Source organism: Lolium rigidum, chromosome 3, assembly GCF_022539505.1.
Source record: "Lolium rigidum isolate FL_2022 chromosome 3, APGP_CSIRO_Lrig_0.1, whole genome shotgun sequence".
NCBI classification, from domain to species: Eukaryota; Viridiplantae; Streptophyta; class Magnoliopsida; order Poales; family Poaceae; genus Lolium; species Lolium rigidum.
The window spans coordinates 127,644,725-127,716,813 of NC_061510.1; positions in this window are offsets into that span (position 1 = coordinate 127,644,725).

Sequence of the window (72,089 nt, forward strand, 5' to 3'; positions counted from 1 at the left end):
TTCACCCCCCCTCTAGGTGACATCTCGTCCTTTCAATTGGTATCAGAGCAAGGTCTCTCCTTGTTTAAGGCTTCACCGCCTTGAGAGTAAAGATGTCGGCTAGTAATATAGTGCACAATGACACAATTATCTTTGATGGCACAAATTATCTTTTGTGGATAAATCGCTTGCTTTGTAATCTTTGGACCTTGTGTCCAAATATAGAGCGATTTCTAGATGTAGGTTTTTCTCTTCCGATGGATCCTCAAAATCTATCTTTAGAGGATGAGAAAAATTTACATCTTGAAGCTCAAGTATCTAATGATTTCATTCGTTCTTGAGAGATATCAAGTGCAAGTCATCTCATGATATTTGGACCAATATTAGAGGAGCATTTGGTGGATCCATGTATCATATGGCTGGTGGTATCTCCGAGGAGCTCTCTTCCCCTTCACATCATGAAGAGCTCCAAGTTGCTTCCACTTCCGGCCGTGATGTGTTATCATCTTCATCCACTTCACCAACGTGTGGCAAGACATAGGGTAATGATATGGTGAGTGGTGAGGAAAATTGCAATGTTGATATTGTGCTCAATAGTGATGATTCTTCATCTCTATCCCATTGCAATGTTTCCTCTTTGGACTTAAACACATCTAGCACTAAAAATGTATTACATGCATGTGTCGATAGTCGTTGCATATCATGTGTAAATTGCTTACATAACTTCCATGATGCTATGCTTGCTATGTCTTCTTGCCATGAACAAAATGCTTATATTTCCTCTAGTTGTTTGTTGTCTAACAATGTAAAGGAAATTGAACACTCTACGAGGCATGAGACTCTCATGAATGGAGATTCCAAAGCATCTACATCGTCATCCTCCGGTATGCACATGTGCCTTATGGAAAACGGACCAAAGGTAACTCCTACTTTGAATCCCAACACATCTTCTAATAATGAGAGTGATGATGATGAACAAGATTAAGATGCTATACTTAAAGGCCTTTACAAAGTTAGATGCACCCTTCGTGGTGATGCCCTTGTCAAATTCAATTTCTTGATGGACTCCCTCAATGAAAGGGATGAGTCCATTGAGGAGTTCGAATCTCATATTCAAAATGAGAAACGGAGATTCCATCTCCTTAGACAAGAGCTGAAAGATGAAAGTTGCATAACTAATGGTATTAAACAAGAAATGGAATCCTTTGAATATTATGTGCTTGAAAAAGAAAAATCTATCATTGATGCTTGTGCTACTAACTCTACTACTTGTGAAGCATCTATCTTAAAGGAGAATGTTGAGCTAAGGTTAAACTTGATTTTCTAACTAGAAATTATAGGGAATTGGAAGTCATAAAATGCTCTCGGGCTCTCATGATGATCTCCTAATCTCCTATGATGGGCTAAAGTTGGCTCTTGCGGCAAGTATCAGTAAGGTAACATCTTGTGAGCATCATTTGAACATGAGCACTACTTATACTCAAAATGCTATAGTGCCATGTGCTAGTCCTAGTAATCCCTCTAGTCATACTAGCACATTACCTGTGCTTCGCTGCGGAATCACAATAAAGCAATTATATCCCGTGGTCGCATGGACCCCCACTGCATCTCAACCTCAACCTCGATAGGATTAGTCTTTTATTCTCTATTTTAAAATATTTCCTAGTTCTTTTTACAAATGCACATGCTCTATTAAAGATTAAAAAGAGATGCTTAAGATTGGCTGATATTGGTTTACCATGGACAATATGTGGACAAACCTGTTTTATATTCATATAAGCCATGATAGATTGACAGAGCTGCTTAAATATTTTGAAGATAATCAAGATGGTCTAATTGGGAATATGATTAGATTGGTATAAGGAATGGATCCGTATGATGAGAAGATTCAAGAGCTACCTGACCAACGTATCATCTGGGGGTTGTAGGCCTGTAGAGATTTCAATTGCTCTGTATAGTGCAACATTGCATATTCCCGTCGGTGTGTAGGGCGCTGCCCATTTGGAACTGAATTTCGGAAGAGTCATTACTGGAAGGTTGCCTCTGTGCTTTTGTCACCTCCGGGAAAGATGCATCAATCTCTATGTTCGCAAAATCAGATGGAGGGCATCCCACTTGCCCTTTCTGTGTCTAGTATTCGTTTTGGGCTTCAGATGTTCTCACCATTGGTCCAGTTGACGACAGTAAATTTGGAAGTCTCATATAGATGGCCGCTGCTCGTATGGTTCTCCATCACCAAACCAAGCTATTCCATTCCGTCGTTTAGTCTCCTTGCGGTTCTGATCCCCGCTGCTGCAATTCAGTGAAATCACCCTAATATTACGGCATTGCCGTCTGGCTAAAGATTAAGTGCAACAACAAGCTTGCCCTCATGTGAGCCTGTGTTCGCGTTAGACTGAGAAGATAGGGAGTCGGGGAGGCGCGGTGGAGGCTGCGCTCGTTGTTGCTGGCAGACGGCAGTGCGCGGCGACCGCGGGGTGCCCGCTGGTTCGCTGGTGGCTTGAATGCGGCTGCAGAGTCCAGAACGCGAGGGGGCAGTTCAGGGAACCGGGCCTTGTGTTCGCACACGCCGTAGGGGATGCCCAGCGGCCACGCGGCGGAGCTCCCCTTCGACTTCCAGTTGTCAGCAGAGTGCCCATCTCCGGCGGCGGGCTTGCTCGTTGCGGTGGAGTAGGCCATCTCCTGCGGCGGGCGTGCTTGTTGCTCTTGCGACCGAGGAGGTTTAGGTCTGGCACTGCTCGTGAGAAGGCGCGGTTAGCCTGGCGGTGGCGCCGATCTATCCGGCGAGTGGTGGCGTCGCCGATCTATCCGGCGAGCGGCGGCGGGGATCTTTAATGGCAAAGCCATGGCGCTGGGTTTTTTCGCGTTGTGCGTGGAATTGATGAAGATTAGACTGCGGCCTCATTACCAGATTTCTTAGGGGCTATACTGCAAAACTGTCAGAGTCACGATCGAGGCAAGCGACGTACGTACCAATGGATTCAGATTTAATTGTAAAGACTATTGACACACCTTGTGTTGGATTACTTTCTTTGCTTTGTTGCTCTAACAATGAAGTGTCTACTTCCTCTAGTACTTGTATTTCTACTAGCCATGTAGAGGAAATCAAAGAGCTCTAGGCCCAAGTCCTTTCTTTGAAGAAAGACTTCGAAAATCGTCATGAAGAGAAATCCGTACTTGACAAGATGTTGAGTGTGCAACAATTCCCCAATGAAAAGAGTGGACTTTGATTCAACTCCAATAACAAGAACAAGTCCAATAGCAAGATCAATGCTGTTGGCGTGGTAGTTGACACACGTTTGTTGGGAACCCCAAGAGGAAGGTGTGATGCGTACAGCAGCGAGTTTTCCCTCAGTATGAAACCAAGGTTATCGAACCAGTAGGAGTCAAGGAACACGTGAAGGTTGTTGGTGACGGAGTGTAGTGCGGCGCAACACCAGGGATTCCGGCGCCAACGTGGAACCTGCACAACACAATCACGATACTTTGTCCCAACTTAACAGTGAGGTTGTCAATCTCACTGGCTTGCTGTAAACAAAGGATTAAACGTATGGTACGGAAAATGATGTTTGTTTGCGAAGAACAGTAAAGAACAGAGTTTGCAGTAGATTGTATTTCAGATGTAAAAGAATGGACCGGGGTCCACAGTTCACTAGTGGTGTCTCTCCCATAAGATAAATAGCATGTTGGGTGAACAAATTACAGTTGGGCAATTGACAAACAGAGAGGGCATAACAATGCACATACATATCACGATGACTACTATGAGATTTAATCAGGGTTACGACAAAGTACATAGACCGCTATCCAGCATGCATCTATGCCTAAAAAGTCCACCTTCAGGTTAGCATCCGCACCCCTTCCAGTATTAAGTTGCAAACAACAGACAATTGCATTAAGTATGGTGCGTAATGTAATCAACACAAATATCCTTAGACAAAGCATTGATGTTTTATCCCTAGTGGCAACAACACATCCACAACCTTAGAACTTTCCGTCACTCGTCCCGCATTCAATGGAGGCATGAACCCACTATCGAGCATAAATACTCCCTCTTGGAGTCACAAGTATCAACTTGGCCGAGCCTCTACTAGCAACAGAGAGCATGCAAGAACATAAACAACATATATATGATAAATTGATAATCAACTTGACATAGTATTCCATATTCATCGGATCCCAACAAACACAACATGTAGCATTACAAATAGGCGATCTTGATCATGATAGGCAGCTCACAAGATCTAACATGATAGCACAATGAGGAGAAGACAACCATCTAGCTACTGCTATGGACCCATAGTCCAGGGGTGAACTACTCACACATCAATCCGGAGGCGATCATGGTGATGAAGAGTCCTCCGGGAGATGATTCCCCTCTCCGGCAGGGTGCCGGAGGCGATCTCCTGAATCCCCCGAGATGGGATTGGCGGCGGCGGCGTCTCTGGAAGGTTTTCCGTATCGTGGCTCTCCGTACAGGGGTTTTCGCGACGAAGACTATAAGTAGGCGGAAGGGAAGAGTCGGTGGGCTGACGAGGGGCCCACACCATAGGGCGGCGCGGGCCCCCCTCTGGCCGCGCGGCCCTATGGTGGCGGCGCCTCGTCGCCCCACTTCGTATCCCTTTCGGTCTTCTGGAAGCTTCGTGGAAAAATAAGACCCTGGGCGTTGATTTCGTCCAATTCCGAGAATATTTCCTTTGTAGGATTTCTGAAACCAAAAACAGCAGAAAACAACAACCGGCTCTTCGGCATCTCGTCAATAGGTTAGTGCCGGAAAATGCATAATAATGACATAAAGTGTGTATAAAACATGTGAGTATCATCATAAAAGTAGCATGGAACATAAGAAATTATAGATACGTTTGAGACGTATCAAGCATCCCCAAGCTTAGTTCCTACTCGCCCTCGAGTAGGTAAACGATAACAAGGATAATTTCTGAAGTGACATGCTATCATAATCTTGATCAATACTATTGTAAAGCATATGAGATGAATGCAGTGATTCGAAGCAATGGTAAAGACAATGAATAAACAACTGAATCATATAGCAAAGACTTTTCATGAATAGTACTTTCAAGACAAGCATCAATAAGACTTGCATAAGAGTTAACTCATAAAGCAATAAATTCTTAGTAGAGATCTTTGAAGCAACACAAAGGAAGATATAAGTTTCAGCGGTTGCTTTCAACTTCAACATGTTTATCTCATGGATAATTGTCAACACAAAGTAATATAACAAGTGCAATAGGTAAACATGTAAGAATCAATGCACACAATTCACACAAGTGTTTCCTTCTAAGATAGAAAGAAGTAGGTAAACTGACTCAACATAAAGTAAAAGATAGGCCATTCGCAGAGGGAAGCATGGATTACTATTTTTGTGCTAGAGATTTTCATTTTGAAAACATAGAAACAATTTTGTCAACGGTAGTAATAAATCATATGTGTTATGTATAAGACATCTTATAAGTTGCAAGTCTCATGCATAGATTACCAATAGTGCTCGCACCTTGTCCTAATTAGCTTGGATTTACATGGATTATCATTGCATAACATATGTTTCAACCAAGTGTCACAAAGGGGTACCTCTATGCCGCCTGTACAAAGGTCTAAGGAGAAAGATCGCATTTGATTTCTTGTTTTCGATTATTCTCAACTTAGACATCCATACCGGGACAACATATACAACAGGTAATGGACTCCTCTTTAATGCATAAGCATTCAACAACAGATAATATTCTCATAAGAGATTGAGGATTGATGTCCAAACTGAAACTTCCACCATGATTCATGGCTTTAGTTAGCGGCCCAATGTTCTTATCTAACAATATGCATACTTAAACCATTTGATCATGATAAATCACCCTTACTTCAGACAACACGAACATGCATAGCAACTCACATGATATTCAACAAAGGTATAATAGTTGGTGGCGTCCCCAGAAACATGGTTACCGCTCAACAAGCAACTTATAAGAAATAAGACACATAAGCTACATATTCTTTACCATAATAGTTTTTAAGGCTATTTTCCCATGAGCTATATATTGCAACGACAACGAATAGAATTTTAAAGGTAGCACTCAAGTAATTTACTTTGGAATGGCAGAGAAATACCATGTAGTAGGTAGGTATGGTGGACACAAATGGCATAGTTTTTGGCTCAAGGATTTGGATGCACGAGAAGAATTCCTCTCAATACAAGGCTAGGCTAGCAAGGTTGTTTGAAGCAAACTCAAGTATAAACCGGTACAGCAAAACTTACATAAGAACATATTGCAAGCATTATAAGACTCTACGATGTCTTCCTTGTTGTTCAAACACCTCACCAGAAAATATCTAGACTCTAGAGAGACCAATCATGCAGACCAAATTTTAACAAGCTCTATGTAGTTCTTCATTAATAGGTGCAAAGTACATGATGCAAGAGCTTAAACATGATCTATATGAGCACAACAATTGCCAAGTATCAAATTATTCAAGACATTATACCAATTACCACATGAAGCATTTTCTGTTTCCAACCATATAACAATGAACGAAGCAGTTTCAACCTTCGCCATGAACATCAAAAAATAAAGCTAAGAACACATGTGTTCATATGCAACAGCGGAGCGTATCTCTCTCCCAAACAAAGAATGCTAGGATCCGATTTTATTCAAACAAAAACAGAAACAAAAACATACAGACGCTCCAAGTAAAGCACATAAGATGTGACGGAATAAAAATATAGTTTCACTAGAGGTGACCTGATAAGTTGTCGATGAAGAAGGGATGCCTTGGGCATCCCCAAGCTTAGATGCTTGAGTCTTCTTGAAATATGCAGGGATAAACCACGGGGGCATCCCCAAGCTTTGACTTTTCACTCTTCTTCATCATATTGTATCATCCTCCTCTCTTGACCCTTGAAAACTTCCTCCACACCAAACTCAAAACAAACTCATTAGAGGGTTAGTGCATAATCGAAAATTTACATATTCAGAGGTGACATATTCATTCTTAACACTTCTGGACATTGCACAAAGCTACTAAAAGGTAATGGAACAAAGAAATCCATCAAACATAGCAAAACAGGCAATGCGAAATAAAAGGCAGAATCTGTCAAAACAGAACAGTCCGTAAAGACGAATTTTTGTGGGGCACTTAATTTGCTCAGATGAAAATTCTCAAATTTAATGAAAGTTGCGTACATATCTGAGGATCACGCACGTAAATTGGCAGATGTTTCTAAATTACCTACAGACGGGGCTGCTAAATTTCGTGACAGCAAGAAATCTGTTTCTGCGCAGTAATCCAATTCTAGTATCAACCCTACTATCAAAGAATTTACTTGGCACAACAATGCAATAAAATAAAGATAAGGAGAGGTTGCTACAGTAGTAACAACTTCCAAGACTCAAATATAAAACAAAAGTGCAGAACTAAAATAATGGGTTGTCTCCCATAAGCGCTTTTCTTAACGCCTTTCAGCCTTGGCGAGAAAGTGTGAATCAAGTATTATCAAGAGATGAAGCATCAACATCGTAATTTGTTCTAATAATAGAATCATAAGGTAACTTCATTCTGTTTCTAGGGAAGTGTGCCATACCTTTCTTGAGAGGAAATTGATACTTAATATTACCTTCCTTCATATCAATAATAGCACCAACAGTTTGAAGAAAAGGTCTTCCTAATATAATGGGACAAGATGCATTGCATTCAATATCCAAGACAAAAAAATCAACGGGGACAAGGTTATTGTTAACCATAATGCGAACATTATCAATCCTCCCCAAAGGTTTCTTTATAGCATTATCAGCAAGATTAACATCCAAATAACAATTTTTCAATGGTGGCAAGTCAAGCATATCATAGATTTTCTTAGGCATAACAGAAATACTTGCACCAAGATCACATAAAGCATTACAATCAAAATCATTGACCTTCATCTTAATGATGGGCTCCCAACCATCTTCTAACTTCCTAGGAATAGAAGTTTCAAGTTTTAGTTTCTATTCTCTAGCTTTTATGAGAGCATTTGTAATATGTTTTGTAAAGGCCAAATTTATAGCACTAGCATTAGGACTTCTAGCAAGTTTTTGTAAGAACTTAATAACTTCAGAGATATGACAATCATCAAAATCTAAACCATTATGATCTACAGCAATGGGATCATTGTCCCCAATATTTTGTAAAATTTCAGCAGTTTTATCACAAACAGTTTCAGCAGTTTTAGCAATTTCAGTAGTTTCAGGCAGTTTTGCACGCTTTGCACTAGGAGTAGAAACATTGCCAACACCAATTATTTTACCATTGATAGTAGGAGGTTTAGCAACATGTGAAACATCATCATTACTAGTGGTGGTAACAGTCCAAACTTTAGTTACATTATTCTCTTTAGCTAGTTTTTCTTCTCTTTCCCACCTAGCATGCAATTCAGCCATCAATCTTATATTTTCATTAATTCGAACTTGGATGGCGTTTGCTGTAGCAAATGACTTAATATCTTTATCTTCTTTAGGCATAACTTTCAATTTTAAAAGATCAACATCAGAGGCAAGACTATCAACCTTAGAAGCAAGAACATCAATTTTATCAAGCTTTTCTTCAATAGATTTGTTAAAAGCAGTTTGTGTACTAATAAATTCTTTAAGCATGGCTTCAAGACCAGGGGGTACACTCCTATTATTGTTGTAAGAATTACCATAACCATTACCGTTATTAGAAGGATATGGCCTATAGTTGTTACCAGAATTATTCCTATAAGCATTGTTGTTGAAATTATTACTTTTAATGAAGTTCACATCAACATGCTCTTCTTGAGCAACCAATGAAGCTAAAGGAACATTATTAGGATCAACATTAGATCTACCATTCACAAGCATAGACATAATAGCATCAATCTTATCACTCAAGAAGGAGGTTTCTTCAACATAATTTACCTTCTTACCTTGTGGAGCTCTTTTCGTGTGCCATTCAGAGTAATTTATCATCATATCATCAAGAAGCTTTGTTGCCGCCCCCAAAGTAATGGACATAAAGGTACCTCCAGCAGCTGAATCCAATAGGTTCCGCGAAGAAAAATTCAATCCTGCATAGAAGGTTTGGATGATCATCCAAGTAGTTAGTCCATGGGTAGGGCAATTCTTCACCGAAGATTTCATTCTCTCCCATGCTTGAGCAACATGTTCATTATCCAATTGCTTAAAATTCATTATGCTACTTCTCAAAGATATAATTTTAGCGGGAGGATAATATCTACCAATGAAAGCATCTTTACATTTAGTCCATGAATCAATACTATTTTTAGGCAAAGATAGCAACCAATCTTTAGCTCTTCCTCTTAAGGAGAAAGGAAACAATTTCAGTTTTATAATGTCACCATCTACATCCTTATACTTTTGCATTTCACAAAGTTCAACAAAATTATTAAGATGGGCAGCGACATCATCGAACTAACACCGTAAAATTGCTCTCTCATAACAAGATTTAGTAAAGCGAGGTTTAATTTCAAAAAATTCTGCTGTAGTAGCAGGTGGAGCAATAGGTGTGCATAGGAAATCATTATTATTTGTGCTAGTGAAGTCACACAACTTAGTATTCTCAGCAGTACCCATTTTAGCAGTAGTAAATAAAGCAAACTAAATAAAGTAAATGCAAGTAACTATTTTTTTTGTGTTTTTAATATAGAGAACGCAAACAAGACAGTAAATAAAGTAAAGTAAAGCAAGACAAAAACAAAGTAAAGAGATTGGATGTGGGAGACTCCCCTTGCAGCGTGTCTTGATCTCCCCGGCAACGGCGCCAGAAAAATCCTTGCTGTTGGCGTGGTAGTTGACACACGTATGTTGGGAACCCCAAGAGGAAGGTGTGATGCGTACATCAGCGAGTTTTCCCTCAGTATGAAACCAAGGTTATCGAACCAGTAGGAGTCAAGGAACACGTGAAGGGTGTTGGTGATGGAGTGTAGTGCGGCGCAACACCAGGGATTCCGGCGCCAACGTGGAACCTGCACAACACAATCATGATACTTTGCCCCAACTTAACAGTGAGGTTGTCAATCTCACTTGCTTGCTGTAAACAAAGGATTAAACGTATGGTGCGGAAAATGATGTTTGTTTGTGAAGAACAGTAAAGAACAGAGTTTGCAGTAGATTGTATTTCAGATGTAAAAGAATGGACCGGGGTCCACAGTTCACTAGTGGTGTCTCTCCCATAAGATAAATAGCATGTTGGGTGAACAAATTACAGTTGGGAAATTGACAAATAGAGAGGGCATAACAATGCACATACATATCACGATGACTACTATGAGATTTAATCAGGACATTGCGACAAAGTACATAGACCGCTATCCAGCATGCATCTATGCCTAAAAAGTCCACCTTCAGGTTAGCAGCCGCACCCCTTCCAGTATTAAGTTGCAAACAACAGACAATTGCATTAAGTATGGTGCATAATGTAATAAACACAAATATCCTTAGACAAAGCATTGATGTTTTATCCCTACTGGCAATAGCACATCCACAACCTTAGAACTTTCGGTCACTGTCCAAGATTCAATGGAGGCATGAACCCACTATCGAGCATAAATACTCCCTTTTGGAGTCACAAGTATCAACTTGGCCAGAGCCTCTACTAGCAACGGAGAGCATGCAAGAACATAAACAACATATATATGATAGATTGATAATCAACTTGACATAGTATTCCATATTCATCGGATCCCAACAAACACAACATGTAGCATTACAAATAGACGATCTTGATCATGATAGACAGCTCACAAGATCTAACATGATAGCACAATGAGGAGAAGACAACCATCTAGCTACTGCTATGGACCCATAGTCCAGGGGTGAACTACTCACACATCAATCCGGAGGCGATCATGGTGATGAAGAGTCCTCCGGGAGATGATTTCCCTCTCCGGCAGGGTGCCGGAGGCGATCTCCTGAATCCCCCGAGATGGGATTGGCGGCGGCGTCTCTGGAAGGTTTTCCGTATCGTGTCTCTCCGTACAAGGGTTTTCGCGACGAAGGCTATAAGTAGGCGGAAGGGCAGAGTCGGTGGGCTGACGAGGAGCCCACACCATAGGGCGGCGCGGGCCCCCCTCTGGCCGCGCGGCCCTATGGTGGCGGCGCCTCGTCGCCCCACTTCGTATCCCTTTCGGTCTTCTGGAAGCTTCGTGGAAAAATAAGACCCTGGGCGTTGATTTCGTCCAATTCCGAGAATATTTCCTTTGTAGGATTTCTGAAACCAAAAACAGCGAGAAAACAACAATCGGCTCTTCGGCATCTCGTCAATAGGTTAGTGCCGGAAAATGCATAATAATGACATAAAGTGTGTATAAAACATGTGAGTATCATCATAAAAGTAGCATGGAACATAAGAAATTATAGATACGTTTGAGACGTATCAATCAACAAGAAGAAGTACCAAGAACAAGTCAAGAATTCGGCCAAGATTGTTTGTTTAAAGTGCAAGGTTGAAGGGCACCATGTTAGATCATGCCCATTGAAGAAGAAGAAGCACTTGAGTGAGAAGCAACCAGGGAAGCAGCCACAAGGTCAAGCTCAAGCTCAACCTCAAGTTGGAATAGGCCACTTCTAAGGGAGAATCAAGCTAAAGCCCCCCAAGTCAAGAAATCAACAAAGAAGAAGGGGAGCACACGTTTCTATGTTTTCCGTGAGAAGGGGCACTTTGCCTCTTCATGCTTAAAAGGTACCTTATCTTACCCTATCATTGTTGATGATGCTTATTCTATTGGGAAGGATAAGGATGGCAATGTGTTTGCCAAGTTTGTTGGAACTCAAAGTGGTTTCAAGAAAAGAACCAATTGGATTGCCAAGCCTATTGTGACTAACCTCTTCGGACCCAACTTGGTGGGACCAACAAGCTCAAACTTGATCAATAGGTGTATTTGGAGGGCATTGGAGACTTGGCTACTTCATGAAGAATTAAGGGATCTTCATATATTATATTTTGACCAAGCCAAGTCGTATGGATTATCATCTCCCTATATTATAACCAATGTGCCTCTTTGCGGTAACTTGTACTTCAACTCTTCATATTAATTGTAAGTTACTTGCCACTTCGCATGTTCGGTTTTGTACCAAATATGTGTTTGTATGTGTTGTGTCTTACTTGCCTATATTGTGTATTCAAGTATGTTTGTTTGACTCATCATTTACTTGTGTATTGTTTTGAGCCTAATGCATCTTGATGATATCTTATTTGGCTCTCTTTGAGTGATTAATGGAACATCCCATTTTGGGGGAGTGATCTTCCTTGTGCATCTCTCTTTCTTTAAAATGTGTGTACATGGGTACTACCACTTAGTATTGATATTGCAAGATTATCTATTCACTATGTGGTGTGTCATACTCATGAGAAATTCAAATTCTAAACATCCATTAATCATCTCTAGTTGAATTTTAATTGCCTCTTGTTGAAAAGAAATGAATATCACATTATGGTGGAGTAATATGCTTCTTGTATATTACAATCCTAGAAAATGCGAACATATGTGCCACTCAGAGTTGATATTCTTAATTATCTTATTCCTAGGTGGCATGTTTGCTCAAACAAGCTCCACTTTTATTAAAAACCTTTTATTGCTCATCTTATGGGTTCTTATTTGGGACACCGTTTGCTTTAAGTTATTCCAATCATTGTCGTGCGTGATTGTTTGACTAGTTGAAGCTATCAAGAATCTTCATCCGTGCATAGTGCTTAATCCTATATACTTATACTATGTCTTTTATTGTGAAGTTGATCCTTACTATCCTTTGCAATATACCACAGGAAATTAATTCCAATATTCTCATTGTCTTCGACAATTGATAACCTTGTATGTGGTAGCATATGTGGATCATATTCATCTTGGATTGTCTTTTTATCGCCTTATTTTATTTCAAGAAATTTTGTGGCTCCCATTGCCTTCCTTGCCTTTTTGAAAATGTTTTTGATTCCTATCAAGTTTACCTTGCTGTAATACAAACATTTTCCTTTAGGTACTTTATGCCATTGTGAAAAATGTAGAGGGTTTGGTGTATTTGTTGGAATATTTCTCTTTTGGGAGTTTGCTATCTCGTTCATTCTTCTATGTTTTATTTGCTTGAATGAGATAAATCTTTGAGTATGTTTGTTTTATTTCATCTTTTATGCTCAATGGTTTTTACTAATTAGTTCATTTGTTGAACTTTGTTGAACAAATCTTTTGTGATTTGCTTCTTTGATATAATTTGGACAACAAATTTATTTTGTCACACCTTTATTCCTTCTTTAATTCATTTGGTGTTTTGTCCAAAGTGTATCTTTCTTGGATCTTTAAAGTCTTTGTCCATGCTTATATGTAATTTGTTTATATTTTTAGCATGCTTGCTTTATTTGATCCAATATATAGGGTATACTCCATCAAATCCTAAATGGCTAAGATGTGCATGAAATTCAAATTTCATCTATAAATATGCACATATTTATATGGAGTTTTCCCTATGTATTGTGGTTAGTCTAACCACTTTGGACCCAATAAGTTTGGGGACCAAAATGTACTTGAATGTGTTTTAGGTACATTGGATATGCAATGGATGCTTGTCTCATTTATAAGGAAGGTGTTGTCACCATATGATGATTGGAGCCAAGCTAGGATGATCGATGAATTCTTATCTACTACATCATACCATTGCTATATCGGTAACAAGTATTTTATTTATGCATGCTTTTCTTGGATCCAACCTCTTGTAGGTTGCATCTTGGCATGAAAAATCTTCAAATTTTGCGATTCTTGCAAAGATCTTATAAAAGAAAACTCTTTATTTCATATGTGGGTGAATTAATATGATGCATATAATGGGGAGTATATAAAATCATATTCATGATTCACCGATCCCAAACATTCCATTTAGCAATTTATTGCATATCAATTCCTCAATGTGCAAAATTGTTGAAATTGCATTATGAATCCCTATTTGTAATACTTGTCGCCTTTCTCAAAACATTCCAACTATCTTTACTTCCCTTATTGTTAGTTGTGATGTTTTTGAGATTTCTTGGTTAAAGTTCATTCATATACCATTAGTGAAAATTTGAGCCATAGGCTATATATGATTTTAAGGAAACATCCTTTGGTATATTTTATGATTTCATCTTGGATACCATGTATTATTTATTTTATTAACCTCTTGTGTGTGCATGTGTCTTTATGGATCATCTTGTCCACTTTAGAAACTTATATACATGAGACCGTTAATCCATCACCTTGATATCCTTGTTCTTTGCTGACCATATTTTTATCCTTTTGGTTTTAGTGGTGTTGGTAAGGACTTGATTTATGAGTGTTTGGCTTAATTTTATTTTATCTTCATGCACTCATATCTCGTAAATGTTTTGGACTAAATTTATCCTCTTTATTTGTTTGTGTTACAAATGATATAGAGGTAGTGAGGATTCCATGTTTCTGCATATTGTATTCAAATGCAACTATTCTAATTTATGCATGAACCTTGGGGAGCTTTCTTATTTCATTTAGAGCAATATATCTCTATTATTATGGTATCTTTGTTTCTCCAATTGGATCTTTGATTGCTTGCTTTATTTATTGAAGCTTTTGTAACACCCCAAATTTTCAAAACAAAGAACATTCATTTTCCCTATTTACAAATTTTGGAACCAACAAAAACTTTTATTAAACTAAGTTAGGAGCATAGTGCTCATGCATGTGTGTGATGATTCTTACCATGATTGTTTGTTAAAGTATTTTTGAAATGATCTTAAACCCTAAACCCTAACCTTTCCAACATCAAAGAGAAACAAATAAAAAGAAAACAAAATAAGAGAAAAACCATATGAGAGAAAATAGCTATCTTTGCAAATAATAAACTATGCCATATTCTACCTTGTTTAAATGACTTGAAAAACCTCAACAAACCCAACCTAGAAATCATCAACTAAATCAAAGGTGAAACAACAAGGAAATAAAAATATACATAGGGTCATTGTTGACTGCCAAAACCCACCGGCGGGCAGCGGCCCTGTCAACACCGTAGAGCCGGGAAGAGCCTAGAGCTGCGGCTGGCTGAGACCCCTCCGAGCGACAGCCCGCAATGCTCTTCTGGTCACACGCGGCGATGCGAAGTGCAAGGGCGTGCCACCTGACCTATACCTCGGTCGTGAAGGTGATGGGGATGCCTCGCTTAGTTTCCTGCAGGGCATACATGTAAACGTTAAATACGAGCCTCGATCGGCTCTCAGAGTTATCCTCGTGAATCGGCTCAAAGAGCCGATCCACCCATGATTCATGCGGGGTGCACGAATACTTGGTGGTCCTGCTTGATCAAGATAGAGCTAATGAGATCTACGACGATTTAGGGTTTTCACCGCATAATCGGATCATCCTACTCCAGGTTGGGCCTCGCGGCCACGCACGGTGCTCGTAAGCCGATCCTAAACAAGGCCTAAAAACCAACATGAAGTTGATCCTCGGAACATCCTCGTTTAGGACTTGCGAACGCCACCCTACGTGCCACCGGATCCTCCCCCTTTGTAAGGCCTAACTATTGCGAGATATTAAACTAATCCTTGTAGAACAAGGAGCAATCGTAACGGATCAGATCTACTAAATAATGATCAAGCGGGGTGCCGCCCCCACACCTGAGATAGGTGTGAGGGCGGCTAGATATGCAAGGGTTGCACTACGTAAGCATGTTTAAACGAAGAACAATGCTAGCCCTAACACATCTATGATAACTACGTTGCTCGCCATCAAAAGCGCTTCAGTACGAGCAACGCATGAACAACGTGGGGCTTGTGCTGCCTAGATCGCAAGATGCGATCTAGGCAGCATGTCGCTTACCCGATAGAAACCCTCGAGACGAAGGAGTTGGCGATGCGCCGAGATTGGTTTGTTTTGGGTTGAACGTGAGTTGTTGTTTATTCCATAAACCCTAGATACATATTTATAGTCCAGCGGACTTTCTAATGTGGGCGTGCACCAAACCGTGCACAAGTAAGATTCTACTTTCTAAACTAAGATGCGATCTAATATTTTACAGATACAAGGGCAATGAAGCCCAACTTAGCATAACAGGCCGATTCACGTAATTCTCCATGTATATTTCCTTAAACCCATCTTGATTGCGGCCCACCTCTGACTCGGTTAAATTCTGGTGATAACACATGCCCCCCTGGTTTTGGAATTGGTAATTCCAAAATCACTCTGCTTTCCTTCGTCGGGTCATGTCGTGGCGGAACCGTCGCAAGTATCCCTCATGATGATGCCTTGCCTTCTCAACTTCTCCGCGTGACCCGGCAGTTTTTTTTTCTTTTTAGGCATCACTTCCTCGGAAACTCGCCGTGGCATTGAATTTCCACTATATCCTCCTTCGATTTAACCGCTCCGAACAGTTCTCCTCTCGTATCTCCTTCGCATTAGCACTCCAAAAGCCCTCCCAGCCACCATGTCTTCTTCCTCCTCTCGTCCCATCGGATCTTGCCGGCCAATCCTCCACGTCCCGTGAGCCGACGCCGGAGCACGACGCGGCGGCGGTCCACGCGGCCAACACCCGCCGCGCCATTGCGGCCGGGGAGGAGTCGGACCACGACTTCTCCATCCGGTCCGAGGACGCACCAGTCCTTCGACGGACGGGGAGAGCGACCTCCGCTTCCTCGCCGTTGGGGAAACGGAGGAGGAGAGTGACGACGACGGCTTCTCCTCGCGACTTCACCTCTTCCGGGGAGGAGGAGGAGCAGGAAGAGGAGGAGGAGGACGACGACGAGAGCTCCTCCGACGAGCCGCCGGCCAAGCGGTTCTCGCCCTTGGCCGGGCAATCTAGCGACTTCGACAGCCGACGAGGACGACGCCGACGAAGAAGATGAAGACAACGAGGGCCCGGCCGGCGGCCATTGGAGCGACGACGAGCCCGCCGGGAGCAGCGCCGATAGTGGCGACGACGGCGACGACGAGGGCAGTGATGGCCCATAGATAAGACCTCTAGAATAGGGCCAGTAGTAGTAGATGGGGCAATGGATCCCCTAGTATTTCCCTTTTGAGAGCAATTAGCTCTTTATGTAAGAAATCTCATCTAATCAATGAAGAACTTTTCCCCAATTTTGATTTTGCCGATTCCTTCTGAGTTTAATTGAGCCGATTCCCTCTTCTACTGACCTTGCCGATCCGTCCCCTTTGCCAATGCGTAATGAGCCGATCGCACCGCATCGGTCCTTTGAAATTCACCCTTCTCTTCTTCAGCTGATGATTTTCTAAAATCTGGTGGAAAATGCAGGATCTTCAGGAAAACCTTTGAACTTTTCCAACCAAACCCCACAATCCTTTTCAGTACCCATCATTGTGAAGAAGGTTGCAATGAAGGATCAGCCGATGGTATCCCCATCGGTTCTTTAAACAGAGTATCCACTAGGCCTGCTGCCCCCCGAGCCTCACTTGAGGCGAGCATGTCCGAGAGAATGCGCCACAGCCGATCCTCTTTCTTCCTCCGACAGCCGATAATCTTCCGTTTCAGCCGAACTAGCCCCACAGATTGGAAATCCTGGATTTGGTGGAGACTTGATAAACATCGCACAACTAAAGTCGATGGCTATGCATCGGCTTCCATATCCTTAAGTCGATGTCTGCTGCATCGGCTGTTCCAAAAATGTTTTTTGTTTTTTTTTTATTTGGCCGATTTTTCTTAATCGGCCCCCAATGTCTCACTGCATGCATGTTCACACATGTTTTATCTGCACATGTTGTTCATCTGATTATATGCCCCCCGAGCCGATACCTGCTGGATGACTGCAGATATCGGCTTGTATGGATAGCTGTGGCACCTGCACTTGCACGTCGGCTTCGCAAAAATCCATGCTGACTCTCGTCTGCCGATGTGGCCACTGCTCAGTAGATCGGTGTTGAACGCGAGCAAAACATGTGGTGAAGGTAATTTTGGCCGATTGCTGGAATCGGCCTCCATATCCATTGGAGAGCTGACTGAAGGTCCTGTAATGTCCCTTCATAAACTTTTTGGGGCCGATCACAAGGATCAGCCTCGCCTGACTTGCTCACTGGTTTGATCTTGCTACTCGGTCAGGCTGGATAACACCAACCCAACCTCGGACTTGATGCGCCTGCTGTCGTCCACCTTGAGTGCATCGTAAACTCGTGGCGCGCTAAGCTCTGTCGGCAAGACGAGTACCATGTTTGTACCAGCCGATGTCTCATCATCGGCTTTCCTCTGTTTGGGGCGCCACTCCATTTCCCGTGGACGACCCTCTTCATCCAGGGTTCGCCGAACCTTTGCAGCCGTATCAGGTCGTGCCTTCCTTAGCGTATGCAGGTATAACCTTTCGGCTTCCTCCGTGCCGCGCAATCGCTGAACCCTCGCGCTTTTGGGAACGGCTGAGTCCGTCGGGGCACCACCTTGGCCGGTGGTACCGTCTTCTTCTACTTCTCCCTCGTCTTCTGAATCCTCAAGATCTGCCCAACGAGGTGACTCAGACGACGTTTGCTTTGTGGTGGGAGAGGCCCTAATCGCTCGAACACGGACACGTTGGCTGCCTCCTTCTTCTTCTTGTTGCATTCGGGCAATTGCCGATTGTGGGCAATCGGCTCATTCCTGAATCCCAAGCAAGGTCCGAAGAAAGGGCAGTCCCAGTGCTTAGGCGTTGTCATCTTGCTCCCTTGATTTTTCCGTGGCACGGCGCTCGTGCTCCTCCTCATCGTGATCATGCCGACGATGTCTTCTGGCTTCTCTAGCCAGACGATCTCCTTCATCATCATAGTTGGTCCGACGGCGTTGGTCATACCGACTCACATATTTGTTGAGGAGGTGATCGAGAGGGGTCGCCGATATCTTATATTCTTCACCTCTCCCTCCGTGACGTAGCGCTTGCCATCATGACGGAGCCGATCGCGTGGAGCGGCCTCCTCTCGTATCCTTGCTATGAGAGCAGCTGCCCTCATCTCCATCTTTGCCGCAGTGGTTCCCGGTGTCCTACCATGTTGATGCTCGAACGAGGGACCCGGGCCGGCAACCCTCGTAGTAGGTGACTTCCACCATGTTAACGGCGGGGAAGGGTTGGGTGTCGACCTTCATGGCATACCGGTTGAAAATTAGACGCCCTTCTCTATCGCCGCTTGGATGTGCCGACGCCACACCCTGCAGTCGTTGGTGGCATGGGAGAGCGAGTTGTGGAATTTGCGTACGGCTTTCCGTTCAGCTCTTTCGCCGTGGGGAACTTGAGACCTTCGAGAATCGTCAACTCGTTTCTCCTTGAGCAGGAGGTCGAAGATTTGTTCGGCCTTGGTCACGTCGAAATCAAATCCCCTCGGGCGGCCCCGGTGGCTTTACCCATTTGCAGGACACGGGGTTCCTCCCCGAGTCCACTCAGCCACTCGCTACTTCTTGGTCTCCCGCAGGCACTTCATCTTCCTCTCGTATCGACCATGACCATCGCACGCTTGAACTTGTCTTGGTACAGGTCCGGTGGCGTTGTTCATATGCCGATAGTTTCTGAACCATGTGCGCCGGCGAGGGATAATCCGCTTGGGAGGCCATGTCCTTGAGCTGTGTTGCAAGGCCTGCTATCGCCAACTCGATCGCTTCCTTTTCGTTATACGAACCGAATAACATCGGTTCCTAAGATTCCTCGAAGCGCCGGATGTACTCGTCACCGTTTCTCCGCGCTTCGACGTAGTTGTGCTAGATCGGCAATGCCGGACTCGGAAGCTTCTGAATGGTATTGCATATGGAACTCGTTCTTCCAATTGCTTCCAAGACTCGGATGGAGTTTGCTGGCAAAGAGGTGTACCATCCAAAAGCCGATCCCGTGAGGGACCGTGAAAAGAGCCTCACGCGTAGCTGATCCGACACCGAAGCCGGTCCTAGTTGAGCCAAATATCGGCCGACGTGCTCGATGGAGCTGGAGCCATCTGATCCACCGAATTTGGAGAAGTCGGGAGCCGATATTTAGGTGGCAGCGGGATCATCTCGTAATCGTCGGGTACGGCTTGGAATAGCCGATCGCTCTTCTTTTCGGCACCATGCCGAACCGGTCCCTCGCATGGTACCGATCCGATCCGCCGTGCTCGGCTGTAGGAGTTGCACTCTGAAGATTCGCCGGGGTGGCGTACTTAGCCAGCCATGTTTGCTTTTCCAGCTCCGAGCCAACCGCAGGAGCCGGGCTCGGGAGTTTCGTCGGTGTGGCGTACTTAGTTAGCCACGTCTCGCTTCTCAAGCTCGTTGCCGACGTTTCTCCCGTCTTCGCCGGAGTCCCCGATGTTGTGGCCTGGTTTGTGAGCGCCCGGCTACCACAATCCGGCACATACGTGCACGCGTATCCTTGAGGGATCTCCTTAGGCGCCTCGATCAAGAACCGGTAGTCACTAGGGTCACCACCAATCTTGTAGACGACGAATGCCGGTGTAGTCGGCACTTCAGCGAGGTGCCGCCAACGCATATGGCAGCGGTGGACGGGACCGGAATGGCAACTCTCCTTGATGAGTCCCGAGAGCTGGTCCCGACGGCGAGTACCGGTGGCTCATGATCTCCCGGATTACGCGCGAGCGACACGCTCCAACACGTTGACCAAGTTTTCGGAGTGGCGATGTAGCGAGTGAGCCACCAAGTAGTTGATCTCCTCCGCCGCGTCCCTCGGTGCGTTCCTCCGACGGGGCAGAGAGGTCTATCCCATCGAGTGCACCTTGCGGTGAGAACCCCTTCCACCTGATGCCATGGGAACGGGTTCTCTGAAAGGAGCCGATGAGGTCGGCTTCGAGGGTGGCCTTGATCTCGTTGTATTGCTTCTTGAGCTCGTCAGGCAGCTCCTCGTAGGTGATCGGCGTGCCGTCCGCCATCTCGATGTAGATGGCGATGTGGTTGATGTAGACGTTGGTCCCACTGGGCGTGCCAGAATGTGTTGACTGCCAAAACCCACCGGCGGGCAGCGGCCCTGTCAACACCGTAGAGCCGGGAAGAGCCTAGAGCTGCGGCTGGCTGAGACCCCTCCGAGCGACGGCCCGCCATGCTCTTCTGGTCACACGCGGCGATGCGAAGTGCAAGGGCGTGCCACCTGACCTATACCCGGTCGGAAGGTGATGGGGATGCCTCGCTTAGTTTCCCGCAGGGCATACATGTAAACGTTAAATACGAGCCTCGATCGGCTCTCAGAGTTATCCCGTGAATCGGCTCAAAGAGCCGATCCACCCATGATTCATGCGGGGTGCACGAATACTTGGTGGTCCCGCTTGATCAAGATAGAGCTAATGAGATCTACGACGATTTAGGGTTTTCACCGCATAATCGGATCATCCTACTCCAGAGTTGGGCCTCGCGGCCACGCACGGTGCTCGTAAGCCGATCCTAAACAAGGCCTAAAAACCAACATGAAGTTGATCCTCGGAACATCATGTTTAGGACTTGCGAACGCCACCCTACGTGCCACCGGATCCTCCCCCTTTGTAAGGCCTAACTATTGCAGATATTAAACTAATCCTTGTAGAACAAGGAGCAATCGTAACGGATCAGATCTACTAAATAATGATCAAGCGGGTGCCGCCCCCACACCTGAGATAGGTGTGAGGGCGGCTAGATATGCAAGGGTTGCACTACGTAAGCATGTTTAAACGAAGAACAATGCTAGCCCTAACACATCTATGATAACTACGTTGCTCGCCATCAAAAGCGCTTCAGTATGAGCAACGCATGAACAACGTGGGGCTTAGGCCGCCTAGATCGCAAGATGCGATCTAGGCAGCATGTCGCTACCCGATAGAAACCCTCGAGACGAAGGAGTTGGCGATGCGCCGAGATTGGTTTGTTTTGGGTTGAACGTGAGTTGTTGTTTATTCCATAAACCCTAGATACATATTTATAGTCCAGCGGACTTTCTAATGTGGGCGTGCACCAAACCGTGCACAAGTAAGATTCTACTTTCTAAACTAAGATGCAATCTAATATTTTACAGATACAAGGGCAATGAAGCCCAACTTAGCATAACAGGCCGATTCATGTAATTCTCCATGTATATTTCCTTAAGCCCATCTTGATTGCGGCCCACCTCTGACTCGGTTAAATTCTGGTGATAATTGTCATATGTGGGCATAGAGCCAAAAATGCAATTCTTGTCTTATGCCACCTTTACCTTAACAAAATGATTGGAAACCATAAATATACTTAATCCAACACTCAAGGAATCTAAAACCATGACCTTTGGTCAAAGAAAAAGAAAATAAAATAAAAACATGAATTCACATGTGAGGCTTATGGCCATTTTTGTAAATATTTAACCTAGGCCAATTTGGCTTGTGCCCTTAGTTGGAGAATGTTACTAAACACTTATAAACACTTTTGGAATCAAGGAAACTCAAATCAACTCAAATTTGAATGCAAATCGTGCTCACATGCACTAATGGTCAAAGCTGCCAATTTTAACCTGATGCCTACTTTGAGCCTCTGTTTTAAGAAATTTTCAAACCAAACAATTCCAACTCTTTGCACCTCATCCAAGACCACATCAAGGTGAACAACTTTGGTAAAGCACGCCCCTGCAAATTCTTGCTAGATTCAAAGTTATGCTCAAGCAAAGTTGGAACTTTTTAACAGATTCAAGATCTTACCCAATTTGAAATTTTGCAAACAAATTCAATTTTGCACACCACCACCATTGTGTGCCTTTGATTATATGAATCAACTCCACCAAATTTCATTCAAAAATTTTAAAAATCCTTTCATGCGGCCATTGTGTCAAACACTTGGTGCGCAAGAATCATATGAAATCAAATTCACTATTTTAAATAGTGCCCTGGCCAAACTTTGATCTCCACTTGATCCAACCTTGTCTCCTTGTTCCCTCCAACATAATGCACCTACATTGCACCCCTAGAAATGGCCAGACATGGCAATGCCATGCCCATGCCGGCCATGCCTCACATGCACCATGCCCCCTCTCACTCCTCTCACTTCTAGCCTGGCCAACCATGTCCTTCTACTTCCCCTAGCTTTATTGAGCATGTATGGGCTAGCCCTGGTCGGAGAGGAACTCCACAGCGACCAGCACACGCCGTGCCCACGACGTCCAGTGCATGCCAGGTTGGCATGGGCACCGCCCACGGGCATGCCAGAGCACGTGTCGCCCCACTGCCCTAGCCCTCGCCATGAACCCCGCGTCTGCCCTGAGCATCGCAACAGCACCACAGACACGCCAGACAACCCCTTTTCCCCGACCGTGGCCCGCCGTTGCCGGAGAAGAAAACGAAAGCCGCCACGGCCGCTCAGAACCTTGCACGCGCCCAACAGCGTTAGGCCCCGGCCAGCCACGCTATTGCCGCCAGGAGGACCGCCAGAAACCGCTGAACAGCGCCACGCCCTCGCCTAGCTCTCTAGCACGATGTAACCACGTCGCCGCGGTCGACTTCGCCGCAGTGCACGGCCTCGATCCGCCGCTATAAAAAGGGAGCTGCCCCGCTCGATGTCTTCACACCAGCTCACTTCCCTCTTCTCACTCAACCTCCTCGACCTCTTCCCCCTCTCCAATTTCCACCGTAGTTCACCAATCGATAGCCGGAGTCCGCGGCGGTGCTGAGAAGATCGCCGTCTTTTTCCGCCACCATTGGAGTCGCCGTTGGTACCAGCAGCCTCGCCGTCGTCCGCAACGTAGTCCTGCATCAACGCCGTCGATCGCCGGAGTCCAGGCTCGCATCTGACCCCCTCCCTCCGCCGTGCCAGTGATCGCTTCTTGTCGACGACGACGACACTCGACCGTCTGATCATCGTCTAATCCAACGTCCCTCGCGCTGCGTACCGATTCGGTGAGTTTGACCAGCTGACATCCTCGCCCCACCTGTCAGGCGGCCCGCTCGCGCCAGACGCGTAGCTGGGCTGTCCCAACTCCCCCTCCCTCGTTCTGGCCCATTATTTTTCCCGCGCTGGCCCAAGTTTTCAAATTCGAATAATTGATTTAAATCAAATTTGCTCACAAATGCTTTTTCCAAATTTAATAGAATCAAATTGGCTAAACCAAATTTAATGAGTTTCATATGGTTGGAAAGCTTGGGAAATTCTCTACATAACTACACTGGTCTCAACATTAGATCTTTTTTAGAATTAATTAATGTGACAAAAATAACAAGGCAGGGCCTTTTTAAACTTCAAACATTTCTTAAAAATCAACCATAAATCATTTTGAGTTGATTCCAACTCTCATAAATCACATTTCATATAATATACATGTTTATGCAAAAGTATCACATAGTTGTTTGTATGATCATGGACTAGAGCAAGATAATGGCTCTATGGCTATTTCTATTCCATTTAAATTGTCAAAACTATTTATTAAATCTTATGAGAGGTTTCCCTCATTTAAATCTTGTCCCAAGTAACTCAACATGAGGTAGTGACCATGGTCTACATAATATCACATTGAATTGTTTGGTGATATTAAAGTATGGTTATGGTAGTGTTAAATTGCATGGGGTACTTTACCTCATTTAAATCATTTTCCCAAATGATGGTTATGAATGGTTGACCTTGGTCAACATGGGTTCATACATTATTTATTTGAGGAGATTAAATCTTAACAAGATTCAACGAGAGGAAATTATTTCCTCAAGGAACTAAATAGAAGCCCTAATCAATATTTGTAATGAGAGGAAATTATTTTTCTTAAGAAGAAAACAAAGTCAACCAACATGATAGCATTGTGGTGATGATAGTATAGCTTGTGTGAACCAATTATGTGCTTAGTCTAGCTCTTAAGCTTGTTTGGTGATTGTTACCTCGTATCCGTTTTTAGACGCTAGTTGCTAGTGCTAACAAATAAAATTGACTACTCTAGATGGGAACTTGTGAAGTGGAATGACTTTGAAAACCTTGGAATGATGAGTCATTCTATTGAAAGATTTTGAAGGTGAATATGACTTGTGAATGACATGGTGAACTTTAAAAAACTGATGGTTGGGTTTGGATGCGATACCTTTCCAGTGATTTAGTACCCCCACAATACCTGATTATGGGCAGGGCTTAACTAGAAGTTTATGCATCTTAGTATGGGTTCCCTATAAACAAGCATCATAGGGGTTATGCCGAGGCTGCCTCCGTTGAAAGTGAAATGATGTGAAATGAGGTGAATGTACGGCCCAAGCCCTGTGCAGTTCCCAGGCTGACGGTTTGTCTTCACTGGGAGGCCAAGCTCATGGGGAGAGGTACCTATACTAGGGTATGTAAGTGGAAGGTTATGGTTGATGATCCACGTATTGAGTTACGATTATTCAGGGCTATCCCTGACGGATGTAATCAAATGTTGTGGCACAAGTGTGCAACCTTTGCAGAGTGTAAACCTATTCGAATAGCCGTGTCCACGGTTACGGACGATTGGAAAGGCTATATTGTACCGTTGTCAGATGTTTTCTTGAAAAGGGTTGATGATTTGAATGGTGAACTTGACTTGAATCACCACTGAATTGTGGGAATGGCACTAATGTTCCCACTTGAGTTAGTTAGCATATGAAGAGTCTTTTATTAAATGCTTGTGAACTAAAATTGGCTTTATGCAAATAAACCTAGAGCTTAGCACCCTCTTAATAAAATTGATGGTACTTACACAAGTATTAGTTTGCGAGTACTTTAAAGTACTCACGGCTGTGTCCCTGGCTATTCAAATGGCCAGACTATGGAGAGGAGCAGCAGTACCAAGATGATGGCCAGCAGGACGTCTACGACAACTAGGACTACTCCTGACGTCAACAGTTCCTGTGGAGCAAATGGACCTCTACTACGTACCTCCGCTACTGTGTTCTGTATTTGATCCTTAGATCAATTGTTGTAATGAGACTGGATCATGTGATCCTTTTGTTGTAAGACATTTATGAGTTGTAACGAATGATGTTCTGTGATATCAATCTATTATGTCTCGCAAAAACAATATTCCTGGGATTGCGAGGTAGGGCATAACAGGCATCTGGACTTAAAAATCCGGGTGTTGACAAGTTGGTATCAGAGCCATTGCTTGACCTTAGGAGACCCTAGTTAGAATGGACGTCTGAAAAACTTAGTTTCAAAACAAATGAATTGAATATTTATAAAAACTTATTCTCACTCTTATCCTTGAGATCTTTTCAAAAAGAGAAATTCATGCTCTACTTTTCTTGGTAATTCTACATAAAATTTTGACACATTTGCTCACTTCTCTAACTTACTCATCCTAATTGCTCACAGATGGAGTACAACTCTGAGTCCTATCATCTTGGCCACGGAGGAAACCTAATGTTCGAGAAGGACTTGAAACAACTGGTTGAATATCTAGGACGCCCGTATCCTGAGTTCTTTGGAGTGCCACTCAATAATCAGTTGGGAAAACCACCTCGGTGGGAAGTTACTGCAGATCTGAGAGGAAAGCTTGGAGCCCCAATATGGGAAACCATATGGTTTTCTGTAACAGGAAACACTTGGAAGGAAGGAATAGTCAGAGCTATGCAGGAAGCAATTGCCCGTCTGTGTGGACAGAATGTGAACAAGCTCAAAAACACTCGCTTCATCTACTACCCAATACATGACCCCATGGGAAGACCAATAAAACCATGCCACCGCACCCGGAGATGAACCACTATGTGGCATATCTGGATTTCATATTGTACAAGACCCGCAAGGAGTTGGACAACACCCTCACCTTTCGCCAAGCACATTACCCGTGAAGACGAAGAATCCACCCTGAAGAGTAGTATCACTAAAGCACTTGAGTAGGTGTGATTTTGCATCGGTCCCCTTGTATCGTAGAGCGAATGAATGGTTCTTCAAACCAACGGTGTGTTAGCTTTGTAATGTGTGATGTTTGGTATGAATGAAAAAGTGTTGTTGGTTTTTACCCCCTCAACACTACTCAAGTTTTCAAGTTTTGAACTTTTTGACTTCAACCAAACAAACCATAGAAATTTCCCTCTTATCTTATCATCTACCTCAATGTTCAGATGGCCCCACCAACCCGCAACACCAACCAAGACGCCATGATGCAGATGCTGCAGATGATGATGGCAGACCGAGAAGCCGAGAGAGCTGAACGACAAGCCAATATTGCCGCACTGCAGCAGATCGCTCAGAACAACCAAGGCCATGGAAACCACGACCACCCTGGGTCAAAGCTGAAGAACTTTCAGAACACCAACCCACCCATGTTCAGCAAGACCGAAGAGCCACTTGACGCAGATGACTGGCTCCAAACCATGGAGAACAACTTAGAGGTTGCGGGATTCGAAGCCGCAGAGGAAGTCCTGTTCGCCACCCACTACCTGTCAGGACCTGCAAGAGCCTGGTGGACAAGTGCCCGTGCAATGAATGCGGGGCAAATGATGACTTCGGAAGACTTCAAACTCAAGTTCAGCAAATACCATGTGCCCCAAGGACTGATCAAGAAGATGAGAGACGAGTTCCGAGAACTCAAGAAAGGAAGGATGTCCGTGGTGGAATACTGCGACAGATTCCTCACTCTGTCCCGGTACGCCCCGGATGAGACCGGCACCAACGAGAAGAGAAAGGAGAGATTTCTGAACGGACTGCATGACGAAATGCAAACTGTGTTAGTGAACATTCCGTTCGCTGACCTCGAAGCCCTTGTGGACTCAGCCATACAGATGGAAGGGAAGCTGCACCAAGCCAACGAGAACCGCAAGAGAAGAATGATGAACCCGAATGGACCCCACCATACACAGAAGTACCGCAACAATTCATCTGGGGGATTTGCCCCAAGAAACAATAGGCCACCTGCTCAGACATACCGCCTGAACTACCACAACAACAATGGAGGCCACCCGAAGCCCGGAGGCCACAACAACAAAAACAACAACAACAACCACCCCAATGGTAACAACAACAACACCAATAGCACCCCAAGGACTGGAAGCAACGTTGTTCCCGTCACCCCCAAGGACAAGTCAACAATAACTTATTACGAATGTGGAATTGTGGGTCACTACTCCAATGAGTGCCCCAAAAGGTTAGCAAAGACTTCCCCCAATACCACTGCACCTGCCCAGCAACAGCGCCGCTTCGCAGCTAGAAGGAACCAGAACAACCACAGCAGCAGTCTCTACCACCTGAGTGCAACAGAAGCACAGGAAGCACCTCAGGCCATGCCAAGTATGTTTTTCTGATAATCCAATTGCCCAATCTCTCTTAGGAACCTAACTTTTCTTAAAATCTCGGGACGAGATTTGTTTAAGGGGGAAGGGTTTGTAACACCCCAAATTTTCAAAACAAAGAACATTCATTTTTCCCTATTTACAAATTTTGGAACCAACAAAAACTTTTATTAAACTAAGTTAGGAGCATAGTGCTCATGCATGTGTGTGATGATTCTTTCCATGATTGTTTGTTAAAGTATTTTGGAAATGATCTTAAACCCTAAACCCTACCCTTTTCAACATCAAAGAGAAGCAAATAAAAAGAAAACAAAATAAGAGAAAAAGCATATGAGAGAAAATAGCTATCTTTGCAAATAATCAACTATGCCATATTCTACCTTGTTTAAATGACTTGAAAAACCTCAAAAAACCCAACCTAGAAATCATCAACTAAATCAAAGGTGAAACAACAAGGAAATAAAAATATACATAGGGTCATATGTGGGCATAGAGCCAAAAATGCAATTCTTGTCTTATGCCACCTTTACCTTAACAAAATGATTGGAAACCATTAATATACTTAACCCAACACTCAAGGAATCCAAAACCATGACCTTTGGTCAAAGAAAAAGAAAATAAAATAAAAACATGAATTCACATGTGAGGCTTATGGCCATTTTTGTAAATCTTTAACCTAGGCCAATTTGGCTTGTTCCCTTAGTTGGCGAATGTTACTAAACACTTATAAACACTTTTGGAATCGAAGAAACTCAAATCAAATCCAATTTGAATGCAAATTGTGCTCACATGCACTAATGGTCAAAGCTGCCAATTTTAACCTGATGCCTACTTTGATCCTCTGTTTTAAGAAATTTTCAAACCAAACAATTCCAACTCTTTGCACCTCATCCAAGACCACATCAAGGTGAACAACTTTGGTAAAGCACACCCCTGCAAATTCTTGCTAGATTCAAAGTTATGCTCAAGCAAAGTTGGAACTTTTTAACAGATTCAAGATCTTACCCAATTTGAAATTTTGCAAACCAATTCAATTTTGCACACCACCACCATTGTGTGCCTTTGATTATATGAATCAACTCCACCAAATTTCATTCAAAAATTTTAAAAATCCTTTCATGCGGCCATTGTGTCAAACACTTGGTGGGCAAGAATCATATGAAATCAAATTCACTATTTTAAATAGTGCCTCGGCCAAACTTTGATCTCCACTTGATCCAACCCTGTCTCCTTGTTCCCTCCAACATAATGCACCTACATTGCACCCCTAGAAATGGCCAGACATGGCAATGCCATGCCCATGCCGGCCATGCCTCACATGCACCATGCCCCCTCTCACTCCTCTCACTTCTAGCCTGGCCAACCATGTCCTTCTACTTCCCCTAGCTTTATTGAGCATGTCTGGGCTAGCCCTGGTCGGAGAGGAACGCCACAGCGACCAACACACACCTTGCCCACGACGTCCAGTGCATGCCAGGGTTGGCATGGGCGCCGCCCACGGGTGCGCCAGAGCACGCGTCGCCCCACTGCCCTAGCCCTCGCCTTGAACCCCGCGTCTGCCCTGAGCATCGCAACAGCACCACGGACACGCCAGACAACCCCTTTTCCACGACCGTGGCCCGCCGTCGCCGGAGAAGAAAACGAAAGCCGCCACAACCGCTCAGAACCTTGCACGCGCCCGACAGCGTTAGGCCCCGCCCAGCTGCGCCATTGCCGCCAGGAGGACCGCCAGAAACCTCTGAATAGCGCCACGCCCTCGCCTAGCTCTCTAGCACGCTGTAACCATGTCGCCGCGGTCGACTTCACCGCAGTACACGGCCTCGATCCGCCGCTATAAAAAGGGAGCTCCCCCGCTCGATGTCTTCACACCAGCTCACTTCCCTCTTCTCACTCAACCTCCTCGACCACTTCCCCCTCTCCAATTTCCACCGTAGTTCGCCAATCGATAGCCGGAGTCCGCGGCGGTGCTGAGAAGGTCGCCGTCGATTTCCGCCACCATTGGAGTCGCCGTCAGTACCAGCAGCCTCGACGTCGTCCGCAACGTAGTCCTGCATCAACGCCGTCGATCGCCGGAGTCCAGGCTCGCATCCGACCTCCTCCCTCCGCCGTGCCAGTGATCGCTTCTCGTCGACGACGACGACGCTCGACCGTCTGATCATCGTCTAATCCAACGTCCCTCGCGCTGCGTACCGATTCGGTGAGTTTGACCAGCTGACATCCTCGCCCCACCTGTCAGGCGGCCCGCTCGCGCCAGACGCGTAGCTGGGCTGGCCCAACTCCCCCTCCCTCGTTCTGGCCCATTATTTTTCCCGCGTTGGCCCAAGTTTTCAAATTCGAATAATTGATTTAAATCAAATTTGCTCACAGATGCTTTTTCCAAATTTAATAGAATCAAATTGGCTAAACCAAATTTGATGAATTTCATATGGTTGGAAAGCTTAGGAAATTCTCTACATAACTACACTGGTCTCAACATTAGATCTTTTGTAGAATTAATGTGACAAAAATAACAAGGCAGGGCCTTTTTAAACTTCAAACATTTCTTAAAAATCAACCATAAATCATTTTGAGTTTATTCCAACTCTCATAAATCACATTTCACATAATCTACATGTTTATGAAAAAATATCACATAGTTGTTTGTATGATCATGGACTAGAGCAAGATAATGGCTCTATGGCTATTTCTAGTCCATTTAAATTGTCAAAACTATTTATTAAATCTTATGAGAGGTTTTCCCTCATTTAAATCTTGTCCCAAGTAACTCAACATGAGGTACTGACCATGGTCTACATAATCTCATATTGAATTTTTTGGTGATATTAAAGTATGGTTATGGTAGTGTTAAATTGCATGAGGTACTTTACCTCATTTAAATCATTTTCCCAAATGATGATTATGAATGGTTGACCTTGGTCAACATGGGTTCATACATTATTTATTTGAGGAGATTAAATCTTAACAAGATTCAATGAGAGGAAATTATTTCCTCAAGGAACTAAATAGAAGCCCTAATCAATATTTGTAATGAGAGGAAATTATTTTTCTTAAGAAGAAAACAAAGTCAACCAACATGATAGCATTGTGGTGATGATAGTATAGCTTGCGTGAACCAATTATGTGCTTAGTCTAGCTCTTAAGCTTGTTTGGTGATTGTTACGTCGTATCCGTTTTTAGACGCTAGTACAGAGGAGTACCAGGAGGAGGAGGTCTACTTCCAGGAAGAAGAAGACCACTTTGATCAGTACACCAACCAAGGCAAGCTAATATTCTTGCAAATGCAAAGCTTTACTAGAGCAAGGCACCATTACACTTTTACTTTATGTTCAATGATCCAATCCCAAGTTTTATCCTTACAAGCTTTTACTTTGATTATTAAAGCTTACTTTTATAGTTAACTTCGGTCTAAGTATAGAGTGTTACAAGAGTATCAAATTTAGCCTAGAGAGCTACGAGATAGTTAGCACCCCTCATTACTAGTTGCTAGTGCTAACAAATAAAATTGACTACTCTAGATGGGAACTTGTGAAGTGGAATGACTTTGAAAACCTTGGAATGATGAGTCATTCTATTGAAAGATTTTGAAGGTGAATATGACTTGTGAATGACATGGTGAACTTTACAAAAACTGATGGTTGGGTTTGGATGCGATACCTTTCCAATGATTTAGTACCCCCACAATACCTGATTATGGGTAGGGCTTAACTGGAAGTTTATGCATCTTAGTATGGGTTCCCTCTAAACAAGCATCATAGGGGTTATGCCGAGGCTGCCTCCGTTGAAAGTGAAATGATGTGAAATGAGGTGAATGTACGGCCCAAGCCCCGTGCGGTTCCCGGACCGACGGTTTGTCTTCACTGGGAGGCCAAGCTCATGGGGAGAGGTACCTATACTAGGGTATGTAAGTGGAAGGTTATGGTTGATGATCCGCGTACTGAGTTACGATTATTCAGGGCTATCCCTGACGGATGTAATCAAATGTTGTGGCACAAGTGTGCAACCTCTGCAGAGTGTAAACCTATTCGAATAGCCGTGTCCACGGTTACAGACGATTGGAAAGGCCATACTGTACCGTTGTCAGATGTTTTCTTGAAAAGGGTTGATGATTTGAATGGTGAACTTGACTTGAATCACCACTGAATTGTGGGAATGGCACTAATGTTCCCACTTCAGTTAGTTAGCATATGAAGAGTCTTTTATTAAATGCTTGTGAACTAAAATTGGCTTTATGCAAATAAACCTAGAGCTTAGCACCCTCTTAATAAAATTGATGGTACTTACACGAGTATTAGTTTGCGAGTACTTTAAAGTACTCACGGCTATGTCCCTGGCTATTCAAATGGCCAGACTATGAAGAGGAGCAGCAGTACCAAGATGACGGCCAGCAGGACGTCTACGACAACTAGGACTACTCCTGACGTCAACAGTTGCCTGTGGAGCAAATGGACCTCTACTACGTACCTCCGCTACTGTGTTCTATATTTGATCCTTAGATCAATTGTTGTAATGAGACTGGATCATGTGATCCTTTTGTTGTAAGACATTTATGAGTTGTAATGAATGATGTTCTGTGATATCAATCTATTATGTCTCGCAAAAACAATATTCCTGGGATTGCGAGGTAGGGCATAATAGGCATCTGGACTTAAAAATCCGGGTGTTGACAGCTTTCTTCACCATGTTATCTTTATGCAATCTTTGATCCTCAATATAGTTTGACTTCCTTCAAGTATTCGTCATTGGATATGTGCATTTGATTCCACTCAAATTATGAGAAGTGCACACCTTGGGCAGGAACTCATATTATATTGGCTTTCTAAATTTTTCACCCATTTTGGCACTAGTTGCCAATGGGGAGAAGTTTAGAGAGTTTAAGAGAAATGGTTTATACTTAAGTTTGATTTGTGCTTAAGTGTTTTACCTCTCACGCACTCCATATTTATATGTCTTGCATGGTTGTATATATATAGTGGAAACTATCCCAAAAGTTAATCATCACAAGTGCATACATTTTGGCGGAGTTTGCTCTATATATGTTGGTTCTACTCACATCCCTTACCTTAGTTGTAGTTGTGTGAGTAGAACTAGCTTTGATATGGGCTAGTAGCATTGTGTTACTGGACGATATCAAATACAACCTCTTGTATTCAAGTTATTCTCGGATAAGTTCCATACTTGTTTCTAATATTCATCATATGAACCCTCTTGTTGTGGTTGTCATCAATTACCAAAATGGGGGAGATTGTAAGGGTACATTGCCCCTATATGTGTTTTGGTAATTAATGACAAACCCTATGGACTAATGTTTTTATTGAGTTTATATGAAGGAATATTCCATAGGTAATACTTGTAGTCCATGTGTTGGATTCAAGTATGGATGCCATGAAGATAAAAGATATACGTGGAGTATTGGCATCAAGAACATCGATTTGAAGACATATATGTGATATGATCAAGAAGAAGAAATGAAGATGGAGTTCTTATGTGGAACTCAATATTAGCCATATTCTACCTTATGTGTTAAGCAATGAATGATCAAAATCTTAAGTGCTTGATTCCAAGTGAAGAATTCAAGATATGGCTCTAAGTCGGTGTCATGATAGTATCATAAGTTGAGCTATATTTGACTAAGATTTAGAGCATGCAAACACATGAAGAGTTATTTATACACCTCAAGATAGTATGATAGAGCATGAGAAGATACAAGGTTGACCAATAAGAAGAGTGAGTAATAGATTCAAGGTTGGTAAGCACATGAAGCATAAAGAATGTGCCACATGAAGTCATGTGGTATGGTAAGCTTTTCCAATTATGCTTTATGAACTAACCCATCATATGTGTGCCTTTGTGTTGTCTATGTGGGTTAGGCATCTTTCCATGGGCGTGCATCAAAAGTTATATTTAATATAGCCCATGAGAGGATGAGATCAAGTGGTGATCATCATCAAGGTTGAGTGATTGGGCAAGTTCAAGATAAGCATCTCAAAAGTATCATATGCTTGAAGCTTTGCCGTGATAATGGACATGTGAAGATGTGCATCAATGGAGCTTTCCCATCATGGTGTATGGGGGAGTATTTGTGAGTCTTCATGAAGCAACAATGAATAAGTGAGGCATTCCGGCTTGAGTGGAGCTTGAAGAGTTATCATCAAGATCAAGCGGGATGCGCAAGGCAAAGGTATGGCCTTGCTAGGTTTTTACTTTTACCGGTCTCAAGGTGATTGTTGGGAGACCGGGTTATAGGATAGATAGTCGCACTATCAAGAGGGGCTTTCGGTTGAGTAACTTCACCGCATCGTCTTAGGGAGCTCAATCCTTTGCATATCTTGCATCCCTATATTCTTGTTGCATCTTGGTGTTTCTCTGTGTGAGGTTCTTGAGCTTATTGCTAGCTTTACAACAAGCCCAAGTTCATCGAAAACGGAATCCATATGTATCTTCTATTGCGTTTTCGAGTTTGGAGGTTTTACCGGTGTCTCTTTTATAGATAGGTCAAAACATTAATCTTGTGATTTTGCCTCCGTGGGTGGAGAATGATGTTTATATGCATAAAGTTGTAGGGCTTGTTGTTCTGATTCCAACAAGCCCAACATCATCGAAATCGGAGTCCGTACACAAAAGTTATCACTGTTTTTGTAAACATGTGTTCCTGTTGACGAGGCTCCTGGCCGACTGGCCGCCCCACCGGCCCACCCGGCACCACGCCCGGCGGCGCCAGCTGGCTCACCGGATGGCCCGGCACAGACCGGCTCCCACACCGGTGCACACCGGACGCAATACAGGGGGCACTCAGTGCCCGCCCAATTTCTGCCGGGCTGGCCCGGTGGCACGCCCGGCGTGACGGGCTCTCCCACCAGGCTGCCCAGTGCCACGCCCGGAGTGCCGGCCCTCCCGCCAGGATGCCCACAAACTCTCAGATTTGCCCCAAACGGTCATATTTCTTTTGGCTATAAAAGGAGCTTCTTCCCCAATAGTTTTTAAGGTTCTTGAGCACGTTTTTTACCACCATTGTTGAACCTCTTGCTTCCTCTCCCTTCCCTCCTATGATTTTTTCATATTCTTGAGGGATTTGAAAGAGGAGATCTAGATCTACAACCTCCCCCAATCCATTCCTCCTCTAAGTGAGGGGAACTCTTGGGATCTAGATCTTGGAGTCATTTGTTGATTTTCTCCATTGTTCTTCATCTCTAATTCCATCCTAGCATTTGTAGTTTTGGTGGGATTTGAGTGTGAAGGATATGAACACCTTTGGTGTTCTTGCTTTTGCATCCTTGCATAAGTTTTGAGCTCTCCACCACGATTTGTTCGAGTGAGAGACCATGAGCTTGTTACTCTTGGAGGGTGACCTCCTTGTTGGCTTGGTTGGTGTCCCGGTGACCCCTTCGTGGAAGATTGTGAAGAGGCCCGGGTTTCTCCTTAGTGGAGATTGTGAAGTGGTTTTGTAGCTTGCCATCTTCGGAGTGGAGGAAAAGCTAGCCATAACGAAAGGGTATTCCTTCGTGGGATAGGCTCGGAGAAGAAGGTGAGCCTTCGTGGCATTGGGAAATCCTTCGTGGGATCCCCACCTCTCCAAACGTGACGTACCTTCCTGCAAAGGAAGGGAACTGTGGAATACATCTTCGTCTGCGCGCGTGCCTCGGTTATTTATATACCCAAGTTTACTTTCCTTTGTGATAGCCATCGAGTTTGAAGTATTTATTATATCTTGCTATCACTTGTTGTTCATATATATATATATATATTAGATCATATATATATATATATATATATATATATATATATATATATATATATATATATATTGTGCCTATCTTTCTTAGCTCTAGTTGTTATTGCACTTAGTTGAGCCTAGCATATTTAGGGTTTGTGCTTGTAAAATAAACGTTATTTTAATTCCGTATTCTTAAAAGCCAAATCCGTAAGATTTTTTAAAATGCCTATTTACCGCCCACCCCCCTCTAGGCGACATCTCGTCCTTTCAAAAACCAAGGTGGTTGTACATAACACATGCGAAATGTGGATTATCCCATTGACATAGATAGTGCCACCTTTTAATCATTGAACCTAGGAACAAAAAAATAGTGCAAGTAATATTAGGGGCCTCATAGTAGCAACACACATATGATATTGTTCGGCACTACCAAGTAGAATGCACAAAAAATGGGGCTGTACATACACAATATAAGGTAGTGCAAGATCGTCTCAAACATATACCAAGATACATTTTAATCATTGGCCAATGGTACCAAAATAAAAAGGTAGGCTCATACCACAATTGTATAGCACTCAAGAGATGATACCTTAGTACCATGTATCTTGCACATGTAATATTTATGTGCACAAAAGTTGATACTAAAGGGTATCCCTAGAATTTGCGTGAGGCACACATACTTATCCGCAAATGCATAACCGTAAACACTGCCTTGTATGGATCAAGTTTAATCATCGGCCATAGATCAAACACTAAGTCTACCACGAATCTAATCGTCTACAGTACCCAGATCAGAACCATAATGAGTGAAATAAAACTACCGGATAAGAGGAAACCAACAAACCAAACTCAAATGTCAATAATCTGAATGCAATCATACTAATCCAACGATCAAATCATAACACAATGGTTATCCATACAGATCTACACTACATGTCATCTAGGATCCAACACTAGCCATGGTTATCAGATCAAACACTAACTCTACCACGAAACTAATTGTCTACAGTACCAAGGTCCCAAATCTGTAGTGCATGCAACCATAATGGGTGAAATCAAACTACCAGATAAGAGAAAACCAACAAACCATACTCAAATGTCAATAATATGAATGCAAACGTACTAATCCAATGATCAAATCCTTACATAATTGTTATCCCATACAGATCTACACTACATGTCATCTAGGACCCTAACACTCGCAATGTATGTGTAGGTCTATCAAGGAAAAACCTCAGAAATGGTATTAGTAAGGCTTACCACCATTAATTGATGAGAGACAGTGGAGGTCGAAGTCACTACAAAAAAAATCCCCAATACACGACTGATTTTTTTAGGAAGGCACAAATAAAAAAGTACCTTGCATAACTTTTTTTTCCTGGGGGAGGCAAACAAGGACGTCGGATATATATGTTCCGTCCTACACTCCTTACCAGCAGGTATGAGCTCCATGGTAGGTTGCGGGAAACATGCCGCTCTTTATTGTCATGGTACATGGAATGGAGAATTATAGTTGCGCCATCCATTATAAGATAAAAAAAATGTTTGGGCTAGAACTAGATAATTGTCAAGAATGTCTCACTGATATGTCAGCGAGTGTGCCATCACTACCAAGCCATTCATTCTATTTAGATGGGCCCCTTATGCAAAAGCGATCACATAACTAGCCACCCTTGTTGTAGAGATCATAAGCAAACCCTAACCCTCACTTTATAGCCCTATATAATACACTGAATTGTCTAAGCCCACTGCCCACTCCCCTCTCAGTATGTCGCCGCACTAACAACTAGTGACAAAACCCTAGATTGTATTATTGTTTCAAAGGAAAGTTAGATCTCACCAACTCCCATCTCTAGTACTAACCACCTCCCATACTCTCTTCATGTCAAGGAGATGAAGCGCATGTTGAAGATCTGAACGATGACATGTCGGATACTATCTCTGATCCGTCACATCCTACGTGGTGAGGACATCCCATCTAAAGATACATCCAATGTACCTACAATGACACAAATACAAGGACCTCTCACTTGAGCTCGTGCAAAATAATTTAACTATCATGTACTTTCATTTCTTGGAACTATTTCTCATGTACATGAGAATATGATATTGCCTAACTTAGATGTATTTATTACTCTTATAAATGAAAGACCTAGCATGGATGAGAGGGACCAACATTGGTGCATGATCCTGCATGAAGATGGATGCAAGCATGTGAAGATTGAAGATGACACTACAAGTGAAGATTGCAAAAAATTTAATCCACAAAAATGATGAATGAAGACTTTGTCCATGGCTTGATATGGTGATGCATCAAGCTCATGCTTCATAATTTTGTTCATAGCTTGATATGGTGCTGCATCACCGTTACTTTTGGGCCAGACCCATGTCATTATCGCAACAATTAAAATGGACAGTTTTTAGAGCATGTGTCTAAGGATGAAAACCCATCTAGAATGGATTTTGGCGACCCGCCCCTTTGTTGGCCGAATACCCTTCCTCCCCTCCTTAAAAATTTCCATATGGTCACTTTGGACTCGGATTTTGATTAGACAAAAATTTAACCATTGCTGCAACTACATGTACTTCGATTTGAGGCCAACGCCAAGATCAGGATCGTTATTCGAAATCCCACCTCTATAATAAAGCCTTCATCCATATTCGCAATATCCTAGTTCCTACTTATCAGGTAGATTTTAAAGAACTTCGTAGTCAAGCTGATTGTGCTTCTGCAAGATGAGTAACCTCCAGAAGATTGGCCTAGCGATTGCATTGGCGCTCGTGCTTTGTATGGGTAGTTGGATTGCCTAGTCCATCCTCCACCAAATCGACATATCAACCATCTCTTCGAAAGGTCAGCAATCTTTACCTATTGCTACGCGTACAAAGTACTCCACCTCCATTTCCAATTCAAAGGTATGGCCTAATCTCTTCTAAATACTGTGTCGCATCTTGTTCTTTCACCTCGACCTACATTCCTGATTTTAATCGATATGTTGTTACTTTCATATTTGAGCGTGTGTGGATAGTGTCGGGCATCTAGACACTCTCGTCGACGTTAGAATCATGGAGGATAGCAGGAATATGGATGGCTTAGACATCATTTGGCGCGCAAACGATGGATGTCATGTCGCCATCGTCGTCATAGTACTGTGCGCAGAGGATGGAGAGCATGTTGTGGTCGTCGTAGTAGTACCGTGCACGGAGTATGTTGCATAATAGAGAGACACACAAGGGAAAGTGGAGAAACCTCCATGGATAAGTGGAGAAATAAGAGAAATCTATATGTCTCCTTTTATCCTTGGGGTTTTATATTATTTTTTAGAGATTTTGTAGGATAAGTGGTGACATCTAGTACATTAGTTGCAGTGATGAAAACAAGGGACCGGAGAGTCATAGAGGGAGATTGAGAAGAGGCAGAGTGAGCGGTGAGTGGATTTATGACGTGTGTCCGCTCCTTCCTCACGTCTGCAACCGAGTCATCTCCTTGCACCCTACTGGATCTGGCTCTATGGAAATTCCCGACTCGTCAATTTTCAGCATGTCTAATCTAGAGATACTTTAAACCTCATGCGGTCACAACGGGGAGAGATAAGAAAACCAAACAATGTATTTTTATCTACCCAAAATAGGTCCAGAGTTTGTGCCTTTAGGGCATGCGTCCAGCGGCGCGGTCTAAAACGGACTCATTTAGTCTGATTTTATCCGTTTGAATTGCGATACAAATATAAATTGGGCCACAATCTAGCCTGCTAGGCTAGTCGCCCAGTGGCGCGACCCATTAGGTACGCGCTAGCCACTTTACTAGGGCCCAAGGTAGCCTAGGGGAGGATGCGAGAGTAAGCACTGGCCACTAACTGGAGGGTCCGGGAGGACCAGGGCCGGCCCTGAGCAAGTGCAGCCAGTGCGGCCGCACTGGGCCCCCGGCTGCTAGGGGCCCTCACCCAGGTAACCACATGCAGGCCCATTAGCTTAGAAAAATAAGCTGCATCCCACATACTAATGCTGCTATCCGTAATCGCAAAAAGAAAAGTGACGAGTACCGCACATGGATTCCAGTTCAATTTGCCTCCCTCAATTCGCGTCGTCTTCTTGACTTCTCCCCACGTCTCCTCGTTCTACACCATTTGGCCATTCCCCAATCACAGCTGACGATGGGCGGCACTCTCCGGTCAAGATTTACATCAAGTCCCTCCTCCATCTGCAAGGAATCCCCTCATATATATTCCTTTTAGGTTAGTCCTCTATTGTTCATCTAATTTAATCAGATTGGATTTCTTTTTGCGATGAATAATCGTATTGAATTAGAAATTTGGATCCGTTCCTTCATTCTCCATAGGGCTTGATTTCAGAAAGGCAAAAGGTGAAAAAAGAGGAGTAGTAGGCGATTGGCGGCAGCGGCAGCCGGGAGGGCAGGGGCGGTGTATGGTGACAATTTGATTGTTTGCAGTGGTATTTGCCAGCCATGAATTACCACGACAGTCCAACCAAGGGCAACCTGCGACAAGCGACAATGGGTACATCAGTTTCATTCATGCTCCAGGTGATTTTCTTCAAATTTAATTTTATATCTAAATCTTGCAGTGTAAGTATGTGTTTTGACAAGTCTAAGATGTCAAAGTGCATTTGTGGTTATAAGAAGGGACATAAGAGAGTTGTATTGAACAACATGTCTATTGGAAATTTAGATGGGATTGTGTGTGACGTGTCTATAGTAAATTTAGAGAAAATTGTGTTGTTTAACATGTCTATTGAAGATTTATATAGAATTTTGTTCAACATACAAGGTGCTACTGAAATATATATAAATCTAGATAATGTATAGGGGCCCTATTTTTCTCTTGCACCGGGCCCTCGACATCTCAGGGCCGGCCGGCCCTGGGGAGGACGCAGAGCATACACACACTGTTTGGCTAAGCGCATCCGCGCTCCAAATTTGATGAACCGATAGATCCATCCACGTAAATCAGTCCATTGGGATTGCGCCGTTGAAGCGTGCGTGGCCTATCTGGCTGTCAGCGCAAACTATTTTTAACATGCTAGTGTTTTCAGTTGGATCGCGCAGCTGGAAATTGCCGTTATTACGTAAGACCTGAAGAGCGATACGCGCGCGTACTCCCCGTGACGATGGCCCCGCCTTTGCCCGGCGCATTCGATCGTTGGAATCGAATTTCGCTCTTGATTTCAGCTGGCTAGCGAGCTAGCCGGCCGGATGTCAGCTTCAGTCTTTCAGGTAGCTAGCTAGCTCCATGCAGATCGTGGGGCCGCAGGTGGCGTTCCCAACGAGCACGTCGGCAGGCCCGTGGCCGATCGAGTGCCGATCGAGACATGGCAATGGCGTGGCGTGGCGTGGCGTGGGAGGAAGATCGAGGGCCTTTGTTCCCATGCCACGTACGGGAGTGTCACGTACTGCATCCTCCTCTCCGTCGATCGTACCGGGACTGGGACTGCGAGCTAGCTAGTCCATGGATCCTTCACATGCACATCCTCCGGTCTCGATCGGTACTACTACTCCCTTGGCTTTGGTCTGTTAGTTAATCTAGTCACGTCAGGTGCTAGAGTTTCAGTTAGAAGTGTTTATGATTCCTCAGTTAGCGAGTCAGCTATTTTTCAGGTTTTAGATAGAATCGTTGTCTACGTCTTTGATCCGATTTGTAAGCTGCTACCGATCAGCTCGGACGTGGGATGGCACGTCCATCGTGGGCATTGAGGTGTAATAGACACGATCGATCTCCTTATGAATAAAAGGAAAGAAAGCAGAAAATGAGAAAAAGCTACAAGTTGCACGCAGCGCAAAACTATCTGTGTCTATTCTTCGTTCTTGTTTCTTCAGAGAAAAAGAGTGAGATCGAGAGAGCGAGAGCCAGGCCACAAGTGGTATCAGAGCAAGCCGACGATCATGGCAGGCTCCACGCCTCCGCCGCCAAAGAAAGCTGCGCCTGTTAGTAGTAATCTTGATTAGACTAGTTGTTAGTTGCATGCATAGGTTAGTGGAGCAGGGACTTGCGATCAGCTCGAAAGACGGCCGCTTCGCGCGCATGAGTAGGTGCTCTGCGTTCTGGTCAGGTCGGAGCTGGGCGGAAGAAAGGATGGTCGAGTCTCACGGGAGTTAGTAGTCGTGGCCGTTGGAGCTGGCCGCGGCGTGCGCGTACGAGCGCGCCGTGCGCGTGGCCTGGAAGAGCGGATCACGAGCAACGTGGGCAGCGGGCGTGCGTGTGTGCGCATGTGTTAGGCCATGTATAAATTCCTCATTGATCTGTACTGGTTTTGAGCCAGCTGAAAAAGAGAAAGAAAGTATGCGTGCCCACGTACGGCGGCGTTCGTGGGAGAAAGATACGTGTGTCTCTTCTACCTTGCTAGAGCGAGAGAGAGAGAGGGCCGCCGCGTTGGTCGCCGGAGGGGCTGGCCTCGGCGAGGCGTGTGTCGCCGAGGCCAGCCCCAACAGCGTCGGGGGAGAAGAAGAAGCCCACGGACGCGGCGTCCGGGTCGGGATCAAACTCTCCCGGGTGGTCGCCGTCCCGTCGTCCCTCCATGTCACCAATTCGCCGTGGTGGCAATGAACACCATGGGCGCGAGTTGGTGGTGAGGGAGAGGGTCGCACGGGAGGTCACCGGCGGCTCACAGTGGCCAACCTTGACGCGTACCATTTACGCCGATTGGTCGGTGATCATGCGCGTGCAGCTGCAGGTGCACGGACTCTGGGAAGCGGTGAGCGAGGGCGACGCCGACGATCACGAGGTTCGGGCGGCGCTGGCAGCCCTCCTGTCAGATACTCTGCATTCTATTCCTAGGAGGACACCGCTTCGACGTTGAGGATCCAATGGCTGTGGACGAAGCGCACGAGTGAACGACTAGGATGAGTCGCTATCGTATTTACCGTCTTATTTTGGTCAATTGTTGTTTCACTCTTACTGTGTTGTAATAAGTAAAACTGAACCGGCTATGTATAGCCTACCTCCCTCTAACTCTCCCGACCCCTCTCCTCTCCCGACCCCCACCCCAACCCTAACTGCCGCCGTCGCCGATAGCGCCGCCGGGGCAAAGACCCACGGGGCGTTGCGGCAGCGGGGGCCCTTCCTCGTCGACGTGGGTGACGGCGGACAGGATCTCCTCCACGACGCATACGGCAGATCGGCCGGCGCGGGTGATGGGCGGCGGCGGCTCTGCGCTGCGGACTCCCCTCCCATAGGCTCTCCCCCGCAGCACACCGGTAGGGGCTGGTGGTGGGCCGCGGCCAGGCCCATGGCCTGCGCCATCCCCTCCCCCCCGCCTCTCGCCGATGAGTGGACGCGATCTCGGGTTTCTTCCGCGACACGAGGTCGCCCGGGGCAGCAGCCTTGGGTACGACGGTGGAGGTGGCCCTCTTCTTTGCCGGAGAGGGTCGGCCTACGGTTGGTGGTGGTGGATCTATCGATCTATCACCACATTCCGGCGGCGTGGTCGATGTGCATGGAAGCCGGCGAAGGTATCGCCGGTGGAGGGTTGGAGTGGCCAGCCCGGGATGGTCGCCGACGTGGGGGTCCGACCTGTATAAAGGCGGCAGTCCTAGGGCCTCTCTTGCGTGAAGAGGAAGACCTACCGGAGGCCTGGACTCGTGATCTGGCCGGTGTGTTGAGTTCCAGAAGGCTCCACCGGCGAATGTAACAGTGCTTTTTGCCTGGAGTTTGCTGGATCGGTGGTATTAGGTCGTGCGCACCCATGCTTTTATTCCGACCGATTGGTTCTGGAGGGAGCGGCGCGAAGCTCTTTTTCTGTGTTGACATCAAGTGACTATGGATCCATGATGAAAGTTAGAAGAAGAGAATTTCATGAAGGTCGGAGGGGAGGACTTGCAAAGGGAGGTTTGATACGTCTCCGACGTATCGATAATTTCTTATGTTCCATGCCACATTATTGATGATATCTACATGTTTTATACACATTATATGTCGTATTTATGCATTTTCCGGCACTAACCTATTGACGAGATGCCGAAGAGCCGATTGTCGTTTTCTCGCTGTTTTTGGTTTCAGAAATCCTAGTAAAGAAATATTCTCGGAATTGGACGAAATCAACGCCCGGGGCCTATTTTTCCACGAAGCTTCCAGAAGTCCGAAGGAGAGACGAAGTGGGGCCACGAGGCGGCCACACACTAAGGCGGCGCGGCCTGGGCCTGGGCTGCGCCGGCCTGTTGTGTGGGGCCCTCGTGTGGCCCCCTGACCTGCTCTTTCGCCTACATATAGTCTTCGTCGCGAAACCCCCAGTACTGAGAGCCACGATACGGAAAACCTTACTGAGACGCCGCCGCCGCCAATCCCATCTCGGGGGATTCTGGAGATCACCTCCGGAACCCTGCCGGAGAGGGGATTCATCTCCCGGAGGACTCTTCACCGCCATGGTCGCCTCCGGAGTGATGAGTGAGTAGTTCACCCCTGGACTATGGGTCCATAGCAGTAGCTAGATGGTTGTCTTCTCCTCATGTGCTTCATTGTCGGATCTTGTGAGCTGCCTAACATGATCAAGATCATCTATCTCGTAATTCTATATGTTGTGTTTGTCGGGATCCGATGGATAGAGAATACTATGTTATGTTGATTATCAATCTATTGCCTATGTGTTGTTTATGATCTTGCATGCTCTCCGTTATTAGTAGAGGCTCTGGCCAAGTTTTTACTCTTAACTCCAAGAGGGAGTATTTATGCTCGATAGTGGGTTCATGCCTCCATTAAATCTGGGACGAGTGATGTGAAAGTTCTAAGGTTGTGGATGTGCTGTTGCCACTAGGGATAAAACATTGATGCTATGTCCGAGGATGTAGTTATTGATTACATTACGCACCATACTTAATGCAATTGTCCGTTGTTTTGCAACTTAATACCGGAAGGGGTTCGGATGATAACCCGAAGGTGGACTTTTTAGGCATAGATGCATGCTCGGATAGCGGTCTATGTACTTTGTCGTAATGCCCAATTAAATATCACAATATTCATCATATCATGTATGTGCATTGTCATGCTCTCTTTATTTGTCAATTGCCCGACCGTAATTTGTTCACCCAACATGCTATTTATCTTATGGGAGAGACACCTCTAGTGAACTGTGGACCCCGGTCCATTCTTTTACATCGAATACAATCTACTGCAATACTTGTTCTACTGTTTTCTCGCAAACAATCATCATCCACACTATACATCTAATCCTTTGTTAAAGCAAGCCGGTGAGATTGACAACCTCACTGTTTCGTTGGGGCAAAGTACTTTGGTTGTGTTGTGCAGGTTCCACGTTGGCGCCGGAATCCCTGGTGTTGCGCCGCACTACATCTCGCCGCCATCAACCTTCAACGTGCTTCTTGACTCCTACCGGTTCGATTAAACCTTGGTTTCTTATCGAGGGAAACTTGCCGCCGTGCGCATCACACCTTCCTCTTGGGGTTCCCAACGGACGTGTCAACTACACGCATCAAGCAAATTTACGGCGCCGTTGCCGGGGAACGAAGAAAAGCTACACCACAAAGATTTCTAACTCCCACGTCAACTACACGCCAGCAATAAATTTCTGGCGCCGTTGCCGGGGAGATCAAGACACGCTGCAAGGGGAGTCTCCACAATCCAATCTCTTTACTTTGTTTTGTCTTGCTTTATTTTCTTTACTTATATCAAAACACAAAAAAATTAGTTGCTAGCTTTACTTTATTTACTGTCTTGCACTCTATATCAAAAACACAAAAAAATTAGTTACTTGCATTTACTTTACCTAGTTTGTTTTATTTACTACTGCTAAAATGAGTAATCCTGAAGTTGAAGTTCGTTCGTTTAAGCAACAAGGTGGAGAAAGTTTTAAAGATGCTTGGTATAGAATTAGTGATGCTCATCATAGGTGCACTAAGAAACACTCCACTATTATCCTACTTAGGAACTTTTTATGTTGGTATATCTAGTTGGAATAGGTATGTTCTTGATACTCTTTCGGGGGGTAATTTCCTAGGTACTCCTGCTTTAGAAGCTAGTTGCATCATTGAGAGTCTAGTTGGAATACCACCTGTTAATGAAACTAAAATTGAAATCTCTCTTGAGGATATTATGAAAAAATTGGAAACAATAGAGAAAAAACTTCCAAGTGTTGGAACTAAATTGGAAATGTTACTTGATAAAACTGATGAACTTGATAAATCCTTAGGAGGAATTGATGAAAGAATTAGTGTCCTAGGAACTTGTGTTGTCCATGATAATCAAATCAATAGGATTGGCGAACTTGAAAAAGCTATGGGAACCTTGGGTTCAACTTTTTCTTCTCTTAAATATAAGGAGAAAGCTTATGTGGGTAAGGAGCAAAAGTTTATGTATGTCTCTAAAGTGCCTAAACCAAAAAAATATTATTATAGGCCTAAAATTGACAAAGCCCTTAGTACCACTACAGATGGGGGAGCTTATAATGTCGATGCTCCATCCCTTGATAACACTTGATACACACTTTCTGCGCCTAGCTGAAAGGCGTTAAAGAAAAGCGCTTATGGGAGACAACCCATGTTTTTACTACAGTATTTTTGTTTTATATTTGAGTCTTGGAAGTTGTTTACTACTGTAGCAACCTCTCCTTATCTTAGTTTTGTGCATTGTTGTGCCAAGTAAAGTCGTTGATAGTAAGGTTCATACTAGATTTGGATTACTGCGCAGAAACAGATTTCTTTGCTGTCACGAATTCGACCTGCCTCTCTGTAGGCAGCTCAGAAAATTATGCCAATTTACGTGCGTGATCCTCAGATATGTACGCAACTTTCATTCAATTTGGGCATTTTCATTTGAGCAAGTCTGGTGCCTCAATAAAATCCATCTTTACGGACTGTTCTGTTTTGCCAGATTCTGCCTTTTTATTTCGCATTGCCTCTTTTGCTATGATGGATGAATTTCTTTGTTCCATTAATGTCCAGTAACTTTATGCAATGTCCAGAAGTGTTAAGAATGATTGTTTCACCTCTGAACATGTTAATTTTTATTGTGCACTAACCCTCTAATGAGTTGTTTCGAGTTTGGTGTGGAGGAAGTTTTCAAGGATCAAGAGAGGAGGATGATACAATATGATCAAGGAGAGTGAAAGCTCTAAGCTTGGGGATGCCCCGGTGGTTCACCCCTGCATATTCTAAGAAGACTCAAGCGTCTAAGCTTGGGGATGCCCAAGGCATCCCCTTCTTCATCGACAACATTATCGAGTTCCTCCCCTGAAACTATATTTTTATTCCATCACATCTTATGTGCTTTGCTTGGAGCGTCGGGTTGTTTTTGTTTTTGTTTTGTTTGAATAAAATGGATCCTAGCATTCATTGTGTGGGAGAGAGACACGCTCCGCTGTTGCATATGGACAAATATGTCCTTAGGCTTTACTCATAGTATTCATGGCGAAGGTTGAATCTTCTTCGTTAAATTGTTATATGGTTGGAATCGGGAAATACTACATGTAGTAATTCTAAAATGTCTTGAATAATTTGATACTTGACAATTGTTGTGCTCATGTTTAAGCTCTTGCATCATATACTTTGCACCCATTAATGAAGAAACACCTAGAGCTTGCTAAATTTGGTTTGCATATTTGGTCTCTCTAAAGTCTAGATAATTTCTAGTATTGAGTTTTGAACAACAAGGAAGACGGTGTAGAGTCTTATAATGTTTACAATATGTCTTTTATGTGATTTTGCTGCACCGGTTCATCCTTGTGTTTGTTTCAAATAACCTTGCTAGCCTAAACCTTGTATCGAGAGGGAATACTTCTCATGCATCCAAAATCCTTGAGCTAACCACTATGCCATTTGTGTCCACCATATCTACCTACTACATGGTATTTCTCCGCCATTCCAAAGTAAATTGCTTGAGTGCTACCTTTAAAATTTCCATTCTTTACCTTTGCAATATATAGCTCATGGGACAAATAGCTTAAAAACTATTGTGGTATTGAATATGTACTTATACACTTTATCTCTTATTAAGTTGCTTGTTGTGCGATAACCATGTTTCTGGGGACGCCATCAACTACTCTTTGTTGGATATCATGTGAGTTGCTATGCATGTCCGTCTTGTCTGAAGTAAGAGAGATCTACCACTTTAATGGTTAGAGCATGCATATTGTTAGAGAAGAACATTGGGCCGCTAACTAAAGCCATGAATCATGGTGGAAGTTTCAGCTTTGGACATATATCCTCAATCTCATATGAGAACACTAATTGTTGCTACATGCTTATGCATTAAAGAGGAATCCATTATCTCGTTGTCCATGTTGTCCCGGTATGAATGTCTAAGTTGAGAATAATCAAAAGCGAGAAATCCAAAATGCGAGCTTTCTCCTTAGACCTTTGTACAGGCGGCATGGAGGTACCCCTTTGTGACACTTGGTTAAAACATGTGTATTGCGATGATCCCGGTAGTCCAAGCTAATTAGGACAAGGTGCGGGCACTATTAGTATACTATGCATGAGGCTTGCAACTTGTAAGATATAATTTACATGATACATATGCTTTATTACTACCGTTGACAAAATTGTTTCTTGTTTTCAAAATAAAAGCTCTAGCACAAATATAGCAATCGATGCTTTCCTCTGCGAAGGACCTTTCTTTTACTTTTAATGTTGAGTCAGTTCACCTATTTCTCTCCACCTCAAGAAGCAAACACTTGTGTGAACTGTGCATTGATTCCTACATACTTGCATATTGCACTTGTTATATTACTCTATGTTGACAATTATCCATGAGATATACATGTTATAAGTTGAAAGCAACCGCTGAAACTTAATCTTCCTTTGTGTTGCTTCAATACCTTTACTTTGAATCATTGCTTTATGAGTTAACTCTTATGCAAGACTTATTGATGCTTGTCTTGAAGTACTATTCATGAAAAGTCTTTGCTTTATGATGCATTTGTTTACTCATGTCATTACCACTGTTTTGATCGCTGCATTCATTACATATGCTTGCAATAGTATGATCAAGGTTATGATGGCATGTCACTCCAGAAATTATCTTTGTTATCGTTTACCTGCTTGGGACGAGCAGGAACTAAGCTTGGGGATGTTGATACGTCTCCGACGTATCGATAATTTCTTATGTTCCATGCCACATTATTGATGATATCTACATGTTTTATACACATTATATGTCGTATTTATGCATTTTCCGGCACTAACCTATTAACGAGATGCCGAAGAGCCGCTTGTCGTTTTCTACTGTTTTTGGTTTCAGTAAATCCTAGTAAAGAAATATTCTCGGAATTGGACGAAATCAACGCCCGGGGGCCTATTTTTCCACGAAGCTTCCGAAGTCCGAAGGAGAGACGAAGTGGGGCCACGAGGCGGCCACACACTAAGGCGGCGCGGCTCGGGCCTGGGCCGCGCCGGCCTGTTGTGTGGGGCCCTCGTGTGGCCCCCCGACCTGCCCTTCCGCCTACATATAGTCTTCGTCGCGAAACCCCCAGCATCGAGAGCCACGATACGGAAAACCTTACCGAGACGCCGCCGCCGCCAATCCCATCTCGGGGGATTCGGAGTCTCCGGCACCCCGCCGGAGAGGGGGTTCATCTCCCGGAGGACTCTTCACCGCCATGGTCGCCTCCGGAGTGATGAGTGAGTAGTTCACCCCCGGACTATGGGTCCATAGCAGTAGCTAGATGGTTGTCTTCTCCTCATGTGCTTCATTGTCGGATCTTGTGAGCTGCCTAACATGATCAAGATCATCTATCCGTAATTCTATATGTTGTGTTTGTCGGGATCCGATGGATAGAGAATATTATGTTATGTTGATTATCAATCTATTACCTATGTGTTGTTTATGATCTTGCATGCTCTCCGTTATTAGTAGAGGCTCGGCCAAGTTTTTACTCTTAACTCCAAGAGGGAGTATTTATGCTCGATAGTGGGTTCATGCCTCCATTAAATCCGGGACAGGTGATGTAAAGTTCTAAGGTTGTGGATGTGCTTGTTGCCACTAGGGATAAAACATTGATGCTATGTCCGAGGATGTAGTTATTGATTACATTACGCACCATACTTAATGAAATTGTCTCGTTGTTTTGCAACTTAATACTCGGAAGGGGTTCGGATGATAACCCGAAGGTGGACTTTTAGGCATAGATGCATGTCGGATAGCGGTCTATGTACTTTGTCATAATGCCCAATTAAATCTCACAATATTCATCATATCATGTATGTGCATTGTCATGCTCTCTTTATTTGTCAATTGCCCGACCGTAATTTGTTCACCCAACATGCTATTTATCTTATGGGAGAGACACCTCTAGTGAACTGTGGACCCCGGTCCATTCTTTTACATCGAATACAATCTACTCGCAATACTTGTTCTACTCGTTTTTACGCAAACAATCATCATCCACACTATACATCTAATCCTTTGTTACAGCAAGCCGGTGAGATTGACAACCTCACTCGTTTCGTTGGGGCAAAGTACTTTGGTTGTGTTGTGCGAGTTCCACTTTGGCGCCGGAATCCCTGGTGTTGCGCCGCACTACATGTCGCCGCCATCAACCTTCAACGTGCTTCTTGACTCCTACTGGTTCGATTAAACCTTGGTTTCTTACTGAGGGAAACTTGCCGCTGTGCGCATCACACCTTCCTCTTGGGGTTCCCAACGGATGTGTCAACTACACGCATCAAGGTTCAAGTCTTCGCCCTGTTGAGAGACTTTCTTGGTGTTCCAGGCTTCACAGCAGCGGTATGAAAGTGGGGGCGACAACACAGGTGAAGTTCAGAGTCCTACCTTTCAGGGTGAAAACCCAAGGTCTGGCCTTAACTGGTTGTGCCTGGCAATGACCTTATTGGAGGAATTGTTTTGAGAGCGGGCGACGACGGTGTTAGAGCACTGTTCCCTTCTTGGAGGTGTCATTTTTGGAGAGTCTGTATTTCAGGTGTTGTCTTGGCGGTGGATGTATTTCTGTTGTTAGGCCCGAGATGCTTTAGCGGGACTTTTGTTTCTTAGTTTTATTTTCCTTTTTTTTTTGGCTGTGTGCATTCGTAGTGCCATTAGGGTGGTGCGTTGTTGAAGAGGCTGGGTGTAATTAGTATCTTTCTGATATTAATATATTCCCTTTATCGAGAAAATGTATAGCCTCCCATGCGGGACGATAGAGCTATCGAAGAAATGAACTATGAACCCTAATTCAGTCTATCTTACTTAACAGTAGATTTATTTCATGTGTTTGAAATCCTCTACTGATCGTGAGGTCTCCACATAGGGAGTTTATCCAGCTAGGTTCCCTCTGGGATATGACAAATTGGCATCAAGATCCAGTCCATCCTTGGACTCCAAAAAAAAATTCTCGCTCAGCTTCAAGCTCGAGGTTTCGGTGGCGATTCGATTGGAGAGACGAGGGAGGTTGGGATCTCCCATGGAATCCCTCCCTCCTCTCCCCTTTCGCGGCGACGGGGTTGGTCGACGGAGGTGCTGGTGGAGGTGACGTCCCTCACGACGTGGTCGACGGCGGCGGCTCGGAGGCGGGCATTATTCGGGCGCAGATCGAGCGAAGCAGTACGGTTGCTGGGGATCATCTCCCCCGGCTGTCAAATCCCGGTGCCGCTGTCGGTCCATGCGTCTTGGAGGCGGGCGCTGGTGGCGGAAGACCGGCGACGAAAGACAGGCCCTGAAGGTGTTCGGAGAAATTCCAAAATCAAGGGCATCGGAAGTGGCGGCGCACGAAATCAAGGCGTTGAAGCTGGACATGGAGCACATGAACTCACGCACGGAGGAGATTGGAGTTAAACTCGATGGCTTTGAAGATAAATTCTCAACCTTGAGCGACCAAATGAATCGGCTTGAACTATTACTGTCCGAGAGCATTGGGCGCAATACTGTCCTGGAAGAGGAACGTCGTCATGCGACCGAGGTGGCAGCTGCAGCGGTGGCGACTGTGGCCAAAGCTGCGGAGTTGGCAAAAGTTGCTGCTGCCCAGGGTGCTGGACCATCTCAACCCCCACCCAATGAACAGAGAGGACGAGGACACTCTTAGCCTCCCCACTGGCGTAGACGTCCTGATATGGATCAATCTTGACAGGAACAAATGCAAGACAAGAATCAATAGCAGCCGGAGTATGTGAATGTTGATCAATACTTTGAGCACCACCATCACGATGAAGAACGGTTCCGATACCACAACCAGTACCAACACTACAACCCAAACCCATACACATACACAGCGCAGTACCCACAACACCACCACAACCCTCTTCCCAATTACCCCATACACCCTGACCCATACAACCCTCCCAACCCACACTACTACCCACATACTTTGCCCACTTGGCAATACCATTACACCCAACCACCAAACCAAAACTACAACCCTTACCCTCCACCCAACCATCCAGCTTACCACCCACCAAACCATCCACCAGACTACCGAGTCATCCCATACAACAACAACAACAATTACAATGCACCACATCCTGAGCAACACCAACCAGGACGGCGTGATGACCCACCTGACCGCAACAACAATGATAGAGGACACAATGACAGAGGCTACTATGAGAGAGGAGGAAATAAATGGCTATGATAGAGACCGTGATAGGGGCCATACCATAGAGGAGAAAGATAGAATGGTCTTGATCGTGATGCGCAATTCTATAAATCCATAGCCAAAGCACCTAAAATGGATTTCCCTCGATTTGATGGCAGTAACCCTCGGGAATGGCTCCGTATGACCAAGAAATACTTTGACATGGTATACGTTCCGGAATATGCTAAGTTTGACTATGCTCAGATGTACATCACTGGATGAGCCGACACTTGCGCAACTCTCTTGTTCTCAATGAGAATCTGATTTGGAAAAATTTCTGTGACGCTCTTGTCACACGCTTCACAACTAATAGCTCATATGATGTTGTAGAAGAGTTCAATAACATCAAGCAAGGAGCCAACACAGTGGATGATTATAATGAATGTTTTGAAACTAAAATGGCAGATTATCAAAAGGAAAACCCAAATGTGAAGGAGATGTACTATATCAAATGCTACATCAATCGGTTACACGCTGAGATCAAACACCAGTTAAAATCATTCGAGCCAAAAACTCTGTATTAAGCGGTTCAACATGCAAGGAATATGGATAAGAGTGTTGCTGCCCAACACCATAAGCGAATGCTAACTTCAAGCCAATACCAAAAGGGTAACTATAGCAGTTCCAACTTCACCAAGCCTGACACCGTTCTTCCATGGAAGGAGCCTGATAAAATCACAACCAAACCAGAAACAAATCCCAAGGAGCAAAATTCTTGCAAGTATTGTGGCCAGCGTTGGTTCTTTGGCCACAGGTGCCAGCAATACAAGAGATTGAATTTGATGAGTGCAGATGAAGAGGAGTTTTCCGACGCTGAAGAGCAAGCTGAAGAGGCCAGTAGCAATGATAATGAAGAAATTTTCTAAGAAAATTCTACAGATAAGGTCAACATGCAAATATCGTTGCAAGCAGCTAGGTGACATGAAACTAGCAACACATTTATGGTGATGATTTCCATTGGAGGAAAACAAGGCTTGGCGTTATTGGACACTGGAAGCACTCACACATTTATCGACCTTAAATTTTCCACCAAGATTAAGTGCACCATCAAATCTAACAGCCTGAAAACTATAAATGTGGCTGGAGGAGGTGAACTAAAATCAGGAGCACATGTACAAGCTCTGGACTACACCATCCAAGGAGAAACCTTCAGCAATTCCTTCAGAATCTTACCTTTGAAATTATATGGCCCAGTCCAATTTGACTATCACACTAGAAAGGTCAAAATTCGATTGCATGGGAAGAAGAAGGTTTACCTCAAGGACCACTCACTGAAGCAGGGAGTAACACTGATTTCTATCAACCAAATGCATAAGGAACTCAAGAAAGGGGCAACGGGCTATTACTTATACCCACTGTCCACTGCTTCATTAGAGGAAGAATCTCCAGATGATACAGAAATTAAAGCAATGTTAGCAGAGTTTGCTAACGTCTTTGAAGAGCCACAAGAACTACCACCTGTTAGAATGCATGACCACTCCATTCCATTGAAAACTGGGGCAGAACCTCCTCGTATCAGGCCATACAGAGTCCCCCACAAGAAAAAAGATGAGATGGAAAAGCAAGTAAAGGAACTCCTCACTAATTGTGTCATCCGTCAAAGCACCAGTCCTTATGCCTCGCCGGCAATTCTGGTACGCAAAAAAGATGGTACTTAGCGCTTGTGCATCGACTATCGCAAACTGAATGCTCAGACCATCAAGGATAAGTTCCCAATTCCAGTAATCGAGGACTTACTGGATGAACTGAATGGTGCTGCATATTTCAGCAAGCTTGACCTCAGGTCTGGATAACACCAAATCAGGATGAAGCCTGGAGACATCCACAAAATAGCTTTCAGAACCTACTTTGGGCATTTTGTATACCTTGTCATGCCATTTGGGCTGACTAACGCACCAGCAACATTTCAGTCTCTTATGAACAACGTCTTTGCAGATTACCTTAGGAAATTTATATTGGTCTTCTTCGACGATATCCTGATCTATAGCAAGACGAAGGTAGAACACTTACAACACTTGCATTGTGTGCTCCAAAAACTCAGGGACAACAAGATCTTCGCCAAGAAATCCAAGTGTGTGTTTGCCACTAACAAAGTTGAGTATCTAGGGCATGTCATCTCAGAGCACGGCGTGAGTACTAACCCGAAGAAAATTGAAGCTGTCAAGGCATGGCCTGTTCCCACCAACACAACACAGCTAAGAGGCTTCCTCGGCCTAGCGGGATATTATAAAAGATTCGTCAAAGATTATGGATGCATCTGCAGGCCACTCCATGACCTATTGAAGAAGGACTCTTTCAAATGGACAGAAAAACAATCCATTGCCTTCGAACAGCTCAAGACAAGCTTGATCACAGCCCCAGTGATGGCTCTCCCAAACTTTCAACTTACCTTCACCCTGGAAACAGATGCCAGTGGCACAGGATTAGGGGCAGTCTTAATGCAACAAAACAAACCTATTTCTTACTTCAGCAAGACATTGGGCCCTAAAGCTGCAGCCATGTCTACCTATGATAAGGAAGCTCTTGCTATTCTGGAATCCTTGAAGAGATGGCGCTATTACTTCCTTGGTACAGTGTTGCAGATCAAAACAGACCAGCAGAGTCTTCAATTCCTCACAGACCAAAAGGTAGCTGAAGGAATCCAACACAAACTATTGCTGAAAATGTTGGAATTCGATTACACTATAGCTTACAAAAAAAGGGAAGGAAAATAAGGCTGCCGATGCTCTTAGCAGGAAACCAGCTCAACTCTGTGCTACAACTGTCATAATTCCTTCTTGGGTAGAGGCAGTGGAAAAGAGTTAAGTGGGTGACACACATTGCCAGGAACTGCTACAGAAATTGGTAGTATCACCAACGGGAGAACCACGTTTCTCTTTACAAGCTGGTGTTTTACGATACAAATGCAGCATCTACATTGGTCAAGACAACACCTTGAAGAAACAACTCATTGAATCCCTCCATGCTTCTGCCATTGGAGGACATTCAGGAAAGGTGGCATCTTACCAACGAATCAAGAGACTCTTCTACTGGCCAGGTCAGAAAAAGGATGTGGAAAAATTCGTAGCAGAATGCCCTATTTGCCAGCGAGCCAAAACAGAACATTGTCAGTACCCTGGACTACTCAAGCCACTGGACCCACCAGACATGGCCTGACAGCATATCACAATGGACTTCATTGAAGGCCTTCCAAAATCTCAAGGAAAAGAAGTGATATTGGTAGTGGTGGATCGAATGACCAAATACGCTCACTTCATTACACTTGCACATCCTTATTCAGCGAACTCTGTGGCTCAAGCATTTGTTAACACAATATTCAAACTTCATGGTCCTCCCATCAGCATTCTTACTGACACAGACCGGATCTTCACAAGTGATATGTGGCAACAGGTCTTAAAGTCTCTCAACATCAAGCTCAAATTAAGCACGACCTATCATCCCCAAACGGATGGCCAGTCCGAGCGTGTTAATCAGTGCCTCGAAGCCTACCTCAGATGCATGGTTTTCCAAGCACCTCACAAATGGGCAGCCTGGGTTCCTCTAGCTGAGTGGTGGTATAGCACAACCTACCATACAACACTGAAAGTCTCTCCCTTCCAAGCCATATATGGATATGCGCCTCCACTCATTGGTGAAGTGACAATCCATGGTCCAGTCGATTTGCAAGAAAAATATTTTCTCCAAGAAAAACAAGATATGCTCACTCGACTGAAGGAAAACTTAAATCAAGCTCAAGACATGATGAAAAGATATGCTGACGCTAAAAGAACAGAAATATCATTTGAAATTGGTGATATGGTCTACATGAGAATGCAACCCTACAAAATGGCTTCGTTTGGAATTCGCCAATCCATCAAGTTAACAAGCAAGTATTATGGGCCATTTCGCATCATTGAACAGATCGGGACTCTGGCATACAAGTTGCTCCTACCTGATGGCTATACCACATGTTTACTACGGCCCTGCCTACAGCAACGAGATGGATGCAAGAAAGGCCAAATATGCCATCGGTTTTCTGATGAAGTGTTGTCGCTATATTTATGTTGGGGAAGTGAGCTTTATGGAACTCACCTTATTCGCATCAAGTTATCCAAGACATACATGTTTGGCTTAGGTAAGAGGGAGACAATGTATATCGATCTTTGTACATTGCTTTTAATTTCAACCCATTTAAATTTAGTCTGTTCGTAATTAACTATTTAAACTTGTCGAAGTTTTACATTCATGTCCTATATTTTTTTCTATTTTATACGGACTACTTAGTTTGTACGGAGTATCTACCTTGCCCTACTTACAACCAAATAATAAGTTCTTCCTTCTATATGTAGGTTTGCATTGGACAGCAGGCCATTATCTTCTCCAGCTCGTCGCTATTGTGACGCTTTGCTACACTGCCCAAAACACTTTTTAGTTAAGAGTGATTTGGGCAGTGTTACCGAAATGCCACATCTGGTGACGTTATTAGTTCGGTGACACAGCACGAAAAAGCCAGACCTCCCCTTGGAAAGGGCATTCGGTCTATCATTATGGGCTTACCTAAGAGGGAGACAATGTATACCAATCTTTGTCCATTTCTTTTAATTTGAACCCATTTAAATTCATGTCCTATAATTTTTTGCAGTGAGCTTCTTCGAGGAAAGCGCTAGGGTTTATGGTTTAGGGTCGATGACTTCCTGCTTGCTCTTCTTACACCGGAAGAGATGGAAAGGATGGAGGTTAAGAAGGGAGAATTTTAACACCGCCCAAAAAAGACACACCATGTAGGGTAAGGGTAGCTGACGGCAGTATTGGAGTGCCGGCAGCGCCATTTTGTGTGACAGCGGTTATACTACAAACGAGCTAGTTGTTTACTGTTTCTCCAAGTACGTTTGTCGTATTAGCCTGTCTAATTCTTAATGCGTTTATCATTATTTACGTATATATATTTGAAAGTTCAGAGATGGTAGACCTAGAGGGGGGTGAATAGGTGTAAGAGCAAACTTTAAACCCCAAGTTTTGTGTGTTTGATGACAACACTTGAGATATCTCACCGTGTGCCTTGAGTATCATTGTTAGATTTGCAAGAGCACGGTGACCTCGCCGGACGCGCCAAGATCGGAAGACGAAGCGTAGTTGATAGGTTTTCCGGTTTTGTGTGTGTTTAGTGAGGTAATATGGTTGGAGAGAAAAAGGGAAGAAAACCAGATTTAGCCAGTGCCGGTACTACGTGCACTGTAGCGGTAGTTCCGCTACCCCTAGGTACCGCCCTCGGTACCGCTCTGTGTCTGCGCTGATTTCGTCTCCCAGAACACGCTGCGGTACCCCTGCACTACCTCTCACGGTACCGCTTAGGTACCGTAACCGAGTTACGGTCGTACCGCCCTGGTACCGCTCTGGTACCGCTTTGGATCCAGTAAGGTTTGGACCCTATTGCGGTACCTCAAGCGGTACCTCGTGCGGTAGTACCGCTCTGCGTCCTTTGACCAGATCTGGGAGGATTTCGAACTCAGAGCGGTAGTACCGCTTCCCAGAAGCGGTAGTACTGCTTAGGCAAAATCTGGACATAACGGTTGGATTTGGAGGAGTCTATTTAAGGGCCCCTTCTTCCCCAACACGATTTTATCTCTTCCCTCTCTCTCTCCTCCATTGTTGCTGAGCTTAATTCTTGAGGATCTCCCTCCCCATCCAACCAATCTTGCCCAAACTTTGAGAAAGGGTGGAGGAGACCCCGATCTATAGTTCTACCAAGAGAGATTTCACCAATACTAGCTATTCCTTAGTGGATCTTGGTGGTAGGGTTCCTTAGTGGAGCATTGGAGAAGAGTTCCATTGGTGGAGCCTTGGAGGAGCTTCTTGGTGGAGCCTTGGAGGAGCTTCTTGGTGGAGCATTGGAAGAGTTCCTTTGGTGGAGCATTGGAGATGGGTTCCTATGGTGGAGCATTGGAGATGTGCAGCTATGGAGTCTAGCTTGGTGATGTACTAGCTCCATAGGATGTTGGGAGCATCCCTGTGTGTGGAGCTCGCCCCAACCTTGTGAAGGAATCACCGCCTCGACCGGTGCCTTAGTGGAAGAGGGAGAGCACCTTCGTGGAGCTCTCTCGAGGAAGAAGGTGAGGCCTTCCTTCGTGGTGTGGCCGTCTAGTCTCTTGTGTGAGACTAGCACCTCCTCAACGCGAGACGTACTTCCTTTAGTGGAAGAAACTGCGGGAAACAAACCTCGACTCGCCTCGTGCCCCCGGTTGTCTCGCTCCTTACTCTCATTATCTTGTTGATTCCTTTACTTGTTGCACTTGTCCGATATTCATTGTAGGATCACCCCTATTGCTAAAGTTCACACCTTTACCTTTCGTTGCCTAAAAAATGAAAAAGACTAAAACTTGCCTTAGCGCCATTCACCCCCCCCCCCTCTTGTTCGCTACGATCCATTCAAGTGGTATCAGATCAAGGTTTTCTTGCTCGGGCTTTACCGCCTAAGAAATGGCCGAACAAGAGGCGGATAAGAATGGGTCACCTTCCCTTGTGCCACCCGCTCGATCATCGCCCATCGATTCCACGATGGCTACGTTGGATGACCTCAAGAAATTGGAGTCATCCATCGTTGCTCAAATGAAGGCGATGATGATGGAGTTGATGGTACAAAAACCAAACCCGCCACCAAAAGCAAGTGCCGAGGATCCGCCACCAAAGCTAACCCCCTTCCTCTTGTTGATTTTGTCGCGGAAGCGACAAAAGATCCACAAAAGGAAGGGCTTGCGGATACCGGCACTTCAACAAAAGGGAAGGATGATGACACACCGGTATCGGAACGTCTAGGGGGTTATCATGCGGTGCCACCACCAAATGATTACACCATCAACGTTCCGATACCAATGCCGCATATCTTGTCGCATGGTTCACCACCGTCTCTTGAGTCAAACAACTTTGAGAATTGGCAATTCTTAATGCGTTCACATGTGCGCAGCGCTTCTACCGAGCTTTGGCGTATCATCGAGGAGGGCTATTCACCACGAGATCCCAAGAATTTGACAAGGAGAGATGTGGTGGATGACCAACTCAACGCCACCGCAATCAACATGATTCATATAGCCATCACCCCCAAGGACCGCGCTCATATCCGCTCGCTCAAGACCGCCAAGGAAGCATGGGACAAACTTGAGAAGCTCTTCCTCGGCAATGCAAGCATCCAAAGCTCCCGCTTTGATGAAGTGAACAATATGGCCGACAATTTCGTCATGGTTGAAGGAGAGACCCCCGAAGAAATGTATCGACGCCTCATCGCTCTTGCCGTGCAAATGCAAGATCTTGGAGCAACGTTTGTGGATGACCATTGGATCAAGCGCAAGTTCTACAACGCTCTCCTCCCTTATGAGGAAGTGAAGTTGACGGCCATCCGCCAAAACGACTCCTTCCGTGCTATGACATCCGATGAAGTCCTTAGCGAAGTCATCGCTTTGGACATCTCCAAGAAGAATGTGGAGGATCTTGTTGCTCGCGCCCACAACTCTCGCAAGCCCAACCTTGCATTGAAGATGAAGGTGCATGAAGCTAGTGAGAGCGATGAGGATCCCGTTGAGTGGGGATCGGAGGATCTCAAGGTCAACTACCATGAGCACATGGCTCTTGCCGCCAAGAAGTTTTGGGATGGAAACATGTCCCGAAACACAAGACCAAGAAGATCACGTGATTCTCCAAGAAGACTCTCCAAGAGCCCAAGAGAAGGGACAAAAAGAAGAACATGCTACAATTGCGGTGACAAGAATCATTTTGTCGCGGATTGTATGTTTGAGAGAAGAGAAGATTATGGTGGAAAGCTTATCCCAAAGGATAGGTACAAGCCACTCTCCAAAGGATTCTCCAAGTTCTCCCCAAGGTCCGATGACGACAAGGTCTCCTCCAACAAGAAGCCTAGAGCCTTCATCATTCGTGAAGAGTACACCTCCGATGAAGATGGGGAGCATGAGGACAAGCGCTCCAACAAGGAAGGAGAGGGAGTGGCCGCCATCGCCATTTCCACTCCCTCCAACTGTCTCTTCGACTCTCCTAATGAGAACCTCGTCACCAACAATGCTCGGTGCCTTATGGCAAAGGTATCCACGGAGGTAAAATCCCCTTCCAAACCATCATATTCTACTAATGCCTTATATATTGATGATGCCACTAGTCTCGCCGTTAAACGTGAGATTATGGGTTTGGATTCCTTGGATTTTCTCGCTAACATGAAGGGGGATACCAAGATTCATGTTGGGGCTCTCTTAGCCCAACTTGGTGCGGCACAAGATCTTATTGAGAAGAGGGAGAAGTTGGAAAGGGAAGCGGCCTTTGAGCTTGCCAATCTCAAGGAGGAACTTGATGATGAACGGAATCTTCGCATGTCTCTTGAAGCTAGTGTCATCGTGCTTGAGGACAAGAATGAAGCTATTGTCTCGCAACTCTCCAAGGATCGAGACCATGCTCTTGAGTTGGTTGGTGACCTCAAGAAGAAGATGCTCTCGCTCGAGGAAGCCACCAAAGGGAAAGATGATGAAGACCCCAATTCGTGCCATGATGAACTTGTGGATCAAGTTGCTTCCTTGAGGAGACACAATGCTCTCCTCTTGGAAGTCAATGCTCTTCAAGAAGAAGCCTTGGATGAGTACTATCGCTTGTTCAAAGAGAAGACCTCATGTTGCAACCATGAAGAAGAAATTGCCGCTCTTGAGATCACCAAGGCCAAGCTATTGAGTTTGAGTAGCAAGCAAGAAGAGTCTTTGGTGGAATGTCTCCGCGTGAGCAAGGAAAAGGACACATGTTGTGATCATGAGGAGGAAATTGCCGCCTTGAAGAGAAGGAAGCCAAGCTCATGGAGGTCAACTCCATGCAAGAAGAAACCTTGAAGGAGTACTTTCCTTTGAGCAAGGACCGTGCATGTTGCACTCATGAAAGTGACATTGCCAAGATGGAGAATGACAAGCGCATGCTCATGAAGATGAACGCTCTCCAAGAAGAAGCTTTAATGGAACACTTCCGGGTGAACAAGGCAAAGGAGGTCCAAGTGTTTGATATTTGCCATCCACACCCGGAGCATGAAGATGAAGTCAATCGCTTGAAGGCCAAGGTTGATAGACTCCAAGTTCAAGCCAAGTACTTGGAAGGAATCATTGGAGCCAAAGAGGGATCTTGCAATGAAGGAGGAGTGGCTACCAAGCCAAAGAGAAAGAGGAAGAGGAGGACCAAGAAGAAGAAGAACAAGGAGAACATGGAGACCAACCTTGAAGGGAGCAATGCTAGCTCAAGAAGGGATGGGGTACCCAACTCCACCTCGACGGGTTTCGCCGGCTCTAATAACCCTTCTCATGTTCTTTTTGTTGATTACTATGGACATATTCGTGCTCGCTTTATTGGTCCTCAAAAGGACAATGTTGATTGGACTATTTGGGTTCCCAAACCCCTTGTTACTAACATGCTAGGACCCATTGAAAAATGGGTACCTAAAACCAAGACTTGATTCCTTGTAGGACTATGCTTCCGGTGGCGCTAAATGGGTGGTTGATAGTGGAGCCACAAGTCATATGACCGGAAGCAAGGATATTGTTGTCGACCTCGCGCCTTCTCTCTCTACCATTTCTTATGGAGACAACACGTGCTCAAAGGTATTGGGTCTTGGCAAGGTGGTGGTAACACCCAACATCTCACTTGTGAATGTCCTCCTTGTCGAGACCCTTGGTTACAATTTACTCTCCGTTCATCAAATTGCTCGTATGGGTTTATGCACATTCTTTGATGAACATATGGTGGTCCTCTTGTGGAGCAAGACACTCAATGTAGCTTTTGTTGGATATGTAGAGAACGGTTTGTATGTTGTTGATTTCTCCGGAAAGACAACGTCTTCCGCTCTTTGCCTATTCGCCAAAGGTGACAAGGGTTGGTTATGGCATCGCCGACTAGCCCATGTCAATATGAGGACTTTGCAAAGTCTCCACAAGGGTGGCCACATTCTCGGACTAAAAGAAGATGTCTCTTTTTGTAAGGATCGTGTTTGTAGGGCTTGCGTACAAGGAAAAATGCATGGAGCTCCTCATAAGGCCAAGACCATCATTTCTACCACAAGATGCTTGGAGCTCTTGCATGTTGATCTCTTCGATCCACCATCTCATGAAAGTCTTGGAGGAAAGAAGTATTGCCTCGTCATCGTTGATGACTATTCACGCTATTGTTGGGTATTCTTCTTCAAGTACAAGAGTGAGACTCAACGGACCATGATGGAGTTTGCCAACCAAGTTCAACGCAAGTACGACAACAAGATCCTCGCAATAAGGAGCGACAATGGAACGGAGTTCAAGAACTACACATTGGATGACTTCCTCGGCGAAGAAGGAATCCAACACCAATACTCCACGCCAGATACCCCCAACAAAATGGGGTCGCCGAAAGGAAGAATCGAACCTTGATCGAAGCCGCTCGAACCATGATGATGGAATACAAGTCCAACTACAATTTTGGGCGGAAGCTATCTCTACCGTTTGCCATGCTACTAATCGCCTCTACTTCCGCAAAGGCCTCGAGAAGACACCATATGAGATCCTCACCGGCAACAAGCCTAATGTGTCATACTTCAAGGTCTTCGGATGCAAATGCTACATACTTGTCAAGGACACGCGCCTATCCAAGTTTGATTCAAGAGCTCAAGAAGGAATTTTCGTTGGCTATGCTACGGATTCTCACGCCTATAGAGTCTTCAACAAGTCAAGTGGAGGTGTTGTAGAATCTTGTGATGTGACGTTCGATGAAGATGATAGATCCTTGGAGGAGCGAAGGGCTTCTTGTGAGAAAGGAGATGCAATTCCCCCGGATACCATAGGAAGGATGGGTGTTGGCATTCGCCTACCTCAAGAGCTACCTTCTATGTGTATCGGGGAAGGACCAAGTTCCACCCAAGTGGAGCCATCTACACCACAAGGCCAAGCTTCTTCCGTTGATCTAACAAATGCGAGTCAACCTCCACAACAACCTCAAGTTCAACCTCAACCTCAAGATCAACCTCGACATCTACAACAACAATCAAGTCCAAGTTCACCACAACAAGCTCAAGAACAACATACACCGCAAACTCGTCTACCTCAACACTCAACATCAAGTGACCAAGGTCAAGCTTCAAGTTCTTCTCCGAGAGGTTCGGGGACAATCTCCATGGACAATAATGTTCCTTATACCCCCGAGCCGTCCGGATCTCATGAAAAAGTTGCCTCTTTCAACGACAATGGAGGTCAAGGCGAGGACCTAAACCATGATGAAGGCGAAGAGGACTCACAAGAACTATCTCCTTTAGCCGACACTCGCCGTGAAGACCCTACTACAAGACACTTGCGTCTTAAGTCTCATTCCTTGCAAAACATCCTTGGTGATCTAAAGAGAAATGTCACCACTCGGAGGCAACTTGCAAACTTTTGTGCGCACCATGCTTTTGTCTCTAAGGTGGAACCACTCAAACTAGATGATGATCTCAACGATCCCGATTGGTTGAATGCTATGCAAGAGGAACTCAACAACTTCAAGAGGAATGATGTATGGACTCTCATGAAGCGACCCGATCATTGCCGCAATGTTATCGGCACCAAGTGGATCTTCAAGAACAAGCAAGATGAAAGTGGCACGGTCATCCGCAACAAAGCAAGATTGGTGGCACAAGGCTATTCTCAAGTCGAAGGCGTGGACTTTGGTGAAACCTTTGCACCCGTTGCAAGGCTTGAGTCCATCCGTATCCCTTTGGCCTTTGCCTCACATCATGGCTTTAAGTTGCAACAAATGGATGTTATGAGTGCTTTTCTTAATGGTCCTCTACATGAGGAAGTGTATGTGAAGCAACCCCGGGGTTCGAGGACCCCCATTTCCCGGACCATGTCTTCAAGCTCAAAAAGGCCCTATATGGTCTCAAACAAGCTCCTAGAGCTTGGTATGAGCATCTCAAGGAGTTGCTTGAAGACCGTGGTTTCGAAGTGGGGAAAATCGATCCCACTCTTTTTACTAAGAAGGTCAATGGGGAGCTTTTCGTATGCCAACTCTACGTAGATGACATCATTTTTGGCTCTACTAACACAAAATTCAATGATGAGTTTGCTATGTTGATGACAAATAGGTTTGAGATGTCAATGATGGGTGAACTCAAGTACTTTCTTGGGTTCGAGATCAAGCAAATGCAACAAGGCACCTTCATCAATCAAGCGAAGTACCTCCAAGACATGCTCAAGCGCTTTGATATGAAGGGGGCCAAGGGGATTGGAACTCCAATGCAACTCAAGTGTCAACTCACTCTTGACAAGGCCGGCAAGGCGGTGGATACCAAGCTCTACCGTTTGATGATAGGTTCGCTTCTCTACCTTTGTGCCTCTCGCCCGGATATAATGTTAAGCGTTGGTATGTGTGCACGGTTTCAAGCAAGTCCGAAGGAAAGCCACCTTGTGGCGGTCAAAAGGATCTTTCGATATTTAGTTCATACCCCACACTTCGGATTATGGTACCCAAGGGACACGGACTTTGCTTTGATTGGCTTCACCGACTCCGATTGGGCGGGCGACAAGATTGATAGGAAGTCTACCTCCGGAGCATGTCACTTTCTTGGAAGATCTTTGGTGTGTTGGTCCTCGAAGAAGCAAAATTTTGTCTCCGTCTCCACCGCGGAAGCCGAGTATATTGCTGCGGCAAGTAGTTGTGCTCAAATCTTGTGGATGAGGCAAACCTTGCGGGACTATGGACTCGAGTATAGCAAGGTGCCTCTCTTGTGTGACAATGAGAGCGCAATCAAGATCGCCTACAATCCGGTTCTTCATGGCAAGACGAAGCACATTGAGATAAGGAACCACTTCATCCGGGATCACATTGCTCGCGGAGATATTGTACTATCCTACATTAGCACCAAGGAGCAATTGGCGGACATCTTCACGAAGCCCTTGGATGAGAAGCGTTTCATTGAGTTGAGGCATGAGCTAAATATCATCGATCCATCGAACTTTGCTTGACCGTCATGCGCACATACCACTCCTAACCTTTATATCTAGATGAAAGGCACGCATGGACATAGGGGGAGTGCGGTTTAAATCCATTGAGCTATCACTCCCCCCATAATGCATAAAGAAATCCAAAACATTTGCTATTTGTCAATTAAGTAACTTATGAGCTTCATGTTGAGTTGTAGTCCGTGAGTCCTAGATACATCTACGCGACCTCACAACTACTATACTCTTACACGGTGGCTTCGGCCACCAACACCCCCTCTTTGAGGGTTTTTCGGTTCTTCGTAACCTTATTTTGTCCTTCTTCTTTGCTTTCTTCTTCTTGTTTTTGAGAACCTCCTTCAAGCTTGTTTTCTCGTGATTTTTGCAAGCTTGGTTGTATGTTCTTTTTCTCCATCCTTCTAGTTTCGTCACCCTCCTTTTTGGTGTTCCGATGCCAAAGGGGAGAAGTTCCTAGGTGGATGGGGACCTTTGTTGTTTGTAGCCGTTTGGTTCTAGTTGCTTACCTTGTCTTATGGCTACGTCAACAACCCTATGGAGGCATCTTATTGTGAGTTTGGGTATTCTCAAGGCTATGGTATGATAACTTCACCCAAATCTCCGTGTATCATCTTATGTTGCCTCCATGTTGTGCATGTGCTATTTGAACATGTCGTATATCTATGTTGCATATGTGCTCGATTTGTAAAAATGAGGGGGAGTAATGTCTCTACAACATGTGTATTTGTATTCAAATATATATTCATGATATGCACATGTGTAGGGGGAGCTCTGTCGAGTTTTTGCAAATCTAAAGTATCTCATCATAATATCATATGTTATTGCCAACTCTTGTGTTGTCATCAAACACCAAAAAGGGGGAGATTGTAAGAGCAAACTTTAAGCCCCAAGTTTTGTGTGTTTGATGACAACACTTGAGATATCTCACCGTGTGCCTTGAGTAACATTGTTAGATTTGCAAGAGCACGGTGACCTCGCCGGACGCGCCAAGATCGGAAGACGGAAGCGTAGTTGATAGGTTTTCTGGTTTTGTGTGTGTTTAGTGAGGTAACATGGTTGGAGAGAAAAAGGTAGGAAAACCAGATTTAGCCAGGCCGGTACTACCGGTACCTGTAGCGGTAGTACCGCTACCCCTATAGGTACCGCCCTCGGTACCGCTCTGAGTCTGCGCTGATTTCGTCTCCCAGAACACGCTGCGGTACCCCTGCAGTACCTGGGGCGGTAGTACCGCTCACGAGCGGTAGTACCGCTCACGGTACCGCTTAGGTACCGTAACCGAGTTACGGTCGTACCGCCCTGGTACCGCTCTGGTACCGCTTTGGATCCAGTAAGGTTTGGACCCTATTGCGGTAGCTCAAGCGGTACCTCGTGCGGTAGTACCGCTCTGCGTCCTTTGACCAGATCTGGGAGGATTTCGAACTCAGAGCGGTAGTACCGCTTCCCTGAAGCGGTAGTACCGCTTAGGCCAAATCTGGACATAACGGTTGGATTTGGAGGAGCCTATTTAAGGGCCCCTTCTTTCCCAACACGATTTTATCTCTTCCCTCTCTCTCTCCTCCATTGTTGCTAAGCTTAATTCTTGAGGATCTCCCTCCCCATCCAACCAATCTTGCACAAACTTTGAGGAAGGGTGGAGGAGACCCCGATCTATAGTTCTACCAAGAGATATTTCACCAATACTAGCTATTCCTTAGTGGATCTTGGTGGTAGGGTTCCTTAGTGGAGCATTGGAGAAGAGTTCCTTTGGTGGAGCCTTGGAGGAGCTTCTTGGTGGAGCCTTGGAGGAGCTTCTTGGTGGAGCATTGGAAGAGTTCCTTTGGTGGAGCATTGGAGATGGGTTCCTATGGTGGAGCATTGGAGATGTGCAGCTATGGAGTCTAGCTTGGTGATGTACTAGCTCCATAGGGTGTTGGGAGCATCCTTGTGTGTGGAGCTCGCCCCAACCTTGTGAAGGAATCACCGCCTCGACCAGGTGCCTTAGTGGAAGAGGGAGAGCACCTTCGTGGAGCTCTCTCGAGGAAGAAGGTGAGGCCTTCCTTCGTGGTGTGGCCGTCTAGTCTCTTCCGTGAGACTAGCACCTCCTCAACGCGGACGTACTTCCTTTAGTGGAAGGAAGCTGCGGGAAACAAACCTCGACTCGCCTCGTGCCCCCGGTTGTCTCGCTCCTTACTCTCATTATCTTGTTGATTCCTTTACTTGTTGCACTTGTCCGATATTCATTGTAGGATCACCCCTATTTCTAAAGTTCACACCTTTACCTTCCGTTGCCTAAAAATTGAAAAAGACTAAAACTTGCCGTAGCGCCATTCACCCCCCCCCCCTCTTGTTCGCTACGATCCATTCAATAGGTTTCTACAAATTTTAATTCTTTCTTTGCAATATTAGGCTTTGCGGAATATAATGATGAGCCTAATTTAAACTAGGTGAAGCAACCGATATGAGGATACAAGTAACTCAAGCATGAAGGCTCTCACAGGTAGCTATATCACAAGTAAGGAGTTCGGTTAGAGATAACCGATAACACGCGGAGACGAGGGTTTATTCCCGTGTTCCCTTCCTTTGCAAGAAGGTACGTCACGTTTGGAGGGGTTTAGGTCCCACGAAGGATTCCCCACGCCACGAAGGCTCACCCTATTCTCCGGAGCCTATCCCACGAAGGAATAGCTCACTCACTTGTGGTAGACTTTGAGGTAGCCTCCAAACCTTCACAATCTTGTTAGGAGCAAATCCACAGCCCGGATGCTTCCGGACCTCTCTTGCCCACCTAGGGTTTTCAAGGAACCCTAGAGAGCAAGTTTCTTGATGAATACAAGGGGAATAAGATTTGTCTTGGTAGAACAGTAGATCGGGTCATCCTCTATCATTTCCCCGGAGGGATTTGAGTTTGGGTGGAGGAGGAGGGAGATCTGAGGCTTTTGGTGTTTCTAATAATGGAGTATGAGAGAGAGCTCAAGAACCGCTTGTAGTGTAGTGCCTACCCCTTCATAGGTAGAAGAAGGGGTATATATAGTGTCACTTGAAATGTGGCCGTTGACAACTTTCCACCTCAGCTTGCTCCCCGAGAAACCCGGTCAACCGGACCAAGGGCCGGGCCGACCGGCGCAGGGCCCGGTCAGACCGGGCCAGTGACCGGGCCAGCCGGTCCAAACCGGGGCGGGGGCCGGACCGAGACCGAATCTCGTCTTTGTCACGCAGTAGTCCTCCCGGATGGCATCAGCGCAGGAGTCGGTTGGCGCCGGAGCGCCCGGCCCTGCACCCGGTCCGACCGGGCGCCTGACCGGAACCGGCCGGTCCAAAACGGGCGGCTGACCGGGCCGTGACCGGGTAGTCTCTGTGTCTCAAAGTACACTCCCCGGCTGGCACCGGCACAGGGGCCGGCCGGCGCAGGGGCCGGTCCGACCGGGTCCATGACCGGCAGGATGCAGAAGAGCCCCTTTTGATTGTTGTCGAAGTGGGGGGGTCTCCTTTAGCCTTCTTGTTCCATTGATACACCATTTATGCCTCTTTGGCTAATACCTGGGATTAACCTTATAAACATGTATTAGGCTAAACACTCTAGCACGGTGTCATTGTTACCAAAATAATGGATAAGGGTAAAATACCCTTACAATATTTCTACTTACTCGTGAAATTTATTGTGTCTTAATTAGGCTTTGTATGGCGTTCAGATCAACTAAGTTAATGCATTATAGTCTCCACGGTCTTCTTGCTCGGAACGTCGGTGCCTGACTTTTTTGGTGGGGAACGATCGAGGGGACGGAGATTCCGGGGATGGATCTGGAGACGAAGATGAAGAAGACAGACTGTTATATTTCGGTGACACCGTCCAAAATATAATCATGCGGTTGGAGATGCAGGGGGAACCAGGAGGAGGAATGAAAAATCTTCAAAAAGAGGACATTATTTTATTCCTAGGAAAAGTTGTAACCATCGTGAAAATTCCCATTGTACTTTTAACCCGTTCACGAGAGACTTGTTTTACTGAGATATATACCAGAATTTCTTATTTTGCTTTTTTTGTATTGCATGTAGGGATTTGTATGTTATGCATCCTAAATTATGAACAAAGTTGGTGTTCGGTTGGTCAAACATTTGTCTATGTGAATACGCGAGGTGAAAATAAACTTTTTTCTAGCAATTTCTTACTAGCTAAGTTGTTGTTCAGCATGCTAGAGGCTGATTTGCTTCTTTTTTACACCATTCTTGGTAGGGCGGCGTATGTTAAATGGCCTGGTAGGTTGGAGACATTTATTTCATATTTGCGTGTGTGCATGTGTCTTCGACTATTTCCTCACGGAGTACGAGAAATTTTGACATTGGAGCTCTTTAGAGAGAGTGGAGGTCACAATGTAGTAGGATAGGACCGTATGTCCGGCACATCGGCCATTTTGCTTAGGGCCTGCGTGCACGTGTACTTCTGTACAAAAGGGAAGTGAGGAACGGCATCTAATGGCGTACTTTTATTGACTACACGTACGATATAGATCCAACACCTGCATGTGGGTGTGGCCGGTTTACTATGAAACCAGCTAGCACGTAACCTTTTTATTTACGATGAATAGCCGGAGTTTTGCTTTTCTTCTTCTTATATCTTATTGAACTAGAGATTGGAAGAAAAACTAACCATTTCGTTATATGAGTTCAATCCAACGAGTGGCAGTGAAGGGATTCAAGGTGTCCACTCTTTAGCAAAGTCTTACAAATCTTTCGTGGACCTTTTCGATCAAAACCGAATAAATGATATCAATGGAACTACTTAAAAGGCATTTGTTTGGTGGCAACTACACACATGAAAGCATTGAATTGGCGCAATTTTCACATGCTTTTTTCCAAGTGCTCATACGTAATAGTTTTTTTACTATAATTTGTTTCCAAGTGCATATATTTTTTTAACAGTCAAGATTTACTGTAATTTATCAAAATTTGGATCGTCCATGTGTATTTGTTTGGTGGCAACTACACCTAAAAGCATTGAAATTGGCACAATTCTCACATGATTTTTTTTCCAAGTGCTCAGACGTAATAGTTTTTCTTCTTCTGTGAAGTAGTGGTTGTTTTATATAGAATAGATCGTGCAACGATCTTTTGGTACAGACCCATTTGCAGCCCAAGTTTAGGTCGCTGATGTGCAAGGACCCACCTATCAGAACTGCGGGCCCTTGTGTGTCTGAAAAGTCCCAAAAGTTGGTGCCCATTCTGGGAAATTTGAAGCGATTGAAATGTCCCTTCTAACCATCAATCTAGCGAAATTTTATTTATGACCTGTTATGACAACAAGGGTTTTCTACTATTGTTACCCAATTTCTGGATAACCCACACACACAGCTGCACGCCTGCAGCAAGCCGAGCATTACCCCGAGCTACATTTTCCCAATTGGACGAACCCTAGATCTGGCTCCGCCTCTCCGGCCAGATCCACCACCCCCACCCCCCATCTTTCACGCCGTTGCCGCGCTATAGTCACACGTGTGCCATCCATCCTCCCTGGCCACATAGACAACGTCTCGCCAAAATCGTTTGTCGCGCCGCGTCCGCCCGCCGGTGCAGTTAAAGCGCTATTCCGGAAGCATACCATCTTCATTGCGCTAGCAATAATGCAGACGGTCCTGCATTGGGTATACTATTGTAAAAGCCGAGTTATTTATGTATTCTCTATATGCACATGATTGTTTTTTCGATTTTCCATGGACTAGCTGATGGGGTTTCAACTGCCTGCTCGTATAGAAGTTGCGAGAAGTTAGTTAGTTGTTCTAGCTGGTTCCGTGTCTGCCTACGTGCAGGTTGATGTAGTTTGTTACATTTGGCTGGATTATGTACGAGGAGCGTCGTCCCAGTCTGCTGTTATGAGTAGAGGCATTCCCTCCTGCCGTATATGCTAGAGTCATCGCTCCAAGCAATCTTTTTAATTTAGCCATTTTTGTATTGTGCAAACTATTGAGTTTATAATGGGGATACCTATCAGCTTCTTTCTCTGAAAGAACTAGCATGTGGATGTCCCTTGATTTCACTAGTTCCTGGTTTGTGGTTCCAACACCAGTGTATCTTTTTGATTTTATTTTTCTATCCATCACTCATACCAGCACGCACACATCCTACATAATTAATACACATGTGCTCGTTATCTTAAATGCAGCTAAAAGAAATCCTCCAATGAGACCAAATAATCATGTTTTCCCTGAAATTGTACGTAATGGTACCCAACTGACGACTTCTCGTGTAAAAATGTTGCTTGCACCCCAACATTCCCAGAAAAAGCATCTAAGCACATCAAGACAATATCAACATCCAAGGCACACCGAGGTGATACATATCTGGAACCCTTATTACCTCAGAAGAATCTTCAGACCGCAACTGCTGTCTTAAAAGCTAAGGTGCTAATTCGTCCTTTCAGCTCTGTTGTATCATATATGTTGTTTGATTGAATATGCAAATTAATTGTTGACACGCTTGTTTTGATCAATCTGTATTGTGTTTCTTAGAAGAATACGGAGAAGCGTACTGCCATCAGCAACGAGAGGGCCGCTAAGCAGATGCCTCCAGATGGAACCATGATCCAGTCTCCTGGTCTGCCTGCTGCCAGTTGCAGCAGCTCGTCTCTACCGCACGAAGGATATATGTATCTTGAACCCTTAGCTCACGAGAAGCATCAGACCATCGCCGCTATCGTAAAAACTAAGGTGCTAGTTCGTCCATTCTGTCCTACCTATCATATATATGTTGCTTGATTGCAAATGCAAATTAATTTTGTAATGATTGCTTGTCCAATCCCTATTCTGTTTCTTACAAGGGGACGGAGAATCCTACT